The following is a 72,089-nucleotide window of genomic DNA, read 5'->3' as shown; positions in this document are numbered from 1 at the left end:
GTAGCATATTCATGCCTTTTTGTTGTAATGTAGTAAGCCTATATAGTGCAGTAACACATGCAATTCTAGCATATGGCTGTAATGAAACATATTGCAGCATTTTAGAAGTGTTTGTTTACTGTCATATTACAAACTTTATTACTGTAGTCCAAAGAAGTCTTTGTCTGTGTGTGTTTTTTCTCTTTTTTTAATGCAACACTACAGTAATCTATGCTAAACTGGTGGACACAGCAACATCTTATAGATGCAATTAGCAATGCTTCAAGTTGTTAGTGTTTTTTAGGTCATTCTACTCTGATGGAACTGGAAATATTGCTATTCTGTTGTTGTAAGACATTAACTCCTTATGTTGTATCTGCAACTCATTTTGGATGTGTACTCCGTCTGTTTCACTGAGACCTGAACAAGTGGCTTGTGAACCCTTCCCCCCCCAGATAGGCTCCTTCCTGCTAAGACCCTTTGTGCCATAGTATCACCCCCTCCCCCCATAGGTGAACCCCTCACCCCCACTGTCTCCCCCTTCCTCTCACCTAAAGGGTGTGGTCATCCCCTCTTCTATTGTATTCTACCTGACTGAAATGTATAAATGCCTACACATTCTGCTATCAGGTAGGCCTTGCTCTGAGCACCAAGCTGAGAGGGGGTCTCCACGGCGAAAATAAACTCCAGAAACCTGACTTCAACTCTCCGGTCCCTTCTTCAACTTAAGCGTGCTTACAGAGATTCTATCAACTCTGAGAGGGAACATGTGTTAAAGTTACGGCAGAATTGATTGTGGTGTGGTTGTTGTACTGCATTTTGCACCAAAAGTTAACTGACATGCAGAGGTGTGTGTCTGTAAAGCCCACTGTGTTAAGTGTTTGGGAAAAGTATCCATGGTATAGGTACAAGAACTAAAATGATTGGAAAAAAATGTAAACCAGAAAGAGGAAAAATGCCATAAAGTAAGAAACATATCAGATTCCCTTTCAAACCAGCAACTGTCTTCTTTCTTTTGATTATAACTACAGTATCTCTATAGTACTATCTGTGTTGTATATGATGTTCTTGCCCTCATAACATTTACAGTAAACATTCAGTCTGCCATGAAATGTACACTTTACAGGCTGCTGTTTTGTTGTATAAAATGTAGTGTAGGCAACTATATTTACATTCGATAAATTACATTTGGCACATTTGCACATTGCATGATTGAGTGGTCTTCATAAATGATAACTCAATAAGCTCACATAAAGCCTGATAGGAGAAATGCAATGCACATTATACAATCCTTTTCATTTTTGCCAGACAACTTAAATATGAACCTCTTTTTTCTCACCAAGTGTAATTCAAATGATATTCAGTGTGCAGGATTCATTGCGTCGGTGCCTTCTCAGCCCTGCCACCGGTCCAAATGTGGATCTGTTCTTTCTTGTGCTGTGTCTATTGTTGCAAATACAAATGAGTCCAAATGCCTCCAGCAGCTGTTTAGCATGAGGCACAAGGCCCAGTTATTGTCAAGTGAATAATCTATGCCATTTCTATACATGCATATGAAGGTGGCTTTGTTGTTCCCCAGCACTGAATGTGAATGCAGTGGGGAAATTCAATTCAATCATTTTTCCCAGGAGGGTGGTAGATATGGGTTGTGTGTGTGTGTGTGTGTGTGTGTGTGTGTGTGTGTGTGTGTGTGTGTGTGTGTGTGTGTGTGTGTGTGTGTGCGTGTGTGTGAGGGGTGGGTGGGTGGGGGGGTGACATTGGAGTGGTTGTTGGGTGGCTGGATAGAGGGGCTGGTTGAAGGGAAGAAACAGGCAGATTGGGGGGTGGGGTGGGGGTGTCTGTATGGTTGAGGGCCTCCTGTGGGGATGGGTGGCCGTGTCTAATTCGTGTCAAGAGTGGGATCATGTCCCCTCGACATGTGAAGTGTGCCCGCCTTAGCCCGCCGCCACCACTCCAGCCCCAGAGAGAGCGCGCGGAGAGCAGAGTACACACATGAATATTTATCAACGCGTGATGTTCTGGGCCAATTACCACACAGCGCGCTCCTCCTCTTCTCCCCGGTGCTTGATTGGCAACTCTGCTAATCAATTTGGGAGACATCAGCTCAGTGATTAAACTTCTGGGGTGAGGAGGCTTAGCGCCCTACCCCTACCCATGACTGTGTGTGTGTGTGTGTGTGTGTGTGTGTGTGTGTGTGTGTGTGTGTGTGTGTGTGTGTGTCTGTCTGAATTTGTAATACACATTTAACATACTTATATGTATATATTATATATATATATATATATATATATATATATATATATATATATTAGTTTCCATGCAGTGTGAAATCATTCCATGGCAGGCAGATAAACGCTGAACTCTGGACGACTGTAAGACAGGTGTTGGCATGACTTTGATGGTGATGGTTACTTATTAGTCAGATTATGGTGATATTTAATTTTGTTGCTCTCGACCAAAGCTGCGCCCTTTTATGTATTCACACAGAGCGCCTTCCCAGGCCCAAACAGCCCCCTGTCCGCGGGTCTCTGAAAGCATTAGAGGTAAATCCTGACAAATGCTACTTGTGCCCGCGGTGATAGAGAATAATGTGAGAGCGCACAGCGACGGTCTCACTCGTATTTTCATAATAGCCATACGAGGCCACTGGCGCCCGGGCATGCTGGGCCGTTGCAGGAATTCCGCCGGCTTGACAAACGATCTCTATTACGAGTTCAAACCTGCTAAAATCAAAATTAATCAATGAACAGTGGGTACAAATAGTCTGAATGCGCCTGAGGTATGTTTTTCGCGGCCTGGGCTTATTTGTTGTTACGATGAATAAAACTCTTAGGGGGGCAGGAGAGCAGAGAGAAAGCATGAAAAAAGTGATGCCTTGTTCAGTAATGAGAAGTATGAGATGCAAGGAACACATATTTTTTATACATGCAAAATCCACAGTCCTTGGGCAATGCAGAGGGATAGAGGAAGAATCATGCACTTGTAATTAGCACTTGTTACAGCTGTCACAATCAGGTCACCGTTCTGTGCTCCATGCCACGAAACAGAAAATGAATGTTGTTTGTGTATGTGTGTATGTGTGTGTGTGTGTGTGTGTGTGTGTGTGTGTGTGTGTGAGTAGGTGGGGATAAATTAAATATTTCATATGTTTGAGGAATGGGGTGTTTTCATGAAACCTTTTATGTTCCAATTAGCATCACTGGAGAGTGCTTGAGAAAACGCTTGGAAAACCTCATTAATGGATTCATTGTTACACACAAGTTAACATTTTCTTCTCCATCCACATGCAGATTTTTAATTGTGTGTGTTAATGAGCTTTCTTTTGTGCAAATGCACTCAGTGAGACAATGGTGTTTTGCTAAATAATATTTATCTCTCACGATTACCCCACTGGCTAAACTCACATTAAGTTGTTATAGGTTGCGTATAGTCTCTGTCTACTCGTATGTGCAGTTATATGCAGAGTTATTCATGAAGAAATGTAAGTGTTGTGACAGATTCTCTCATTTACAGTACTACTCTGGCCTGGATAAATGGAAGAGAGTAAGTGCACACACAATTTTGTGAAAAAGAGAGAACAAAATGCACTGAGACAGCACAGAAGGCCAAAATGGCTGCATTTACTGTAGGCATAGTAAGCATTAAAGGTTTTGTGCACATTTATCAAGCATGTTTGTGTGTTCATGCGTGTGTGTGTATTTTTGTGCGTGTATGTCGGATTGTGTGGGTGTGTGTGAGGGCATGTGAGCTTGCCTGTGTGTGTGAGCGTGTGTGAATGTTTGTTTATTTTGTGTGTGTGTGCCTGATGGTGTGTGTGTGTGTGTGTGAGTGTCTGTGTGCATGTGTGTGTGTGTGCCACCTCACTGGCATGCTCCCGAGGTGCGTGCGCTGAGCACGGCGAAGGCGCAGATGACAGTTCTGGGGTAAAGATGCATTACCGTGCTGCCCCAGGCGTAATTAGGCTCTCCATGATAAGATGCAGCCTCCATCCCTGGCTCTCCATCTCTTCTTCCCTACTTTTCTCCCCTTCCTGCCATGATCCTCCCTCTCCAGCTCTCCACCCCCCCCCCCCCCCCCCCCCCCCCCCAATACTAATCACCCCCCCAGCCAGAGATCCAGCAGGTAAACATGCCCCATTAGAGTGGATGCCTTTGCTGATTAGGCTAGCGGAAAGAAAGAAAGAGAGAGAGAGAGAGAGAGAGAGAGAGAGAGAGAAAGAAAGAGAGAGAGAGTGGATTGTGAGGAGTTGGGTTAAAGAGAGCAAATCAGGTTTGCAAATTTGTATTAGAGTCCTGGGGCAGCAATAACTTGGGCTGCCATTACATAGTCAGCACTTGGGCAAAAAAAAGAAAGTAAAAGAATAAACAGGAATGAGAGAGGAAAAAACAATAAAAGAAAGGAGAAATCGGAAATAAAGCCCTAAATTAGATTGGTCACAGAGACTTGTCTGTGTGTTTTTCCCGCTGCCTTTCCCTTTGTGCCGGCGAGGCGATGCGAGGCGTTGCTGCTCACGCGGAAAAGGTGAGCTTATACGTAAAGGTGTCAGCTCTCGCTTCCCACCGCTCGCCTCGCCTCGCCTCGCCTGCATGGAGAGTAAACACGGTTATCGCTGAGGGTGAAGACAGAGCACACGGACGGATGAGGGGTTTTTTCTCTGTCTATTTCTGTTCTCTTTCCTTTCTTTCTTCCTCTCCTCTTTTTTATTTTGGCTGAGGTGCATCTCTGGATTGGCCTGACACTCTGTGGGCTCTACTTTGTGTTCTGGATTTGGTTGACTTTAAAGCCTCCTTGATGAGTCTCTTCAAAGAGATGCCTGTGCGCTTTATCTTTTTGACAGTGCAGTTTTACATGTCTGTTTTCTTTTCTCTCTTTTCTTCTTCAGACATTTCAGACAAAGTAGATTCTTAGTTTAAAGCCAACCATACGTCTCCAAATTTCTGAAGGCTCAGTCAGATTCGTGTAATAGGGAGATATGGAAACAGTTAGAGAGAGGAGGTGGAAAGTGAGAGAGTGAAAGCGAAATAAAATGGAGATTGTAGACAATTGTCATGCCTAGCACATACTTCCAGGGGGGTACATTTTGGTTGCCTCCACTGATTTTGAGTCAGTGTCACTCCTGCTCATGTGCGTGTGTGTATGTGTGTGTATATGTGTGTGTATGTGTGTGTGTGTGTGTGTGTGTTTGTGTGTGTGTGTATACGTGTGTGTGTGTGTGTGTGTGTATGTGTGTATACGTGTGTGTGTGTGTGTGTATGTGTCACAGGATCAGACGTGGTGCTTGGTTGTGGCGGTGGAACGGCAGCCTGGGTATCAGGTGTTGGGCTCAAAGAGTGGCTCGCGCCTCGAGAGGGGCCAGATGGCGGCTAAGAGATACCTCCTGCATACACAGGCTCCACCTTTTATTTTGATTTCATTTCAAAGCCGCGCCGCTATCTCTGTGCGCAGAGCCTCTCGCAGGTGTCCTTCGCCCCATTGTGACATGCCGGCAGATTTGACCTTTCCATCTCTGTGGATCTGTTGTGAGATCTAGCCATTGGTTTCATGCGGTTTGTTTATTTATTTCTCCCTCTTGTCTTATCTGACAGGACCCCCACTGCCATCACACACACCCTGCCCCTAACCCCACCTCGTCATTGCTCATTTGTTATAGCAATTACGACACAGTAAAACAGCCTGGAAGCTTTTCCCTGATATAAAAGTAAAAGGTTGGATACATCAAAGAGAACATTTCTTCTTCTTAACTCTGACAGGTCACCCCATCAGTGGCAGGATGATTCAACTGTGAACCTGTGTCTGTTAAAATCCCAACTAATCCCAATGGGGCTCTTGCTGGTCGGGACTAACACATGTCTTTAGTTTCTGAACCAGACTTAAAAAAACACTGAACACACCAAACAACACCTTAGAGAGGGTAGGCTAGGGGGTAAGAGACAACTGCACAGGAGCAGGAAGAGATTATGCAGGTTTCCCACTGTTCAGAGGGCTCCCTGGTGGCACTCCCTGGAGGAAGGTTTGCTCCTCTGTCAGCAGGAGGCCTCCGGAGGGAGAGGCGCGCCGGGGTTTCATGCACCCAGGCGGCGTGCGGGGAGAGAGAGCGCCAAACAGAAAGGCATGATGAGGGCTTGATTAGAACATTGATTAGCTCTGGGAAACAGCTTAATCATTTTCATTCAGAGTTCAAAACGGTCTTCTCTGTATGACTTTCGTTTCTTTCGTTTCTTTCTTTTTCCCTTTTTTTTGTGCCTTCATTTCTTCCTTCCTTTGTTTCTTTTTTTCTTTTCTTTACGGCTATCTGTCTTTCCACAGAGAACTCAAATATTTTTAAAGGTTGACCTGTCAAGTCTGCATGGCAGGGTTGAAAAAAAAAAAAAAATACAAAAGTCAAGTGCTTCCAGCAATTAGTTCACAGAAAGTGAAGAGAGGAAACTGACATTCACCGCGCCAGAGCAGCGTTGCACCAAAACAAGTCCTTTTCTGTTTTTTTTTCTTTCTTTCTTTCTTTTTACCCCCTCACCTATTCTTTCGCCCACAGTGTGGCAGTGATTGTCAGGTAACATTTAGAAAGTCCTTTCAATCTATTTGCCATGCTGAGACCTCACTCACAGAGACATTTTCTCTTTCACATACCGCAGAGCAACACAATCATTTGGATTCATAATGCAGCTGGATGGCTTACCAGCACCATTTTTAAAATTAGATTTAACAGAGAGGGCGAGAGAGAGAGGGAGAGGGAGAGGGAGAGAGAGAGGGGAGAGAGAATGAAAGGGAGAGGGAGAGGGAGAGAGAGAGGGGAGAGACAGGGAGAGACTGAGGAGAAGAGAGAAAGTAAAATGTGATGGCCTAGCTTATGAATAAAATATACTTCAATGCAGGCCGTATAAACAAGTGCATGGAATAATTAGTTCAGTTTGTTTTTATTTTTGGGAACACTTAGCATGACACTTCATTCTCAAGGCTTGCGCGATATCTCCTTGAGGACTTGGACCCTTCTTCTTGTTCTGAATTCTGTCTTATCTGGGCTACTTCCTCCAAACACCCTGACAAATGAGCCTAACCACGGGGAATTAGCCCACAACACAGGCCTTTAATGAAACCAGTTTACTTAACTGGGTTTGTGAAATGGAATAAATTATGTATGTTTTCAGAGATGAGTATGATACTGAATGTTCAGATAGACTTGACGTGGAGTATGTTGATTGGTACTGAGATGCATTAGCAACATTTGCTTGTTTTTTATTTTCATTTTTATTTGAATGCTACCCTACGTTCCATAAGGGCTCAGCATAGTGGAAAGAAATAGGTCCGGTCATCCTCTATCCATGGCTTTGTACTCATAAGAGTAAGAGGAATGGTCCTCAAAAGATATTATATGGTTCTGACCTTCAAGGCCTCAGAAAACAAAGGGAGAGTCTTAAACACCTGATGTGGAAGCCTGAGGAGAGCACTGCAGGAGTGGGACGTGCTCCTGTTCTCACTGCTTCTGACCTTTGCTTGGCTCAGACACCTTAGCACTTACATGTCATGAACCATGAAGGGAAAGCGATGGCACATGTACTGTGTGCGTGTATGTGTGTGTGTGTGTGTGTGTGTGTGTGTGTGTGTGTGTTTGTATGTGTGTGTGTGTGTGTGTGTGCGGGTGTCTAAACATGTGTTTGTGTCTGTGTTTGAGTGTATCACATTTTGGGATGGGCTGTCAGGACATGGCTATCTTTCATGAACATGTTCATTTTATTGACAGTTTTTAATTTTTTTTTATGTCAGCATCAAACTCTACGCATCATGCATTTACATTTAAATTAGTCCTGGGTTTAAATGTTGTATCTATAATGACTAACACTCCACCATGTCAGTTAGATTGAAAGCTATAATAATAATCAGAGTGATGCACAGCTTTTCTGTTTAGGGGAAAATTCAACAGCGAACACATATATAATCATGATATATTTGAAAATAACACACTAGTTTCCCCTCAACTCAAGCCGGAGCAGACACTGGTGGGCTCCCTCGGCTCTATGGTAGCCGTTCCGTGCTGCATGCCACCATTCCAGGCCTTGCCAGGTCTCTCATTGGGTCATCATATAACCTGTCACCCTGTGATGGAGAGCCCGGGTCTACCCTGGCCATTCATATCCCAGACAGGCCCACGCAAAGATGACCATGTGTGGACAGGCCAGGACAGCAAGACGTACAGCAGCCTTGGGATGCCGGAGAGCAGGCGACGGTCAAATGGGTCTGGCTCCGATGCGGCCCGGATCCGACACATCCGCACCTGACCGGGGCCTGAACTGCCCCAGAGCCCTCCGCTATTTGAGAGGGAGTGTCGAGGCCTCCCTCAACACAACCCTGCGATGCAGGTTACACTGACACTGTGCTGTATTAGTGAAGCCATTCAACCCCACTGAGGCACAGAGGAGAAGGATGGATGCTGTGTTTCTTTTAGATCAGCCCAATACAATGAAGGCCACGTGCATATATACGGCATGCAAAATGAACAGGGGGCAACTGTACCCACTGCCGAAACATATTTGGAATTCTGCTCATGCAAATCTGGGACATTTGTTTTCTTCATTATGCTGCCGTTTGATGATCTCAGAAGCCCTGAGCGGCCCTGAGCCAAACGGAAGGCCCCGGAAGACCCGGCCTCCTCTTTCTCTTTCCCTCTCTGTTGTTTGCTGTTTACACTTTACCCCTGTTCCACTCAGGCACGGCAAACACAAGTGAGAGATCTTCTGATTCCATGTGTGGCAGAGTCAGCATTTGTGTGTGTGTGTGTGTGTGTGTGTGAAGGTGTGTGTGTGTGTGTGTGCGCGCACGTGTTTCCGTGTGCCGTCATTTGTGTGAGCCGCAGGGTGGAGACAGAGGGTGGGAGTGGGTGTGTGTGTGTGTGTGTGTGTGAGGGGTAACGTAGGTACTACACTTGGCGGGCGTCTCGAGATGAAGCAGTCACACAAAACAATCAGATAACAAGGCGGAAGAAAAGAACGCAGGCGTAGCTGAGCGGGGGCATGAGTGAAAGAGACAGAGATAGAGAGAGAGAGAGAGAGAGAGAGAGACAGATGCAATACCTCACAATAGACGCCTGTGTCATTAAGAGAATTCTCACACAGCCCTGACACAGGAGCAGCTTCACTCGACATGAAAGGCAGAGAAAGGGCTCGATGATAGAGAAAGGGCCAGGGTGGGAGGTGGGGGTGAGGTTTGGGAGTGGGGGGAGGGTGGAGGGTGGAGATGGAGGCGGAGGGCAGTGCCTTTTCATTTTTCTGTTCCTTCTTTTGAGCTCTGACAAGGTCTAAAAGTGGAGTGTGTGTGTGTTTGTGCGTGCGTGTGTGTGTGTGTGTGTGTGCGTGCACGGTCATCTCACTTCATCTAGGCTTCACAATGCAGGCGGCAGGGATTGTGTAGCACGTGTGAAACTATTTCATCATCACCGAATAAGCGAAACTGACAGCGCAGAGATCTACTCCACTGCATTTCTTACATACGCCGCGCTGTCTTCAAACAGTCACACAGATTAACCTCATGTGAAATTCACTGGCGTCTTCATAAGCACGTAAGGAGAGGTAAGAAATTACAGCGTAACATAGTCTTGAGGACCAATTCAAGAAAAATATATCAAGGTCAAATAAATATACAACCCCACGCCAAAATCCCTTAAACTCACACAAATGGTGTCACATGAACACCCACACACACACAGTGCAGGGCAGCCATGATTCGAAAAGATTTTGCCCAAGCTGTTTATTTTTGCTTTGTATGCCATGGCATCTATTTGCCTGCACTCTATTTGCCAGAGCTAATCCAGCATCCCCTGTGGCATCTTGCCACTAGGTGGTGCTCATATCCTACCCCCCTCTTGGCAACATGGCCTAGATGCCTCATCCACACAGACTTCTGTTAAAGAAAGACAAATAACCTCAGATTTAATTGTGGTTCCAAGACAATCTCATAAAAATAACACCAAGAGATAAAAATGAACTTGACACGGAGTACACAAGGACGTGGCGCGCCGGAGCAGAGGAGGGATGATTTTTCTAATTTTGTATGTGTGCCGAGCCTCTCCGTGGTCATACCGGCACGGTCAGAGAGTAGGGACCCGGGGAAGGGAAGGGAAGAGCAGGCTCCCATCCACCCACTCCGTGCATGCATCTGTTTATATAGCCCTTGATTAAATATTAATTTGGTCCGATTCTTTCATCGCGGCTCCCGCGCGCTGCAATCTCTCAGATTATACAGCGGCAGGCCAGCACACAGTCTGATACAGAAGTGCAAACGATGGAAGTTTTTTTTTTACTCTGTGTGGTGTATTCAAACGGCTGCGATAAACATCATAATGACCGAGAGAGAGAGAGAGGAAGAGAGGAAGAGAAGGAGAGAGGGAGGGAGAAAGAAAGGGAGCTAGAGCAAGAGGGAGCTGAAGCTGAAGTAATCAAAGAGTAAGACTCTCAGTAGTCATCCACTCAAAAAGATTATGCAGCATTTTTCATAAGTGATAAAAGGATCCCCAGAGGCACAAGGGGAGGAAACATCACTCTCTGCGGCTAACAGATACACATGTACATCCGCAGCAAAAGAGCTGCTCATCAATCATCCACTGAGGAGGCCAACCAAACACTTCATATCAGTTTCATTCCTCAGACTTTTGGGGCCGCCTTCTCATTCACAGACATGGAAGTCGAAGAGTTAACATGAACTCAAGAGCGGTGAACATGAGAGAGTGAAAAAAAAAAAAACTCTGCCTTTCTCAAAGCAACAAGCAGATATCCACCTGGAAAATTATCCTTATCAATCAAGTCGCCAGGGACCAGGGAAACGGCAGGGTATTGGTGAGGGGTTGTGGTGGGTTGTGTAGGGCGCGCAGCAACATAGCCCTGTTCCTCGCAAGGAAGCCTTTCTGTTTTTTTGAAAGCATGTAGATTTGGCGCCGGGGGTCCCACTCCAGACCCCGGCGCGCCGGCATATGATTGCCAGCAGAAAATTAATTAGCGAATGGGACAAGGTTACAGCCACGTAATGAAAGTTATTGGGCATGTCACTTCATCACAGCCTCAGACCCCTATTACTTTCAATCAGAGCAGCCGGCCGTGAAATGGAGTTTCATGTGATGCTACAAATATAACCTGCATATCGGTCCTTCCCCCGGCGAGTTCACACATGGATGAGCAGGGCACTTACTCTAATGTGCGCAAAGGGCGATAATCCAACAGGTGACATCACTGCACTGCTGGCATGGGGCTCCTGCCCGCTGTCCACTCCACTGAAGGTTTTAATCTGCTCACTCCCTCCTACTGACCACAGGTCAGCAGGGGGACGTGTTGGACTCACTTAAAATACACTATCAGTAAGCTCTGAATGCTGTGGTTAAAGCGATTATACATGGCCATTTTTTGGCGTAATGCTGATATTTTACATTTTTATACTGCACATTCCTTTGTTGCACTGTAACTGTTGCAGAGCAAGACACTCACTGTCACTATAAAACAGTGCTGTGGTTCTTTCTACTTACCTTAACCCCAAACCTAGTTTTAGCTGTTTTTAGCAAGTTTCAGTCTGTTAAATTGTGTTACTCAGTGCTCGGCTGCATTTAAATGTGCCAAACTACTTAGAGTGTAGTGATAACAAAGCAAGGGGTATTTAAAGTGTGGTTAAACAAATTTCAAACAAGTTTCTCTTCAGTGTACACAAAACTAACTTTATGTGGACAGAGATGCATTTTTTGTTGACATGTGACTTCGCACAATAATGACACTGAACATGAAATTATAAAACATGATGGCTATTGAATACTTTAGATTCTCAACTCAACTATTTAATTACCTGCATTTGTGATGAATCCAAATGAAAGGGAACAGACTGAAGGAACAAAGTTCTACCTGCACAAAGGGAAGGCCATGATATATAAAGCTGGTGCAGTCATAGCTTTGATGTTCACTCTGTACCACATGAAACACAACTATTATTTGTGTTCATCACAGAACAACTCTTTTGAAACACTAAGTGCACACAAAGACAAGTATTGCACATAGGTAAACCATATGGCGGCTTTAAAAACACAGTTCATTTGAGGTCATTTCTTTCAGATCATACTTTTATGCCATTTTGTTTTCTAGGAGCTGCTTGTTCCGCTTCCACAGCTTAAGAGCCATCCATCAAACGGGCGCTGCAGGTAGTGGCGTGGTCGCCTCGATCAATGCCCTTGACAGGTTCCGTCGGACACACTCTAGACATGTGTCCATGGCTGTGGCATCATGTGGTTGACAACCCCCCCCCTCCCCCCTCCCCGTAAAAAAAAGTAAATAGGATAAAAAACAAAAGACAGATAGAAAGAAATAAGAACATGATTCAGCCACATAGCTGCAAGGAGATACATTATTGATAGTCATTCCATAAATATGTGTGCGAGTCTGCAGAAGCCTGCATAACAGCTCTACCTTCTCATCACTTCCCTGGCTTTCCTTCTGTTTTTTTTTTCTCTCTCCCTTCTCCCTCCACGGCGAGTCGATACCGACACGTCGAGAATAGCCATTTTGTTTGGCTGTCAGAGGGTCTTGGAGCTTTGGAGGGCGTTTTGACAATGGGCAAGAGCAAAAAGCCAGTAGCTGCGCTGTTTATTGATTCCAAATGTGGGCAGAGCTTAATTGATTCACACTCTCAGATCTCTCAGATCGGCAGCCTAATCTCTGGGCCTCAAGAGCACGCTGTAGGTGGATAGGAGAAAAGAAAATGGAAAAACAAAAAGAAAAAAAAAGAAAAAACAAAGGTGCTGAGATTTCCTCACAGCCAAAAAAAGTACATTACAGCACACTGCCATGATGGGTCACCAGTTCCACATTATCTCTTAAATATGAGCCGTGCACAACAAAGCACACAGCTGAGCTATGAGCAAAGACAACAACTGCAGGTCAGGAATCACTAAAGAAAATCCACCTACAGCCTACCGTCTGTGATAATTACAAGTGAGGTTGATTGGGAGGGGGGCTGTATTTCCAAGATGTCAATGTGTCCATCAACTATCAATAAAAGCAGCATAATTTCCCTGTCATAATCAATCATTTTGACACAATAAACAGGAGCTGTTTCAAAAAACACAAGGACCTGCCATAAGGCCCCAATATGTTGATAGTAAGTCCTATTAAGTATGTATGTGTAGGTATAGACTGTAACACGGACTGTGTATGTTTATATGTTTAGAGTGTAAGTACACCTGGAATTAGTCCATTGTGTTTGACTTCAATCACTATGGTTTCATCCGGAACCTACGTAAAACCTTCCATATCATAAAACTGCAACCTGATGCGACTTTGACCACGCCCCTTTTAGCTTGAACAAAAGGAACGTCTTTTCCAGATGTTATCTCTCTTTGACCTCCTCCTCTCACCTCAGGCATCGCCTGTTACCTCTCTCTCCTTCCACCGTCAACCGGTGAAGAACAACTCTCTTTGTTCTCTCGCAACAAAGAGAACACGCTCACTTCTGTCTTACGGCTGACACACGCCTAAGATCTCTCATCAGTCAACAAACTGCTAAGTGAGACGAAGTACGTAAGTTTAGCGAAAGCAGCTAACAATAGACCTGCTAGCTAAATTGCAAAGGGAACAGCAACAGATTTGCGGAAACTGTAACGGGACGAGCGGTCAAATCCTCCGACCTAAACTGCAGTGAAACAGAGACATCACAGCAAGGACAACTTTCTCCATCTACGGACAGCATCATCTCTTCTCTGCCGTTTCAACATCGGATTCGCCAGCACGACCCTTTTCACAAAGGACTGGTAAACTTCGACTGGGCATTTACGTAGCTATCCTAGCTATTCACAACCTGGCTAAGCATAAGTGTTTCACCGGTTTTGTTTACTGAACGTAACTGTTTATATATTTTCATTGTTAGTTGGTAGTTGGCTTCGCCACACCATCTAAGGGTTATCGTTAGGATTGCTTCTCAGACACATCGGGTCTTGCATGCATCACTAACCATTTCCCTCTTCTAACATGGCATCTTAATCGCGCATGATTACATATACATTGGCCTTTACATAGCCACACACGCAAAGGGAATACTCAAACTTCGCGCTGCACATAGGCTCCACCTTTTCCATGTTCGCGTACGTGCACACACATGCACGCGGAACTGCGGTGATCAAACAAAGGAACACCCACACATTCTTTCTGGCGCGCTCCTAACAGCGCAACCCCGAGCCCACAGGCTCACACACACACACACGCCCTCTCTCTAACACATACACCTATCTTAACTGCGTCAATTACCGGCACGCGTCAATTATAGGACACTTTCAGCGTTGTCATGTTTACATTCACTCTCGTGAGTGACTATGGAAAGAAACGTAAGCTCCCACAAAAATATGGCATTTAAGCTTTACTTTTGAAAAAAATGTACTCTGTAGAACTAATTTAAACTTGTGAAATAGTGTTGTACTTTTGCGTGTACCTTATAGTGTGGAACACTTAGCGGCGCGACGAATATTTCATTTCGTCTTAAAGTTGTACTGTCAGATTTATTCTCTCCAGATGAAGTTTGACTGTGATTTTAAACTGTCATTTCAAATGCTAAAAACAGATAGCATGATGTAATGTAAGTACGGATGCTTACAGAGACCAAATCCGATTACTCTGGTCGTTTAGACCTATGTCAATATGAAAGGCACTTGTTGAGAAATTGGGCGGGAGAATAACGCGATTTGGTGAGGAAGGTCGCCTTCCGTAGTTGCGTTTACAGTTTAACTTAAACAAAGTTGAATTAGATTAAAATGTTGTATTTCCACGAACAAAAGTACATTTACAATACCATTATAATAAATGTCTTCATTTTTAATACATAACATACATAATCATGCCATGTTTGTTTTGTGCATGTTTAAGTGAATAGACTGCACCTGCAACTGACTCAGGTCAAAGAAAGCCCACAAATAACCCAAATTAAACAAAAATAACACTAGTTAGATTAACATTTGCTTGTCAAAACATATTGTGACAAAGTCATTTGTACAGAAATTAGACCGGTATATGTCAAAGGAGGAGGAAAGCATATTATTATCTCGAAAACCAACGCGGTAAGTGGAACAAAGTGGGAGTGTCCTATAATTGACGCAGGCGAAAACATACTCATGTAACGTGTCACCGTAAACATTAATAGAAATTTTTAGAAATACGTTTTCTTGCGGTGTTAAACGAGTCGTACAAGTTAAAAAGGACAAATATCTCTCTCGAAAACCGTAAGTTTGGCTAACCTTATACATAACGTTAATCTATAAATAGACTTAGCATATCGATTTTTCAACAAACTGTCCGATAACTGACGCATCTACGCTACTCCTTCAATTCATTAGTTAGATACATTTTGCTAGATTACATATTGTGTGTTATTTTCTTATCATTGTGTAAATAAATACTTCGATTGTATACGCTGGTCTATTTAATGTTACACAAGAGTGGACGTTGCCAACCTTTTCTATTCAGAATTCTAATGACCTTCAACCATACTATCAATAAGGTAACTTTGGTTGTAGTTATTAATTGAATTATTAATCAGAGTTCCAAATTGATAGTATACTATATTTTATGAGACTGATATATTTAAAGAGACTGATTTGTGGATTATCATTATTTTGACCACTGTGGAGGACACTACACTTTGTGTGGCGCCCCCCTGGGTGTTTAACTTAATTGATCTGCCTTTGTGTTGAATGGTTGATGCCTGTCCAATCGGGTGAGATTACCAACATATTTTTGCTGTTGCAAGGACAGCACCAGTGTGTCTTGGTGGCCCTCGCGAAGACGGTATCACAATTTACACACAATTGCACCCACATTCACCCGGCGCCTGCTCACAGGGTAAGGTACCTACATAGTCTGGTACTCCCATGGGAGGCTGGTACCAATTTCACCTACAAGAGTGAGAAAAATCATTTTGACTAAAAGTATTTAACTACACCCAAGCATATAATGCCATGGTAGCCTGAAATATTAACCATACCCATTTCATAAACTGCCACATAATCAGAACACTCTGAAGCTTATCATTTTAAACAGGAGAAAACAATAAAGACTGACACAGACTTAAGTGTGAGAGGAAATGTAGAACATCCAATGTAAAACATCACCCAATGATGTGAAAGTGGGGGGTGCTGTGAGAGAAGTGTGGGCCTGGTGGTCCTTTGCTGGACTGAGCCGGTATGTGGAGTGAGTCTGGGGCCATGGCATGCCCTGGCAGATCTGTCTTTCACGATTGCATTTTCTCTGCTCATCTCTTTCTCAGCATGACTTGAGATTCACTGACATTTTTCTCCTTTTTTCCCCCGTGCCTTCCCCTGATTTCGGCATCAGCTCCTTCTTCTTCTACTTCTTCTCTTCCTCTTTTCTTTCAGCCTGGCCGGGCGGGCGCTTCTCATTCTCGTTCTTCTTTTGTCTCACCCCTTTATTTTTAATTTTTTTTGAGAGTCACCCCCTTCAGTGCATCGGCGAGTCTCCCACGCTCCCCTCTCCTCTCATTAGTCCCGCAGACCCGCATCCCATGGCGCCGGTCGCTTCAGTTTCCCCCTCACCACAGCCGTTGCCCAGCTTTGAACCAGTGCTCGTGATGGGCAGAGAGTGAGAGGGAGGCTTCTGGTCGCCATGGCTGCCGGGTAAAGAGAGAGAGAGAGAGAGAGAGAGAGAGAGAGAGAGAGAGATGCAGGCAGATGGACAGATGGACAGCTGGGAGAAGAGAGGCTAGGCCTGGATGCCGTCTCCATGGCACCAAGTCTGGCTTAAAGCGAAAAAAGAGAGAGAGAGAGAGAAACCCAGAGATGAAGATGGTGCAGATCTCCCGCAAATCCTGGGCAAACAGAGAGGGCCTGATCAAATGGAAGAGGAAGAGACGGGAGAGGAGGAGGAAGAGAAGCCCGGCTCTGAAGCCAAAGTCTTTCATGAGAGGGAAGATTCCATGAGGGGTGAGGCGGCGGGGGGACACTGTCATCATCCTGTGTCTTTTAAAAAAAAAATATATATATATTTTCCTCCTTTTTTCATTGTCCGGAGACGTCGGACAGTCGGGGTCACTGATGAAATGTCTCAATGTGCCACGGGCTCAGGCGATGGAGGGGAAACTCAGTCTGGTTGCGCGGCCTTCTGGGGCCCCTCCTAATGATCTATCTGAAAAGCCCGGCGCTTTGACAAAATGAAAGAGAACACCGTCCAAAGAGACGAGGAGAGATGACAGTGTCTCCCGAACTAAAGAAGAAAAAAAAACTCAGCATATGAGCAAGCTCGGCTTACCGCATGTCAGTCCTCTAATTCGCTAAAGCACTGCCATGCATACGGAGTGACACTGATCAAAATGTTGAAATGGACAAATCATCAAGCCAGCTCTGTAACATTCATGTCTGAACAGAGCTTTATCTCTTTCAGTCAAAGGGCTTATAACTAATTTATCCCATGAAAAAAAAATGATACAGCATTGGGGAAGAGCGCGTGGCAGATAGCAGATAGCTGTACTGCGTAGAAGCATGGGAGCCCTTGTAGATTGGTGGCTTTCACCCGGCATGAAATGTTTCCTGCTCAGACACCAAACAATTCAATAAGGACACAAAATAATTGCCTCCAATGAACTTGCACACGTTGTCTGAAGAGAGAGAGAGAGAGAGAGAGAGAGTAATAGGGAGAGAGAAAAAGGGAGACTGAGAGGGGAAGACAGAGGGAGACGGAGAGAGAGAGAGAGAGCTGCCAAGCCCCATGTATGAAATCTGCACAGGTGGCCAGAAAAACTGCATGCACGGCCTTTCGGGCTTCATAGGGTGGCTGAAATTGGATGGGATCTTCTACAGTCTGAAGCGGTGGGAGGCAGGAGCAACGGAGCCAGGGACGGAGAGAGAACGCGACCAGATGGGAGCGAAATGAAAGTCGGGAGCCCTCGGTGACTCCGAGAGGAAAGGGGGACTGGAGCGGAATCAAACAGACGAAAGGGGAAAAAAAAGTTTACACTCACTGGACAAACTATTGGGAAGTATTCTTTTTTTTTTTTGCACCCTCTGCAAGAAAAGTTCCACATTAACCGTACATTGACTGTTTTAAAGTCACTTATCAGGCAAGACCGGAGGCAAATCACATCAGGAGTCTTTAGTGACAAACTATCATGGAAAGGGAGAATGGCATTGATTATATTGTCTGCCACCCCCGTCTGTGATAAATGCTTACCTTCGAGATGCCACTGCACATCTACTCTGTCTCAGCATAGGCTCGTGATCCTGTCTAATTCACAGAGAAACGAAAAAAATGAAAACAGGACAACACCTCTCTCTCCCCTCCTCCACTTTTCTCTTCTCTTGACATTCTAAGGTTCTTGCTTGCAATATACACACAACACACACACACACACACACACACACACTCATACATGCAGACACACCCACGCTCACACACATACACGAGTGTGAGAGAGAGAGAGAGGGGCTGTTCTATTTTCCTAGTGTGACAAACCAGAGGTAATACAATAACAAATGCCATGACATCAATAATGGAGGATTCCATCCCCACTTTGAGTCTGAGGGGAGCAGGATGCTGGGTTGAGTGAATGGAGGGAGCCAGTGCATATTTCAGCACCTATTACGTATTCAAATTTTATCAGTGTGCGCCGTGGCAAAGTTTCCCAAACAATTCATTAAAAGAACATTCACGGTGGCTTCCCCAGACTTCTTTGTAAAACATGATAAAGCAGGAGACTTAATTAAAAAACTCATTATGCTGTGCCTTTTTTTTAAATGGGAGAATTTTGGCAGTGCGTTCTCAAATGTAATAAAAACTGCACCGTTCCCTTGTCTTCGCAATGCTCATACACACATGCAAACACACACATAGAGATACACACACACACACATAGAAACACACACACGCAAAACTGCCATATGTACTATACTAATGTGGGCATCTAGGAGGACAGCCCTGCAGGAAGTCACGTGATTAGCAGAGGGTTGGTAGGTCACATGACAAACAGGGAATGATAAAAGTCCTAAAGCTAGGTGATTAAAAAGTGATAAAAGTTTGTCACCAGTCTAGGGATTCCCCTCTCATGCAGCTATGCAGACATACAGAGGTGGGGGTTAGGAGCGTGCTGTGTGGACACAATTTCATTCTGATTTTGTCTTTTTGATTTTTTACCAGGGTGATTGTAGGGGAAAGTGTCCCACTCTCAATGGAAGACAATGGAGTCAGATGAACAGTATTTCACCATTGCTGTGACCACCTATGAGCTGCTGTGGGTAGACAATCACTGATTAACTGACTCAACTGGAATTTTCCGTCTGCCCTCCTGTGCTACTGCACTCTGGGAGTCTGGGAGCACTCTAGCAAAGTAGGCCTATATTTGGTGGTCACTTTCTTTCTTTTGTGTCTTAGATATGTGCTGTGCTGTCATATGCAGCTGGAAAATAATGTACTTTGTCTCCCTCTGAAAAGGGACACAGGCCCTCTTGGCTAGTTGTTCCTTTTTGGGGGAAACTCTAGGGTTGGCCATACAGCATATCGATGAGTTGGAGACAACACTAAGGGTTCCTCCTGCACCTAGGAGGTGATGTAGACAGACAGTAAAGTGGGGTATTTTGTGTACCAGTTACCGCATTCACATAAGTCTATAAGATGCCATGTGGTGTAGGGGGCTCTTTTGTTTTGAAGTATCAACTACAATCACAGTGTTGTTGAATCATGTCTGTAAACCTAGGTGATTACGTTGTAGAACACAAGAAATATCAGTAAAAGCACATGCTTGAAGGGTAAATGAGGACACAACCTTTTATCATATGCAATACATTATTTAATATATGATTGCTTGGTGCAGTCCCCAAAAACCAAATGCAATATTCTCTGTGTCATCCTATGAGATAAGATACAAACGAACAACAAGATGGCTTATAAATTAAATATAATCATTTTATTATTAATTAGTAATTATTGCTGCATTGGGGGTTGTGAGGCCCCTCCGGCTAAACCAGCCGAGCAGCTTCTTCCTCCTCTCCTCCTCCAGCTGGTCTCTCTCTGCTGGGGTCAGAGCCTCAAATCTCCCAGGCTGCAGGGACTGCTGGGCATTGCTGCGCACTCGCGGCTGGTATTTGTTTGGGTCTAGTCTCGGACGAGACACAGGCCTCACTCGGTCTCCATCACCGAGCTGGTGGGATGGGCTCCTCCCGTCCCCCCCGGCCAGCTGAGGTGTCCCATTTTCAAGAGATGACTGGTTATGGTCTGTGGATAGAGATGATTCAAATTAGCAAGTGTTACAACATAAACCCGCAAGCGTCCACTAGAACTCCTTTAGGATGTTAAGCCATCTGAAAATGTTGAACTCACCACAGTCCTCTTTGCTAGCGTTAGCCGTATTAGCATAGTGGATGGGCATATCAGAATTTTGACCTCCGTCCATTCTCTCTCCAGTTCTCTCCTTCCCCTCATCCAGAGACATATCCTTCACCACAATCTCGGCACTCTGCACCTCAGGGATGGCCATCACAAGGTTCTTCAACCTTGTTTCTTCAACCTCCTTTCTCTTCCTGTCGGCCATCTCCTTCTTCTGGCGCTTGGCCTCCTCCCTCAACTTTTTCTTGCTTAGAGTCTTGCTTGCTTTCTCAATCCTCATCTTTTTTCTCGTACTCTCTGCCTCCACCTCTGACCTCAATGTCTTGCCCTCCAACTCCTCGTTGGGCATTGGTAGGCAGCAGCTAAAAAGATTACACAGCTTCATATTTCACAACTATCCTCTTTGAAATCTCAAATTAGACTGAGCAGATCTCTGGAAATCACTGAAGATTCTACTTTGCCTCAGAATGCAGGTAAACATTCCATATGAAGTTGCCATGGCTAAAATGTGTTCTTTTAAATCTGGGGCAGCAACAAAGGGTTTAAAATGTTCATTTTATACTGCCCTGCTCACTATTTTTTCCTCTTTTTTTTTTTTTTTACAATTCACTTACTATTCTAAAAACCACTGACTCTTATAAAGAAATTTACAAAAACAAGTGGCTTTAGTAGCATTAGTGCTTTGACACTGAATATTCAATTTCTTGATGTGAAAGAGAAATCTCTTATAAGAGAGAAAGCCAGTGGACCTCCAAGAAATCGTGAAAATGTGCATGCTGAGGGCATATCTTTACCTTTAAATAAATAAATTAATTAAATTGGTTGATTATTTTAGGCCACTGTTGAAATCTGATTCTTCTGTTTCACACCTCACTAACTATTTATCTGATTGTCTTTCTAGCCCCCCACGTCTCCCTCTCTATATTCCCCATTCTCTTCCTGTCCTATTAACTCCCCTACCTTTCCTTCACCAGCTGAAAAATGAATTTCTCTCTCTGTATTTCAGAGGGCTATTGAGGTGGTGTTAAGGCTAAGGAGATTTGGGGCAAAGCCTGGAGGGCAGCCAGTGGCTCAAGCGTTCACTTCCATTCCTCTGCCACTGACACACAGGCACAGGGACTGAGCGATGCATCGGTCACTGTGCTCATAGTAAACAAATCTGGGTGAGAACAGGGATGGAAAGATAAATGCGTCTAAAAGCCCAAAACAAATGAAGTCTTAAGCTATTTCATTCCTCTATCTTTCCTTCCCATACACACACACACACATACAAACACACAGGCAACCACCATCTCTTTCCTTCTCCCCTTCTGTACATTGTTACTCCTCCTGTCTTGCTCACCAGAGACCTTACTTCTCTAAATCCATCCGCAATCCCAAATAATTTGTCAGAAGGATAAAATTAGAATATAAAACTGTGAGACTGACAAACAAGATTACTTGCTGTTTGCACCTGGCGGCTGCATTGGAAACCATGGTGACAAGGGATGAATTCATCCTAATGTGTCTCAAGGCATACGAGCAGATCCTTATAATACCTCAACACACATGTGCTGGGTGTCTGCTTGCTCTCTTTACTTTGCCTCGACAAAGTGATGTTTATTATTCTTGTCGTTTCACATCGTGACAAGTTACCCATCATGAACAGTAATCATATGAGCGAACACACCCACTCACACACACCCACAATAAAACATACTTACTGACTTATGCTTCTGTGCATACACACACACACACACACACACACAGACACATGCACACACAGTATGACCTGTGGATGCAGCCTTATCCAAAGCCTTAACGGTGGGAGCCTTTGAAAGACACATTCTAAATTGCAAGTCATCTCAAAGTCAATCTGGTCGGGAGATAAATAAAAAACGGCACATCAAGCTGCTCTGAAAGCATATTACTGTTCCTCCACTCCACTGTGAGTAAACACCAGAGTCAGACGTCTGATCATATTTCTCTAGTGTAGTCACTTTGGCACAGGGGAATATCCCGGGAACAGTTCCTTTTAAATACCCCTGTCAGAGTGACAACAGACAAGCAAACAAAATTGTTTAAATGCTCCATTTACACACACACAAATACAGACACACAAGCACACACGGCCTTTCCCTCTTATTTGTGCCAAAATATTGAAGCTGTTCCCTTCAATAAACGGGAACCACATCATTATTGCATAAGTTTGCCTTGCTGAGCACAGTAAATTATGTACACCGTATTTTCCCGGGGAAGAAAACACTTTCTTGGCATTAGCATTCAGTGCAGTGGGACAAGCTAGCATCTTTCTGCCAGTCGGTGATGAGTTCAGGAAAATCATTTGCCTCCATTAAACCTGCCGGGTTGGCCTATAATAGACACACTTTAAAGGTAGGGTGGGCAATGTATTTCGGTAGAATTTTTTGTTATGTTTCTTGAAATTTTCTGTACATCCCAACAGCAATTAATAAATGACATGCTCTGACAAAAAAAGAAATCCATAATCTGCCGCAGTCACAGGGCTGTAAAAAGCCTGTCCAATTATTTCATTCGGGCCTACCTGCCTGTGCGCACTCTACCACTGCACTCATTGCACATGACTGGAGTCCTCCACAAGGCTAGGCAGACACACTGCTAAAGCTAGAGAGCAGAATGGCAGAGAAAGTGCAGCCAAAATTCCCAGTTCCAACCTATACCTACAGAACGGATAGACAAAACAAGAACAGAAAGACAGAACTACAAAAGATTATGACCAAAAATGATGTGGCCAACCTAGCTAGCTACTTATCTATTAGCCCAACACTAATGTTAGCTACGCTGTGTAAGCTAATAGACCATGTAGCTATGTTTACGCGTGCCTTGTGTGTAATATCTGTGTATGTTCCCAAGTGTTTGTATTGTAGTTCTGAGCAAGTGTCGTTTGAAGGTATTTATCTTATTTTAGTCTATATTGGCTTTAAACAGGAGGTTTTTACAAACATAGTGTTGTAAATTAGTTGTGTGTTTTTGTAGCTGTCAGAATGAGAATGAGTTCTCAGTTGGATATTATTAGCGATGACAACAATTAACTGCGCTCCTCTCTCTCCGCTGTCTCTCTAGGACTCCTCCTCCAGCAGTAGTCAGGCAGTGTGAGTTCATGGGTTTTGGAGGAGTGGCTTTGGAAGGGGCAGGGATTTTTTTGGTTATATACTTTCAGAATCTAGTGTATACTCTTGCTGGTTTCTCCAACATTGCCTACCCTACCTTTAATAAGCTCCACTGTAAACATGGCATGAATAACTTGTTTGTCATGTTGTCTACACTTGAGATGATGCCTGAGAGTTCTCTACAGAGTTGGGTTAAAGCAGAGGAGAGTGGTGCAGAATGCACGGTGCAGTTCAATGCGAGGCTGGCATAAGTGTAGCCTCTGCCACGCTACAGACTTGCCATCTGGCCAAGCTCAGGAAGTCATCAGTCATAAAGTGGCACTTTGGGCAGAGGCACTGCTTACCAGGCAAGAAGCTTAGAAGATGGATAATGGTCCATATTTTGGTTTTCTTATTCAGATTGTGGATCATCTAATGGAGAGAAAAAAAGAATGGCTTGTCAAGTTTTTTTTTTTGTACTTTGGGGATGGGGGTGGGGGGTAGTTTGTGGTGGAGGGAGGGGGGGGGGGGGGGGGGGACTTCAATGCCAGAGGCCTGCTTATGGGAGTTCAGGCAGAAGTGTGTAAAGCAGCTTGAGGTGAATACAAAACCAGCAAGAATATGAATGACAAAGTTAAAAGAAGTTGGAGGCCATAAAGATACAATGTTCTTAAAACAATCCCCTATTCTGTCATTCTCGCACTCACCTTGACTGAAGTTTGACATTGTAAAGGGTATTTCGCAATAAATGCCAGCTAGGATGATAAGAGTTATCCAGAGCTGGAGAGCAATCAGTGTGATTGTTGTCTTTCAGGGCCATTATTTCTGCTGTGTTGCAAACACTGTTTTCACAAAGACTGTTTAGTACATCTTCTTCAAAAACACTTTAGAAAGTTATGTTTCACTGATTTTCACAGTAACAAGCAGTGTTGCAAGGACACCTCACTGAAAGTTCACACAACACAGATAGAGGACCTGTTAGAGTAATATCAGCAGTCTTCCCTCGTAAAGTGTACTCTGATATGTTTACCTCAAAATGATGAATGATGGTGTGTGTGTGTGCGTGCGCGCGCGTGTGTGCGTGCGTGCGTGCGTAGGTGATCAGATCTACTTTACATAACTTGGCACCCAAACATTTTATGTGAGCACAAGAGAGAGAGTGCACCAGTTGCAGGGGTTGTTATTGTTGGCCTCTGGTGGTAGCTAGCTAGCTAGCTAATTCACAAAGGCACCTGAAAGCTATGGATAATAAGAAGCTTTTTCAAACAGAGAAAAGGGTTATGGCAATGAGGTGGAGGCGAGATTAGAGGAGGTGGAGGAAGAGTTATCTCCTGTTGCTGTCCATCTTGGCAAAAGCAAGGTAAAAGGGAATTAAATGAGGAGAACCGTGTAGACTTAATAATATCTCCCAGTTTAAAATCAATTTCAAGACAGCACTCTTCATAGGCCTATCTTATCTATATGGAAAGAATACTGTCTCAAAATTATTTGTAAATTAATGTACCATTTGTGGTAAAGGATAGGCACTCTTTTCCGTATATGCCCCTAGTTCAAAGTATTACCTCTGAACTTAATTCACTTAAACTTGAACTTAAAAGAGTAATTCAAGAATAGATGTGTTTTCCATGGATGATGCAGACAATGTCTGAATATCTTACAGCTATTCACAAAGAACATTCAGAACTTTTCTTTCAGAGGACAAACAAAACAAAAAAAAACAGCAATGAAAAACACACTTCAGAAGAGCTACCCAGCACTCCATCAGTGATAATTGCACATGTATTCCCCCTGATACAAACAGCATTCAGAGCTTCTTCACACATTTCAAGCTTGGTGCAAAATGAGGACGCGGGACAGCTGAGCAGTATAGCTAGAGGGGGAGGCAGGCAGGCAGGCAGACAGACAGGCTGGCTTTAACATGAGATGTGTCCCTGGCAGAGCATCTTCAGCTTTGCAGGGGGAGAGAGCGTGACGCCCCATGACTAAGTCACAGAGAGAAGTGGGGCCCACGAGAGGAGAGTGTGATGATGAGGTCGCAAATGACTCCCTTGCATCACCACCGTGCCGGGACACTGAGGGAGTGGCCTACGTCTTGGCTGCCTCTCCGAAGCCCTCGAACGCCTCTAGGTGGGCACGCTAGGAGGTGTTGAACTGAAGATATAACTGCCTGTTTAAGCTGTTTTTTTTTTCTTCCATCCTTCTCCAACTCAGCACTCACCTACCTGCCTGAAACGTTTCTCATAATGGACTGTCATATCAATTCAACACCCTGCTGACACAGACAGCGGCGACAAAGCAATTCTACCGAACACACGCATGCTCGCGCGCACAGACACTCACACACATTTAAACACACACAGTCACTCACTCACTCACACACACACACACACACACACACACACACACACACACACACACACACACACACACACGTAAAAGGACATTAATAAGCACAAAATGTAAAACTCTCCTGAACCTGGCATACAAACCGCACTATATATTCAGTCTTCCATCTATTATGCAGAAGTTGGAAGAAATACCACAGAATTGAAAAATGTCCAACAGCAGTCATTTCTGAATTTTGATTTATGACATCCTTGACATTGCCGACTTGTTTATTGCTCCCCTCCAAACTAGCTTCCAGCGCTGCATCCTCTTGTGTTTTTAATATCTTTTGATGGTTCGCTCAGTGGAGAGATAAGCTTCTGAAGAATTCATATTGCTCGGCCCCCCAAAAAAATCATTCCACAATATTGAAGCACTTCAAAAATAGAAACAATCCACTTTTCACCAAGAGGGAATTACCTAGCCAACCGTAATTGGCAGGAGAAAAACAAAAATAAAATCAATATTTAGATATCAAAGTTCTCAGGATTCAGAACCATCTTTTATGTAACCTTGGCACCACCATATCTCCCCCCCCCCCTCTCTCCCTCTTCCTCTTTCCTTCTCTGGCTACTATAGGCTGCTGGAGGATTTGAAAGGATGTTCTTTGTTCTGGATTCTCATAATATGCCTAATTCAATTGTTACATAAACTCTGCTCAAAGCGAGAAAGTAAACAAGCAAAACTAATGAGAGAGCGAGAGATTGTTCACAAAATCCTCATATTTTCCCATATTGTGAGTCATTTGACAAACATTTCTAATGGAGGTGCAGAGGGCCCTGGAAAAACATGGATAATCTCACAAATGAACGATGCTGAGAAATGAGTTATTATTTGTTTAAAATGTACACAATGCAATAAAGAATTATCTTCTTCATAATGCAATTCTCTGTTAACACACTCACGGAAAGGACTGGTACACTACAGTCTACTCTTAAAGTGACTGCTAGAGGTAAAACACAAACAAAAAAAACAGATGGAAAAGGTAGTGTATTTAATATTCTGTGCAGGCCCACAGAAGAGGTTTTCTATTGATTTTGCCAGAGCGTCTGTACAGTAGCAAAATCTAAAGGTTATGAGCTTTTGGGTGCGTTTTGAAATATCAAGGCTCACAACCCACAGGAGCTGCTACAATGCCACTGTACAAAAGACCTTCACTGGGCCTTTTCTCAAGACATGACTGCCATCAGAGGCTCTACTTCATAGTAAGTGAATATGTTGTACTTTGTACTTAACAGTGGTGGAAAACAACTACAGTAAGTACATTTACTCAAGTATTTTGAGGTACTTCAGTATTTCCATTTCATGCTACTTTATACTTCCTTTACACTCCACTACATGTATTTGATACCTTTAGTTACTAATTACTTTCAAGATGAATATTTTACCCAATGAATATGTAGCCTTGGCCAGCCTCTCACCAGACTACGCCACCCCTTGAGCTATAATAGAGAGCAAGGGGAACTCCGTCCCAATAATGGTACAACACAGGTTCTTTGGAAAGATATAAAAGATTAGGTTTAATTTTGTTTCCCGTTAAAACAAGGTGTCACTTTGGTTGTCAATAAATAAATACATAAATACATTAAATGGACTTCAGGGGAATGCCCCAGCCGTTGGGTAAGAATCCGGAGCCACTGACCACACAGACTAACAGGGGCCTGCCTCCAATACCACACGTGAAGGAGAGCACACACTACTAGCTCATTGGCCACACCACCGCAAGCGCACCACTTGGGCACATTAAGAAAAAGGGGTTCACACTTCACTGCATTACACTGCACATCTTATCAAAGGTGAGAAACTATCTTAGAGGAAAACCTGGCCAACCTGTAATCTAGGCTAGGGCCCCAAACGATACCCAGGCTATTGCGGCAGGGGAGATGACACAGGGGAAACAGATAACAAATTAATGAAACAAACAAAAATAAACCCTCTAACCTGTGGCTCACAATATCCTCTTAACCACATATACACACCTAGGCCCCCAGGCTAGAGGGGAAAACAGAGATGCATATATTCTAAAAGCAGCACCCGGACCTATAACTAACTGGAAGAGAACAGCAGCTAACAATGCTGTATAGCTGTGTGCTTCAATAGCTTCTATAAGACAGGAACAAACAGAGTACAAGTTTAAGTGTTTGCAAACACAGCTGGCTTACACTCGAAGCATACACTCATTCAAACAGGATTCAGATGAGCAGGTAACCTTAAACATAAACCACTAGAGGCTATTTACTGCAAGGACACAAAGCAGTGGTATGTTAGCAAGTGTGCTGTAGGCATAGACAAAACGTACCTTCGCTGTCTAAACAGCTGCACCCGAGAACGTCATGCACCTGGTATCTATACGCTGCCAGCAACCACAATAACCACCGCACTACGGTCGGACACAAACACACGCACGACACACACACACACACACACACACACGTGAAATGTCACCATCAGTTAACTGTAAAACACAACCACGTAGAACAGCGGACGGGTTGGGCAACATACCTGATACACTGACTGCTACTTAACACGTTGCGATGCATGTAAACGGGATATGGAGTGCAGTTGGTAGGGAAGACGCTCAACTCGTTCCTGTTGGCATCCGCTCTATAACACGCTACCTAACCAAAGGCAACACGTCGTTTAGTCCACTTAACACTGACGCCAAGCAAGGGAAAAGAGAGTCATTTCCAACATACCGTGTCGCTGAAGACAACGCTCCAGAACGCGGCTTCACTCCACAATCAGCAATGGACGGCTACCGGCATAAGGACCCAAGGTGTATATATCTATGCCTGTTCGCACTAAACTAATTGGAACCCAGCCCAAGACCCTACTAGTGACGTACACACAGGAGAAAGGTGACAGAGGTGAATCAAAATAAAAGTTCGCTACACCCATTGGTCCCACCGGCTACAATCCACCCCCTCCAAATGAATCGGCGACCCGACGATGACAGCTCAGGTCCTGGACTCTTCTCCTTCTGTACTTATTGGTTCGTTGTTCCTGGCACCCACTGCTCGGGGGAGGTGATGGGGATTAGAATGCTGACCTAGCTTAGATCTTACTGAGCGTCGCAAGGTGGGGGTCGTGTCTCCAGACCCAGCATCCATTTCAACAGCAGGGGGGGTGTCAGGCGGCACAGGCATCTCCAGTTCAACCGCAGAAGCGGCATCAGACGTTTCGGGCATGGCTTGGGGTTCCTCTCCACGGTACCAGACCACCACCTCCCCGGTGTCACATTCCTCTAAGGCTGGGGGTACCCTAGACAGTCCCGCTCCATGGGTTGACGTTGTTTTGTCTCCCTCTGAGGCCGGAGATACCCTGGGTAGCCCGGCTCCACTGGTTGATGCGGTATCACGATCTACTGTGGGTCGTAATCCGTCAGGGACGCCCCGCATCTCGGACCGATGTACCTGCCGGATCCGTCCATCCCCAACTGCCGGGGCCACTGTGTAAACTACACCTGCTCCTGAGGGGCCACATACTACTCGGAAGGCTGACGGATTCCAATAATCTTGAATTTTATTTCTTCCTTGGACACGGTTTCGCAAATAAACAAACTCCCCTTCTTTAAAGCCACCATCATTTACTTGGTCATTATGGTTTTGGTTACGCCTCCGAGCCAACTCTTCCGCTCGTCGTCTGACATGCTCATGAGTCACTCTGACGCTTTGTTGGTGTTTCTGGACCCACTCCTCCAGGGGCTGGTTGTTGGATGCTGTCTCTCCGGTCCCAAGCAAGAAATCAACTGGCAACCGGGGGTGATGACCAAACATCAGATAGTATGGAGTATGTCCAGTAGTCTGATGGGGTGTGGTGTTATAGGCAAAGGTAAGCTGAGGAAGATGTTGTGGCCAGCGTCGCTTCTCCTCCACAGGCAGTGTGCGCAGGAGGTCGTGCACGGTACGGTTGAACCGTTCACACTGTCCATTACCCTGTGGGTGATACGGCGTGGTTCGACTCTTCTGAATCCCATACATCTGGCACAGCTGCTGGATCAGCAGGCTCTCAAAGTTTCTGCCTTGATCGGAGTGTATACGGGCAGGGGGCCCAAACCGATGGAACCATTGCTGCACCAATGCCTGGGCCACCGTTGGTGCCCTCTGGTCCTTAGTGGTGATGGCTTGTGAGTACTTGGTGAAGATGTCCGTGAGGATGAGCACATTCTCCCTTCCATCACTGGCAGGTTCCAACACCGTAAAGTCAATGGCCAGGATCTCATTAGGTTGCGTGGCCTGCAGGGTGCCCCAGTAAGTGCGGACCTTGGGTTGTACTGCCTTGCCCAATACACATCGCTGGCACTGCTGGCGCCATCGCTCCGTGTCCTTGGTCATACTTGGCCAAAAACATCGGCTCCGTAGAAGTTGGAGTGTCCTTTCGGTGCCCTGATGCCCCTGTCCGTCATGTATACTCCGTAAGACTTCTTCTTGTAAGCACTGGGGCAGCAGCAGTTGGACAGTCTCTGGGCCTCCCCCCGGGGGGTGTGGATTACCCGGTACAACACCCCCTCCTGTTCAGTCAGGCGGTCCCACTGCCGGAGTAGCGCTCTGCTAGACCTGGACAAAAGTTCTCGTTCTCCTGCCCCTGGCTGCTGCCCCTCCTGATAGTACTTCTGTACGGGTCCGATGACAGGGTCCGATTGCTGCAGCAGGCGGAGGTCCTGAGGTGTGCGCCCTGGTAAAGCGACTACTTCCTCACACTGTCCTACTGTGAAAGGCACTTGAGCAACCTCCCCCAGGACCCCCAGCACTGGGACCTCTGTCCCAAAGGCAAACCTTTCTAAATATTGGCGGGACAGAGCATCTGCATTTTGATTACTGTTCCCTGGTCGATACTTGATGTTAAAATTAAACGATGCCAGTTGAGAGGCCCATCGCTGTTCAGTCGCGCCCAGTTTAGCAGTCTGCAGATGACTGAGGGGGTTATTATCAGTGAGAATGGTGAAGTGGTTACCAAGCAGATACTCCCGAAATTTCTCCGTCACTGCCCATTTGACTGCAAGCAATTCAAGCTTCATGGAGCTGTAGTTCTCCATATTCCTCTCTGCCGCTCTAAGACCTCTACTGGCAAACGCCACTGGCCGCACTTTGCCCTCATGGTCCTGTGCGAGAATAGCACCAAGGCCCCCATGGCTGGCATCTACCTCCAAGACGAAGGGCTTCCTAAAGTCGGCATATGCCAGCACTGGAGCCGAAATAAGTCTCTCCTTTAGGGACAGGAATGCTCGCTCACAAGCTTCGTCCCACACGGATGCCAGGGGGACTGGAAGAGTCTTCCCCTTTCTGCGAGGCCCACTGAGCTTTCCTACCAGTTGGTGTAGAGGGGCGGCAAGCGTTGAAAACCCTTTTACAAATCTACAGTAGTAGCTTGCAAACCCAAGAAAGGATCGCAGCTCTGCCAGATGCCCAGGGCGTCTCCACTCTTTAACCACCTCAATTTTGGCTGGGTCAGTTGACACCCCCTCAGTAGACACCACATGCCCCAGGTAGCTGACCTGGGGTTGGAAAAAACTACATTTTGGACAGTTTAACCTTTAGCCCCTGTTTATTCAGTCGGCCAAAGACTTCCCCCAGTCTTTCGAGATGTTGCTCAACCGTATTGGAAAAAACAATCACATCGTCTAGGTACAGTAAAACGGACTGGTATCTGCAATCCCCAAACATGCGCTCCATTAACCTGTTAATTCAGAAGGGTATTTTTGACAATTTCCGCCTATATTGCACTGTCCCATTTAAAACTTGAATATCTATGGTTCTAAACATTGCATAATAACCATTCATGGCTTAAATTAAAGAAGACACTTGGCCCATCAAATGCAATCAGTTAAAGTGTTTTATTATGTCATTTTAGTTTACATTTCAGTGCAGCAAAACCAACATTTTTGTCAGAAAAAAACCTAAAACGCCTAGTGTTTTTTTATGTTTCAGTGTAGAACTGGGTTTTGAATGTCATAGGAAACTAACATTTACATTTCCTGATGCAACAACATCTTGACAGTGTGTGTAAAAAATTTGAAGCAGATAGACAAAAGTTTACAAGTGTTACACATCAGTTTCCATATGATACCTTTAGACGTCTCCAAGTGTCTCATAACCTCTCCAACCTCACCAAATACAAAATCCAGTACCTGTCACTGTACATCAAGAATTCATACTTTTTTCTTGCCTTCTGTACTACAGCAAACCATTCTGAATTAATTTCAGTGTAATATATTGTAATTTATTGTGACAACACATATGATGGTCTATAGCCTCTCCAAAATATACCCAAAAACCTATCCAGATCCATATAAAAGTACATCATGTATGTTTTGTGGTTTTGTACTCAAAAGTACATCATGTATGTTTTGTGGTGGTGTGTGGTGGGGTGTGGAGGTGGTGTAGTGGTGTGTGGAGGTGTGTGGTGGGGTGTGGAGGTGGTGTAGGGGGTGTGGAGGTGTGTGGAGGTGTGTAGTGGTGTGTGGAGGTGGTGTAGTGGTGTGTGGAGGTGGTGTGTGGTGGTGTGTGGAGGTGGTGTAGTGGTGTGTGGAGGTGGTGTAGTGGGGTGTGGAGGTGGTGTGTGGAGGTGTGTGGAGGTGGTGTAGTGGTGTGTGGAGGTGGTGTAGTGGTGTGTGGAGGCGTGTGGAGGTGGTGTAGTGGTGTGTGGAGGTGGTGTAGTGGTGTGTGGAGGTGTGTGGAGTGGTGTAGTGGTGTGTGGAGGTGTGTAGTGGTGTGTGGAGGTGGTGTAGTGGTGTGTGGAGGTGGTGTAGTGGTGTGTGGAGGCGTGTGGAGGTGGTGTAGTGGTGTGTGGAGGCGTGTGGAGGTGTTGTAGTGGGGTGTGGAGGTGGTGTAGTGGTGTGTGGAGGTGTGTAGTGGGGTGTAGTGGTGTGTGGAGGTGTGTAGTGGTGTGTGGTGGCGTGTGGAGGTGGTGTAGTGGGGTGTGGAGGTGGTGTAGTGGTGTGTGGAGGTGTGTAGTGGTGTGTGGAGGTGGTGTAGTGGGGTGTGGAGGCGTGTGGAGGTGTTGTAGTGGGGGTGTGGAGGTGGTGTAGTGGTGTGTGGAGGCGTGTGGAGGGGTGTGGAGGTGGTGTAGTGGTGTGTGGAGGCGTGTGGAGGTGGTGTAGTGGTGTGTGGAGGTGGTGTGTGGAGGTGTGTAGTGGTGTGTGGAGGTGTGTAGTGGTGTGTGGAGGTGGTGTAGTGGTGTGTGGAGGTGGTGTAGTGGTGTGTGGAGGTGGTGTAGTGGTGTGTGGAGGTGGTGTAGTGGGGTGTGGAGGTGGTGTAGTGGGGTGTGGAGGTGGTGTAGTGGTGTGTGGAGGTGGTGTAGTGGTGTGTGGAGGTGGTGTAGTGGTGTGTGGAGGTGTGTAGTGGTGTGTGGAGGTGGTGTAGTGGGTGTGGAGGCGTGTGGAGGTGGTGTAGTGGTGTGTGGAGGTGTGTGGAGGTGGTGTAGTGGTGGTGGAGGCGTGTGGAGGTGTTGTAGTGGGGTGTGGAGGTGGTGTAGTGGTTGTGTGGAGGTGTGTAGTGGGGTGTGGAGGGGGGTGTAGTGGGGTGTGGAGGCGTGTGGAGGTGTGTGGTGGTGTGTGGAGGTGGTGTAGTGGTGTGTGGAGGTGGTGTAGTGGTGTGTGGAGGCGTGTGGAGGTGGTGTAGTGGGGTGTGGAGGTGTGTAGTGGTGTGTGGAGGTGGTGTAGTGGGGTGTGGAGGCGTGTGGAGGTGTTGTAGTGGGGTGTGGAGGTGGTGTAGTGGGGTGTGGAGGCGTGTGGAGGTGTGTGGTGGTGTGTGGTGGTGGTGTAGTGGTGTGTGGAGGTGGTGTAGTGGTGTGTGGAGGCGTGTGGAGGTGGTGTAGTGGTGTGTGGAGGTGGTGTAGTGGTGTGTGGAGGTGGTGTAGTGGTGTGTGGAGGCGTGTGGAGGTGGTGTAGTGGTGTGTGGTGGTGGTGTGTGGAGGTGGTGTAGTGTGGAGGTGGTGTAGTGTGGAGGTGGTGTAGTGGGGTGTGGTGGTGTAGTGGGGTGTGGGTGTGGAGGGATAAGATGAGATGAGTTCTGTTCTGATGAGATGAGATCTGTTCAGATGAGATCTGTTCAGATGAGATGAAATGAGTGGGGAGCGGACAGATGCATCTCCTGCAGGGACATCTCTCTGGAAAAAATAAATCAATTGGCAAATGTTACACAAACAACTCAGCAATCCAGCAAAAAAAATAAAGACATTGTAAAATAACCAAACACAATATGCAACTAAAAACAAGAAAGATGCAGACATAGAGAGTACACAACAGGAGAAATATAACATGCCATACATACCAAAATGTACGCTAATAGTATTATGCGTGTGTGAACGAATACATGCAGATACATGTATAATTTACTTCAGTAGGACACAACACAGCAAAAATAGCATGTAGCTAACGTTAGCGAACTTGCTAGCAGGCTTGCTAATATGCCAGACAAATACATAGGCAAGCCAATAATTTGGAAACGTACAAAAATGCATACCAATAGTATTAAGCGTGTGTGAAACCATACATACAGATATGTATTTACATAGTTTACATTACGAGCACACAACACAGCAAAAATAGCATGTAGCTAACGTTAGCGAACTTGCTAGCAGGCTGCTAATATGCCAGACAAATACATAGGCAAGCCAATATTGTGAGAACATACCAAAGTGCATACTAATAGTATTATGCGTGTCTGAAAACATAAATGCAGATATAGATACTTACATGTCATGTCTAGGACACAATCCAGCTGTTCCAATTGTGTCCATAGGCGAACTCCACGTCTTGTGTTGAATGCGCAAAGCCTGTGCTGGGAATGACTGCTCTGGCGCATGGAAAGCGCACCAGAGAACCTTCGGTTACGCGTGGACCAATCACATCGTAATATTATTCAAAGACAGGCAATGGGCATACCATTGTAAACATGAGAATGAGTACTATTGGATATAATAGGTGTCAATCAGTTTATAGTAACTGGATTGGAGAAACAGGCATTTTGAATGCGGTCGTCTGTTACAGGAAGTGGTTGGTTTGTGGGCACTAGACATGAAAATGAACGTAGAACAAGGAATAAAATGTACTGTGGCCAATAAAAACTACACAGTTTCGTAGAAGAGATATATGGCTTTGATTATTCAGGTATGTTTTAAAAAAATATATATTTGTCATGGCCATGAGGAGCTCGAGAAGATTGAGATCATATGATATGGGAAATGGAGGCATGTTTTGTGCTGTGATGTGAGTACATAATTAACCACAATAATATCCTCAGTTAAACTATTCAGTGTCATCATTTAGTTGTTTGGATAGATAACGATTTTTTCATGGCAGAAAACAAGACATTTTGGCAAAGATAGCATGTTTAAATGGACGATTAGTTTGAGGAGGCGTCAGGGGGTGGGGCACAGCAGGGGGCACACCACGTTTTTCTTTTGGTCGTTTTCTAATGACCTGCTGAACACAGGCATTTGATATTACGTGTGCTTCTGGCAGTATTAGTGCTTTTCAGATACAAGTCTTTTTATGGTAAAATGTTTTTTATTTTTGTGGCTACATGCACGTAATTAAGATGTTATCAGCCCGGTCGCGGCCGCGCGACCGCTAGGGGGCGTATCTGAACTAACAAGTTAAGCGCTGGAAAGTGCCTGGGGCATTACAAAGGCCAAAAGGCATTCTGTTAAACTCAAACAGGCCAAACGGTGTACAGAAAGCAGTCTTTGGTTTGTCACGCTCAACTACGGGAACCTGATTGTACCCACTTACGAGATCTAAAGTGGAGAACCACGTCGCCCCGGACAGCGCATCCAAAGACTCCTCTATACGGGGGAGGGGGTATGCGTCCCGACGGGTCTTGGCGTTCAACTGTCTATAATCGACGCAAAGGCGGAGACTCCCGTCCTTCTTGGTAACGAGGACGATAGGGGACGAGTACGGGCTGCTACTCTCCCTGATCACTTTACTATCCAGAAGCTGTTGAATATGCGCCTTCACGGTCTCGTACTGGGAAGGTGGAATTCTCCTGTAAGGCTGGCGGACAGGAACATCGTCCAACAATGGGATTTCATGGGCGATTAAGGATGTGCATCCCAAGTCTCTGTCGTTTCGGGAGAAGATACTACTGTATTGAGCGAACAGAGCCTGGGCCTGGGGAACTTGAGGCTGAGATAGCTCCGGAAAATCAGGCATAGTGAATGTGGGTGTACTGGTGCGTTCAACCACCTCTTGCGCAGAGACATAGGCCTGACAATCTTCCCATGAAGGCTCAACGGAGATGGAGGTAGTTGTTCCCCCAGCTGACGCGATCACCACCTGTACGGTGCCAATGGTGCTACGAGGGGGAAGCCACACCTCCATGGTACTGACATTGACCACAGGTGCATACAGGAGACCCTTCTTGGCTACCACGAGGGTGGGGGATACTAGCAAGCCTTCAGGCAATTGTTCGTCCTCTAAGCCCACTGGCTCAAGCAAGAACTCGGCAGATTCAAGGTGAGGACACGTCACTGGAACCATAGTAAGGGCCCCCGCTTCAAGACAGACTGAGGCTGTTCCCTGAACTTTCACTTTGAAGGGTTTAGGGGCATTAACAATGGCTTTGACTTTTTCACAATGCCGTAGCGCAGGCAGGGCCGCCGGGGCCGCCAAACTCACTGGAGGGGAGTGGAAGAGCCGGGAACCATGTTGTTCGAAAAGGACCTGGTAGCACTCCCCCAGTATATTCATCCCCAGTATACCCGGTGTTACGGCTTTACGCTCCTTAACCCGCCCATTCGGTGGATCTTTGACAACCAGGACGCCCCGTCCCGAGATACACTGTCCTAGTACTACCACCTCCAGTTCAATGTAACCAATATAAGGAATATCTAACCCATTAGCGGCCTTGAGGCCCAACCATTTACAATCTTTCTTTTGTAGGTGATGGAAATGCTCTTGAAAGAAACTCTCGGTTATAGTGGTCACCATTGACCCAGTATCAATCAGGCAGGGAACGGTCACTCCTCCCATCAACACAGGCAAAACAGGGCAAGATCTAACTAGCTTGTCTAGTGAAGGGGAGAGCCATGAGCCAGCACCATGTCCTCCCAGTGTGTGGCTCTGCACACTGGGGGTTGCTAGTTTTCCGGCTGGCTAGTGGGTTGTTCATGTCTAACTGACTGGCTAGAGGAATGGTCAGACGGAAACCGGAGAGTAGGTCTACTATTGCGAGCAGAGAAGGAGGTCTGGCAATAGCGGGCTATGTGTCCTGGTTTATCGCATATAAGACAAATGGGCTGACCATCAGGTGCCCGTTTATAACGGTCACCCCTACGAGACTGTGGAGCCTGTGATTGACTACGGGTGTGTCCTAGCTGCCTAACAAGCATGTCCAATTGGGCTTGTTGCTTAAGGACCAGGTCTTTCAACTCTGAAAATTCTGGAGATGGAGTAGCTGTAGCTGCACACTGCGATACAACCTGTGTTTCACTGCTTCGGCCAGAGACACGATGGCTATGGTCGCGATCCCTTTGCCCCTCCTCCGCCCACCGAAGGGCTTCTTTCCGTACATCTAGAAGAGACAACTCCCCACTTTCCCGCACCAGTCTCTTGAGTTCCCTGCGTAACATAGGATCACAGACATTCTCACAAAACTGGTCCCTCAATACAATATCAGGGTTACGAAGTGAATCACTCTTTGCCTGTTTTACCTTATCCATTAGTGCCATTAATGCATGAGAAAATTCAAACAAACTTTCCTGTTCCTTTTGTTTGCGATCGAAAAAGCGCTGCTGCCAGTATACATACGACTTTGGACAACCATATACCTCTTTTAAAACTTTGATAATCAAATCAGGATTTTCCCGAGTTGCTGTAGGTCGGTATTTTATCTCGTTACGGGCTTCACCCTCTAAGTGATCAAACAAAAACAAAGCTTTTTCAAAAGCTGACATGTGTCTCGACCTTATACAGCTTTGGGCTTCCTCTACCCATTCTTCAACCGACAGAGACCCTGCAGTTGCAGAGCCGGAGAACTTGGGGCACCGCCTCTCCCGAGGCAGATAAAAGGCCTGTTCTTGTCTCACCGGCTGGATGCTACTCCCACTAGCATCATTCCCAGTGCCTCTCGCCAGCCTCTCATTCTCTGCCTGGAGCTGCTCCATATGATGTCGTAGCTGTTCCAGCTCTGACGCAGCCCCCTCCGGGTCGGTCATTTCGTTGCTAGCTGCTGTTCTCTTTATACGCACGCACACTCAACCATGTACACAAAACTAGACGGGTGCTGCTTGACTTGACCAACCTAGCGACACACTGTTGTTTAACGAACCAAATCCTGCCGACTACGCCAAATGTAGCCTTGGCCAGCCTCTCACCAGACTACGCCACCCCTTGAGCTATAATAGAGAGCAAGGGGAACTCCGTCCCAATAATGGTACAACACAGGTTCTTTGGAAAGATATAAAAGATTAGGTTTAATTTTGTTTCCCGTTAAAACAAGGTGTCACTTTGGTTGTCAATAAATAAATAAATACATAAATACATTAAATGGACTTCAGGGGAATGCCCCAGCCGTTGGGTAAGAATCCGGAGCCACTGACCACACAGACTAACAGGGGCCTGCCTCCAATACCACACGTGAAGGAGAGCACACACTACTAGCTCATTGGCCACACCACCGCAAGCGCACCACTTGGGCACATTAAGAAAAAGGGGTTCACACTTCACTGCATTACACTGCACATCTTATCAAAGGTGAGAAACTATCTTAGAGGAAAACCTGGCCAACCTGTAATCTAGGCTAGGGCCCCAAACGATACCCAGGCTATTGCGGCAGGGGAGATGACACAGGGGAAACAGATAACAAATTAATGAAACAAACAAAAATAAACCCTCTAACCTGTGGCTCACAATATCCTCTTAACCACATATACACACCTAGGCCCCCAGGCTAGAGGGGAAAACAGAGATGCATATATTCTAAAAGCAGCACCCGGACCTATAACTAACTGGAAGAGAACAGCAGCTAACAATGCTGTATAGCTGTGTGCTTCAATAGCTTCTATAAGACAGGAACAAACAGAGTACAAGTTTAAGTGTTTGCAAACACAGCTGGCTTACACTCGAAGCATACACTCATTCAAACAGGATTCAGATGAGCAGGTAACCTTAAACATAAACCACTAGAGGCTATTTACTGCAAGGACACAAAGCAGTGGTATGTTAGCAAGTGTGCTGTAGGCATAGACAAAACGTACCTTCGCTGTCTAAACAGCTGCACCCGAGAACGTCATGCACCTGGTATCTATACGCTGCCAGCAACCACAATAACCACCGCACTACGGTCGGACACAAACACACGCACGACACACACACACACACACACACACGTGAAATGTCACCATCAGTTAACTGTAAAACACAACCACGTAGAACAGCGGACAAGTTGGGCAACATACCTGATACACTGACTGCTACTTAACACGTTGCGATGCATGTAAACGGGATATGGAGTGCAGTTGGTAGGGAAGACGCTCAACTCGTTCCTGTTGGCATCCGCTCTATAACACGCTACCTAACCAAAGGCAACACGTCGCTTAGTCCACTTAACACTGACGCCAAGCAAGGGAAAAGAGAGTCATTTCCAACATACCGTGTCGCTGAAGACAACGCTCCAGAACGCGGCTTCACTCCACAATCAGCAATGGACGGCTACCGGCATAAGGACCCAAGGTGTATATATCTATGCCTGTTCGCACTAAACTAATTGGAACCCAGCCCAAGACCCTACTAGTGACGTACACACAGGAGAAAGGTGACAGAGGTGAATCAAAATAAAAGTTCGCTACACCCATTGGTCCCACCGGCTACAGATAATATAAGGAGCACATGCAACACATTCTTAAAGATTAGACCAGTGGTTTCCAATCTTTTTGGCCTGACCAACTAGTGATTTTTCTCTCTACAATTTTTACAGGGTTTCATTTTAAGATATATGCAATAACCCCTAACACCCCTCCGATATATGTGGTGTCCCGGTAAAAGTAGTTCAAACTAGCTCTGCCTCCAGCAGCTACAACATGCTGCTAACACACTGACGCTTCAGTATTAATGAGGTAGTGATAGTCATAAATAATAATGTATCAGTCAGAGGGACCAAACCAGTACTTTTTCTAAAAAACTTTAACTACATTTTGCTGCTAATACTTGTGTTCTTTTACTTAGGTAGGATTTAGTACCTTAGTAGTACTTCAGTGTACTTAATATAAGTACGCTAATTAGCACTGATAATTAAATTGATATTGAGTATATTTAGTATATATACTACTCCAGAAATATACAGAAGTGTTTCATGAATTATATAATTGTGTGCTTTGAAAACAGCCAAAATTCAATTTTAGTGGATTTTCATAGACCTACAGTATACTATTCCCAAGTTCAATTGATTTTCAAAACAGCCAGAGCTCACTTTGCCGGCTACTGCACTCCATGATGCAATGCAGTGATTCCCTATTTAAAAAAAATACAAAATAAAAATGTAAAATATAAGCAACACGAAGAAACAACAGTGGTTTCTGGCAACTCCAGCTCCAGTAGCGAATATAGCTAGCATTCGCTATTTTTTAATAACTGTAAGCCACAATGCCAAGCAATAGATGTGTTTTCCAGGAGATATCACCATCTAGTTATATTTATTTAGGAAATGATCAAATATTTATTGAGTAGTCGGGCCTACATCTTGTGATTCTGTGCATGTTTCATTTTCATAAGCTAATACGCAATGTCAAACACACATATATTCTATTTTATTTTACTCAAGGGTCTTCAAGAAGATTTACAGTATCTCCACTGACTCATCATAATCTTTAATGCCCACTTCCATTACACACTTCACTTTTGCCAGGTGTCTGTTCCTGACCTGCACAATGTTCTGATCAGGCTCTCTATATGGTGTCATTAAACAGACGGGGGAAGTAAGGCTAGAATAACCACCCAGGTACCAGCCAGGTGGTTGATACAGCTTCTGCACATATTCTGAGCTCAACCTGTCGTCCTGGACAATCATGGACAGAGCCGGGCAGAACAGTGAAGATGGTCTGTCTAGTCATATATGGTCTGTAGTTACATTGAGTTGACAGGAGTCCTTGTATGTTGCTGGTGGCAATACTCCAAGCCACATGGCATAAGGCAGGAGTACCTGTCAGGTGAGTGAACCATTCTTTGATGGCCTCCAGCTCATGATCAGAGGGAATGTGCACTGCCTGTTTCTGAATGCTGAAAATTCCCTCTGCAATTTGATGGACAATTCCATGGACAGTTGTTCATGGTTCCCCTTCTGGAGCTTCAACAAGGGCGTTAACAGTTTGTCTGGAAAGCCCTCCATCTCCAAAATCATCGAACAGCAAGAGCATTGACATTCAGCTGAATGTGGGTCCAGTGTGGATAAAGGGGAAACACTATTTTAAATTAACTTTAAGATATTTTTTAAATAAGAGCAGCATATCATTTCATCCTCTGAAAGATATTTGTAAATAACAACTACATGTTTAATAAATGTGATTTAGATATTTTACTGGGGTAACATATTTCTTTCTTCTTTTCAGAAAGGAGACTTTCTGTCCATAAGCTCCTGCAAATGTTATGTTATAATTTCGAATATATTTTAAAATAGTTGTTCATATTTATTCATTTAAATTTTTACTTGGGCAATTTATCAGAAGTTTGATATGATAATTATACTAGGTCCTTATGAGTATGATAAGTCAGGGACAATGTATAGTCCGGTGGTCATTATCGCAAAAATAAATCCAGACGCGCCAAACAGGACCCTGACGCACAGCACAGGGGTCTTGTTTCGTCCGGAAGGGATTTATTTTACGATAAGGACCGCCAGACTATAAAATTATCCCGCTTAATATACGGCTACTTGCCAAAACGATAGAAGACATTCCTCCAAATTGCCTATTCTCCTCCTTCCTATTTTTACCTTCCTATCGTTTCGTGATTTCCGCTAAGAAAAAATTGTTCTTAACGCAAAAGAACTTAGATTAGAACTTAAATAATTAGTACTCAAAAATAGCACTCTTTTAGTATATTAATCATGAGTGCATGCAAGTATACTAAGTGTACTTAAATAAAAAAATGTTTACTACATTTTCTTTTTTACCTGGGGGATCTGAATACTTCCACCACTGGTGCTTAAAAACGTGGGCTTATAATAGTGGTATATGTAGCTAGAGTATGTACTTCATGTTGGACTTAGTTTCATGTTTAGGGTTATTAACATATAACAATATATACTTATGTGAAATATTCATTGTGTAATTTATTACCTACATAAATAACATTAGCTCAACAGCTAAAGCATTCCTATAATTGTCATATATCCAAGAGGCAATTATAATCATCCACTAAAAATGATTAGCACAGAGGTAATTTAGGAGATAATTCTCATTTTAAATGAGACTCTCCTGCCTGATTCTCTGAGAATGAGGGGACTGTAGAGCACCGCACAAATTGCGTTTCAGCAACCTGAATGTGTCCTTGAATGACTGTATAGTCCAAAACTCAAACAAAGACAGAGTGAAGACGGTGATAGAATCATGGTTATTTCTTTTTGTTGGATAAAGAAAGTGCTCTCAGCCAATCCAGCTACATTATGCATGACAAAAGCCTACAGCCCATAGTGAAAAGAAGTACCATCAGAGCGGTATTATTCATTTGATATTTTTTGCTCCTCTGGCTCAGTTAGAATAATGCAGTAGGTTGAACTGAAGCCCAGGCTCACTGACAGATTGGTGCTCCTTAATCTCGGAAATAAATAGGCACAACAAGTACCTCTAGAACACCCCACTGTCCCAAAAAGAGAGATGACAGGTTAACATGAGTCTCTTCATATGGACACAATGGAACCTAATGAGCAGTAGCGGATCATCACGTCTGAAACTGAGAAAGCCTAAACTGAGGAACCCTCCATTTCACTTATTCCAATTATTCATAAAACATGTCTGAATAACAATGTGCTACAAGAAATTTAACTTTATTTGTATGATACATTTAAAAACAATAGGAGTTGGTCTAAAGCACTTTACAGCTGAGGTAAGTACAGTGATATGAAATGTAAACAAGAATGAAAGGAAATAAAACAAATAAAAGGGAAAAGAAGAACAAAATTAAAAGTGATGTCAAAAAAACAATGAAGCACAATAAAAGACCAGCAAGAATTAGATGAAATTGAAAATAAATAAGTTAACCAAATACAAGCACTAATAGAGTAAAACACAATAAAAGCAGACAAACAAGTTAAAATTAGGGATAGACCTGACCAAAACCTTAAGACCTCAGACTGAACTAAAATACACTATAAAAAGAGCATGGAACCAAATTCCAGGGAATATAAGTGTGTAAAAGTTGTCTGTGACAGAGGCCTTGAAAACAGCTAGAGCAGCAGCTCAATCCTCAGCTCTCGTCCTGCTTGATTTATCAGCTGCGTTTGATACAGTCAACCACCGCATCCTTCTGTCCATACTGTCAAGTATGGGCATTTCTGGCAAGGCGCACTCCTGGTTTGAATCGTACCTCACTGGGCGCTCGTTCAATGTGTCATGGCAAGGTCAGCTGTCTGTACCTCACCGCCTTACCACAGGGGTGCCCCAAGGCTCGGTGATGGGACCACTTCTCTTTGCCACTTACACCACTTCGCTGGGCCCTATCATCCGCTCGCATGGTTTTTCCTATCATTGCTATGCCGATGATACTCAACTGTTTCTGTCTTTCCCTCCTGAGGACACCACTGTCTCGTTGCGGATCTCGGACTGTCTTGCTGATATATCCACATGGATGAAAAACCACCACCTTCAGCTGAACCTGGCCAAAACGGAACTGATGGTCTTTCCAGCCAAACAGGCCATCCACCACAACATCAGCATCAATACTGACTCCTTGTCTCTTGTTCCATCCAAAACAGCAAGAAACCTCGGGGTCATTATTGATGACCAACTGACTTTCACGGACCACATTGCCTCTGTCTCTAGGTCCTGCCGCTTTGCGCTATTCAACATCCGCAAAATCAGGCCGTACCTAACCCAGTATGCCACCCAGCTGCTGGTGCAAACCTTGGTGAATTTCCGCCTTGATTACTGCAACGCCCTCCTAACGGGCCTGCCGGCTTGCGTGGTGAAACCACTTTAAATGATCCAGAACGCGGCGGCACGTCTGGTGTTCAACCAACCGAAGAGGGCACACGTCACCCCGCTACTCATTGACCTCCACTGGCTGCCTGTAGCTGCTCGCATTAAGTTCAAGTCACTTATGCTTGCCTACAGAGTGCTTGATGGTTCTGCTCTCACCTACCTAAATGCTCTTGTAAGGGCAAATGTTACACCCAGGATGCTGCGCTCTTCTAGTGAGCGTCGTTTGGCACTGCCGTCTGTGCAAGTACGGCAGTCCAGACTATTCTCATTTGTAGTTCCACGTTGGTGGAATGAACTACCCAGCACTACCAGAGCAGGGGCGTCCCTCTCTACCTTTAAGAAGCTTTTGAAGACCCAACTCTTCAGAGAGCACTTCCCGTCCTAACTGGCACTTCGACTAGTGCGTAACTTGCAATTACAGCAGTTACATTTCTGCACTTCTTTTTTCCTTTTTATTTCATTTTGTTATATTTCTTATGTAAAGTAGTATTTATTTATTGTTACACCAGGTTCTATTGCTCGTAGCTTGACTATTCTCTCCCTTGTACGTCGCTTTGGACAAAAGCGTCTGCTAAATGACTAAATGTAAATGTAAATGTAAAAGTAAGTTTTTAGTCTATCTTTAAAAGTCTCTATGCAGGCTGCAGATCTGACATGTAATGAGAGACTATTCCATAACTTAGGACCAATAACAGTAAAACCTCAATCACCTTTAGATATAAAATCCTATACTTTATTGGGATTCAGTGTAATGTAGCGCAGCTAAAACTGGTGTGGTATCATTATCCTGATTATGGTCCTAGTTAAAGGCTTGCTGCTGCATTTTGAACAACTTGCAGTTTATGAAGTAATACCTGGCTAATGCCTTAAAATAACTCTGGGTATCATTGCCATATCAATAATAGGAAATCCCATGCTTCCTGAATATCTGTCCAAGGGGCAATGAATCCAGTGAGAACAGAAGGGGACCTGAAATCGAACCCTGGGGAACTCCACACGACAACATTCAAGAGGACACCATCAGTACTGACCACAAAGTTCCTATCAGATAAAAAAGAGGCAAACCACTGTAGTACTTCTCCCTTTACTCCAACGCAATACTCCAACCTCTAAAGCAACACTATTTGGTCCACTGTATGAAAGGCAGCAGTCGGATCTAAAAGGACTAAAATTGAACAGCCCCTTGAGTCAGCAGTGAGCAGCAGATCCTTTCAAGACTTTCAAGAGAGCAGACTTACATAGTGCTGTACATTGCACGAAACCCAGATTTGTACATATCAAAGATCCTATTCTCTGTCAGATGATCTTGTTATTGATTTAAAACAGCCTTTTTAAAGTAATTTCAATAAAAATGGAAGCTTAGAGATAGGTCTAAAATTAGAGGGAGAATCAGGATCTTGGTAAGACTTTTTATGGAAAGGCTGCACCACCGTATTTAAAAAAATGTTTGGTTAACTACCAAGACCAATGATTTACTAATTATGTTGAAGAAATTGATCTACATTTTATTTTTTAAGATTTGTTTTTGGGCTTTTTGCCTTTAATCGGATAGGACAGTGAGGGTTTGGACAGGAAATGAGATGGAGAGAAGAAGTGGGGAGTAGGATCGGGAAATGACAGCAGGTCGGATTCGAACCCGTGTCCCCGTGGGTGTTCATTTATTTTATTGACACACGATTACAATGGCAGTACACTGACTAAACTCAACAGACAGTTTAAGAATTTTCATACTGTATTGGCATGACTGTATTACAGAATTGATTGGTGTGAAGACAACACCAGGTTGGATTCCCTTGCCTGCCCACTTGCAATTAACTGTATGTTTTCATGGAAGCCAACTATTCTTAGGCTTCCTCTATGCACCCACTGGGCATGTATTTCTCTTTCCCAGTCCAGTCAGAGCAGTATCACACTCAACACAGATTTTCCCTTGGAGGCACGAAATGTATGTGCAAGCCTAGGCTACTGTGAAATGAGAGATAAACAACGACATGACATTGAAATGCTTTCTATGGTGTCCTTCTGCTAGGAGCCGCTACTGCTAATGAGGATACTAGTTTATACAATTATCATAAAAATTAGTAAATCAATATCTGTCCTTCATGTAATGAACAAGTTACGGCATTCAAGCAACTAGGCTTCTTTTTGCTAAGAACTGAACCAAGGATGGGTCAAAGTATATAGATTTCACTGCCTCGACAAGCATGGTCTAATATATCTCAATATATCACTTGTACACACTACAAATATGACTGCCAAGAGAAAATCTAAATTAATTAGCCTGCTGTTAACAATGTTAAAATGCAGTGTCACAGTGTCAAGAAGCGATGCTACAGAATTGGCCTGAGTGTGACATAGCAACAGGTTACTTTGGCTTTTTCAGATTTAAGTTTAAGTTTAAGTTTTTTTCTGCTAAATCTATAAAATCCTCTCCAATCTACTTGTCACACACATTGTAGTTTGCCTTACTGTATCTCTTGCCATGGACAAGACTAGAGGATGGACCATTATCATGGTCAAGTCATTCTGAACTATTCAGTGACTCGAGGGTTGTGCTGCCCAGTAAACAGGTGTAAGCTTGGATTAGTGTTAGTGAGCCCTGCACTAGTTCATCATTATGACCATTGGAAAGAGAAGTGGGCATGAAACCAATAAGGCAAAAAAGACATTAGCACTAGCATTAGTCACTAGGCCTCAATTAAAGCATTGAGAGGTGAGATTAACGCACCACACAGCTGTATGCACTGGCCTCTGCTACATACAGTAGGGTTACTTTGCTTGGCTGAATTGGCTGCTGTTCTTCTAGCTAATGGTGTAAACTTGAAAATATCACAATCATAACAATGTTTTTGACGCACTGACCTGCAGTAGATAGCATCAACTTGTTGCCCTTCTCAAGAAGTCTTTATCTGAAAAGGCACACTACACCTATGCAAGCCGGTACACATATGACTAAGATACCATTATCAACATAAAAAAGCTTATTAGCTGATTTCAGCATTAGCTGGTCAACTGCTCTCTCATCTACAGTACTTGGAGATCTCTTCTCTTGTTGTGTGTAAGTTATGGCATTTTGCTGGGAGAGCACTAAGGGAGCTGCCACGTGCGATCCATTTGAATCAAACCCTAGTGCTTTTGGTGCAGTTTGTTTTGGCAACAGTGAACATAGCAGTCACATTTAGGTAATGGACAGAATGCAGTTGATCCAAAAGCACTTGCAATTTCAGTTGCAGGAAGTGTACCAGGAAGTGTACTCTCTGTGTAGTCCATCCTGAATGTGAAAAGGTGTTGCAAACAGTAGGGGAGCTAGCAAAAGGGGATTCTGGACTCAGCATTGCTAGCTAGTATGATCACTTTGAAAGATGTGTTCAACAAATAGATGTGCTAACCACAGCTACTGCTGTTTGATCAACGATTTTAATCAATAATCCTTTTCTAAAACACACTCATGGCTACCTGCAGAGGGAGAAAAACATTGCACTCGGCTCTTGGGCCCTGGCCTCAACGTTCCTTAACAACCTACTCTAAGGCAGCCAGTGTACCTGGATCAGAGAAAACTCCACAAAATTACCAATGTCTTTTTTAACAATTTTGAGAATCTGCAGCTGGACAGATGTGTGTGTGTGTACAATTAAGTGGTACTTCAATAAATTATGATTTCAGTGTACATTATATACAATGATACCTAGCATTAGCATGCTTTAAGCTCCACCTTATCCAGATAGCATCCACATTCAGGTCATATGTTGGCTGAAGGTGCAAATAGGTCCACAGACAGAAGTCACATCGTTTGGAAGAGGGACATCTGTGTCTAAGTGGTATAAATTGTATCCTGGAAAAAGTTGTCAGGTTTATGGACGCATAAATATTTAAAGAACTGTAAGGTTCATGCGTGATAAATGCTGCTAAAAATATGCCATCATTTTCCCCCCACCAACTTTTATTTTAAGACTCCTAGATTCATAGATCTAAACAGGGAGAAAATCAATGGGGAAGCACATGGAGGATTACAGAGTCTCCTTGAGCATAATATCCCAAAACAGGCAGTGAATCAACAGCTGTGGCTCCATCATGGGAGTACAGTATCCTCCACAGGAATGCAAAGACTAGTGTAGGAGTATAGACGACGCCCCAGCATAATGCAAAAAAATAATTCCTTTTAAAATCCTCTTTTTTTATCTGAAACAAGCATCAAATAAACAACACACAATCCGTGAAATCTTTGCGTTATTCAAGCCGTACATTCCTGCCACCCTGGCCTTTACGTATAACATGCATTGAAAATACATGCATAAATGCATAAGCCCGACAATGTAGTGAGAGCCCAATGTGAGTGGGAAGAAACATGAAGTAAACATGAACTGCTGCTGTTCCTTTCTCAGTAATCACATTTTCTGTCTTTACAATACCAGCAATGCTGTGAGCAATAGGATATTTTTTTGTGCATTGTTTCTTCAAATGTGATTTTCTGTTCCCAAACAATTGTATCCTTCATCAGTTGCATAGACAGCCTAACAGGCCTAAGAAAAGTATTTGCATGTGATCTTCTCTCCGGGCTCACTCAGGTAACCTTCCTTTGGCCTCTTTTTTTTCCATGGAGGCATCTGTTGTGATAACATAATTAGGATTAATTTTTGCAGTGATTACACTTGAGCCTGGAAAATGCCACGCAACCACTTGACCTGCCATCTTAAGCAGTCTGTCAAAGCTCTGGATCTCTTATAGCCAGGCCTGCTCAGTAAATTAATTAATTGTGAATAATTACTCCCTCATCATTGGCCAGTTTTTTGTAACAGGATATTAAAACATCAAAACAGGGCCGCTGAGAATCCACTTCGATTTACCCTAATCTATGAAGTGAAAAATGAAAGGGGGAGGATAGCGATGCAAATCCTCCCAGTGCAAGCCTCAAAAGTTTTGTTTGAAACTAAGACAGGAACTCACAAAGGAGTACCAGCCTGTTCCGCTGTACTTACTGCCTCCTGTCCTCTCTCATTTAACAACGGAATGGTACAATGCGTCGCAGTTGTGTTGCCACGCAGCCACATAGCCCAAGACAAATAAGGGAGGTTGACATCTTAAGCAGCACACTCGACTGCACATTACACATTCACATCTGAGTCAGTGCCACTGTGACTGTATGTCACTAACCGCACAACAGCAATACAGTGTGACACACAGGTTTACATTATGCGCTGTATTTCACCTTAAGCCTCCAGGCTGGTCTTTGAACTGAAGTATGGCCTAAACTCGCTATACGGCATATTTATGCTGAGCACTTACAGTAGGAAACAGTAGGAATATGTGACTTATTTTTGTGACAAGCCCCTGTCACTTTTAATTATTTCAGAGGGCCACTTGTGCTCCCCTTGTGCTCTCTCTCTGCACTAGAAAAGAAGTGAAGAAGAAGAAGAAAAAAGAGAAATAGTAGTAGAAGAAGAAGAAGAAGAAGAAGAAGAAGAAGAAGAAGAAGAAGAAAGGGAGCAGGAGGGAGAGCCATGATAAAGTTCCCCGCTGCTCCCCGCGTCCAGCAGGAGTTTAGTCACTGGGAGCCTGTGGAGAGAAGACGCCCGCTCCCTCAGCTGCCTCTCCTGGGCCTACCCAGCCACTCCAGCCCCTTTGAAGATCGATTTTTCTGCAGCGTTGGCTCTTTCCGTCCCCCCACCTCACGGTGGCTTTGTTCACTTTGATTGCATATCTTTTGATTGGAGTGCTCGTACTAATTGCATCATTCAAATTTGTGTTTTCTTTTTTTGCCCCCCCCTCAACCACCGCCCTCCTCCTCTCGATCCCCCTTAATTTAGAACAAGCTGACAATTTACATGCCTCATTAATTAGATTTTAAAGCCTATAGGGTGAATGAGAGCGCATTGTTAACTGAAAGTGGAGAGTTTAAAATAACAATTAAAGTCATGGCATAAGTCTTCAAACCAGGGGTCAGAGGGTCTGTCATGTAATAACAATTTGAGCGTCAAAATGTACTAAAAACAAAGCTTTTAACCATGAGTCATTAGTAATTAGCCAGTATGGACTGACACTATAATGGACTGAAAAAGATTTGTGTGATATTTTCATAAAATGTCAATGCATTCCTTCTTAAGACTTGAGATGATTATAGATCATCAGTGTACCCTTTATATATATATAAGTGTCTATATCCTCTATAACCTCCTTCCATCATGTATGCAGAAAGACTGGCCATTTTGGAAGAGGGGGTTTTCTTGATGGGTGTTTTTTTTAATCATTATTCTCTCTCCTCCCCTTGGAGTGACTCAAACATCATTCTGCTCAGTGCGGCTCGGTGGGCCCCGCTAAACACTCTCTCTCGCTCTCTCGCCGCGCGTCACCGCCGCCGCTGTTGCCGCCACGTCAGAGCAATTTAACAGCTCTTTGATCCATGTCCTCAGAGTGAATGGCAACAAATTAAGCAAATTATCTGTGCCACCCACAGGCTTGGGAGAGCGCATCTGTGGGAGACGGTGGTCGGGCTTCTTCGCCGGCCAACCTTCTGGAGGAGGCTAATGCAAAAAATAAAGAATAATTAAATAAAGTGAAATAAAGACAAGAAGAAGATAACCATGCTGACCCAAATTGCAAAATAGGGGGTCTGGCTGAATGCTCGCCACTTGTTTCCAATAAGGGTCCAGGGTCACCACGGAGGCACCTTAGCTGCTTGCCCTCCAGCTGCTGCTACTGGGATTCATGTTGGTGTAAACAGCTTAAAAAAAATATATGTACTGAAAGAAATCACAGTATCACCCAGGTGTTATCTGGAAGCCGAAATCAATGGAGTGTGATGAGTAGGATCGTTCCTGTAGCCTTTGCGTGCGAGAGAACAAACAGTGTTTATATCTCCTGCCTGACTATTTTAGATGGGCTAGGCTTGTCCACTCTTGCCAGTATTGACAGACATTTTAAGGCTAAGAGGGAGAAAAAGCACTTGCAATACCTTTGAGCCTCAAATTGAGAGGAGAACACTGAACGAGCTCTGCTCACGTCTGCACCGTCCTATTCAACTTAATGGCATCTCCTGCTATGGGCAAAACTCTATTTAAATGAAGCTGAGATTTTTTTGGCCCCACTCTCCATTTCTTCATTGTGAAGCCTAAATGCAGTCCATATATGTTGGTGTCATATATTCAATTTCGAAGCTGCGGTGAAAGACCCTCACACTGAACTTTTGTGCATGGTGTGACATAATGAAGCCGGCACAAAAGCTTTCGAGAGCAGTCCTATCTAGGCGCCCTAGTCAGAATTCACTCGCCGAGCTGTCAGTCATCCGCTGGCATCTCAACCCAATGAGCCTACCTGCCCACTTGACATCCTTCTTCGCTAGAACATTCATGAGCTGTAATGGGGAGACACTGGGAGCACACTCGAGCCTCTATCCCAGTTATTATGGAGAAAGTGCTGGTGATGGTTGGGAGAAATAACGAACATCACCATGGAGTCCTCGGTTTTACCGTCCCCTGGCAAAAGTGAGACAAGGGTCTATCGTCCTTCGTGCCCTTGTCTCAGAACTCCAGCCCCCCACTTCCTTCTTCCCCGCCTTGTTGGGGACTTGGAGGCCATCTTTGCTTAATGTAATTTCACAGTTCATTAGGGCCAAGACTCACACTCCACTGCAAGGCTGAGTAATGACAGCAGCCATATTAGCCATTCCTGCGTTTGCCATGGCCAGTCTTAACGCTCCTACGACTCACTGTCCTCTTGTGCTTTCTGCTTTTCAAATGCATCTCAATTGTTGTTCCCCAAGGTTCACCACTGATTCTTTTTTCTGAGACTCTTAAACGAAAATTGTGAAAACCCATTACGGCACTCACCGCATTTGAAGAAGATACTTCTTTACCCCTTGCTGTTTTTCTCTCAAACGTCTAATGCATGCACATGTATTGTGCTCCAAGGAATTGTGCGTGCATCTGAAAAAGACTCCAGACACGTGTACTGCTGTTCGTGGAGGAGCTTGACTAACAAATTTGATATACCACAAAAATGTAGCGGTACAGGCTCATTATCATGTACTGTGCTCAGACTTGTTAATGAATACTCCTCGGCAGGTATGCACGCGTCTGTCTTAAAATAAGCATCATTAACTCAAAAAAACATAATAATGATCATTAAAAGTTCACATGATGATAATCCAACTTCACGGTTAACACCATAAACGACTCGAAATGATGAAACATCTGCGTGCTGTGTATCAGTCTCTGTATTCCCAGCATGCCTGCGGCTCAGGGTGTTTTGTGCGGTGGAGGGAGGGGGGTAGAACTTTCTCCCGGAGAAAATGTCATTTTGCCTCCCGCTGTAGCTTGATCGGAGATAATACACACCAGGTCGCGGGATCAAATGAACTAATTCAAGATACACTGAACCATTTTAGACTTTTGCATTACCCTGTGACCTCCTGGTATTTCGCTCGCGCTGGATCGCTCCGTGGTGCATGGGTGGACTCTCTGCTGATCTCCGCTGAAGCAGTTGCGTGTTTTAGGGTTTGCTATTTCGATTTATCGCTCCTCCATCTCCCGGGGGCCAGACACCCCAGATAACAGCCGACTCTGGAGCACATCTAGCCCTAATTTGGCGCTCATCCATTGGATATGCGCCAAATCCGGGCCAGATCTGTTTTCAGTGTCAACTGCTATCTGGGATTGTTCTGACTCCCCACTGCAGCCCTCAAGTCTCACTTCATATCTGCCAGTGTGTGTAAATTCAACAGCACTGTTGACGTCTCCCAGGATTTGAGGAAAATATGCCTCCATTATCCTCTCTTGTGAGTCTTGGGTGAATTACGCATGATGTGTTGCTTGCATCAGTAAAGGTGTCTTTGAAACACTCTGTTGATAAAATATCCTATTAACCTCTTTGTATTGAGAGCAGCTATTGTGATTTTGCTTGAGGAGCCCAGGGGGCAATTGCTTCATTATTGGTGTGACAATAAACTGGAGTTTGGTGGCACACTATCCATGGACACAGACTCAGATTCAGTAATTCAGTGAGCTAAGGTCTGTCAACACCTTACGTGGGAGTGCAGTTAACTCCTTTCCCTTTTAAAATACCTGAGCACATGAAAGAAGAGCTCGCTGCTGAATTAATAATGAAAGTCTGATTGATCTGTAGAGTGGTTCACATCTTTCATGTCACTAAGACAACAAAACACACCTTACAACAGAGTTGATCCCTCGATGCCTTCCCTGAAACTCCATCACACTCATGCTCTCCGCTTCAAAGGGCTGCTAAATTCTCTTGTGATTGATCGAGGAATCATATGGAGTAGCTCAACTCAAATTGTGAGTCGTGTTGCTAAAGTGCACAAATTACTTGACACAAATAGGTTTTTACCAGTGCACATCTGCCTTATAGCGACCCCATAAATTCCTGGAATTAAAAAAGTCTTATATCTGGGTCTCTGGATACCCAGGTATACTTTAGCTGGATTATATCTACACCTGGCATTTAAATGCGTGACTAGTCTGCAGTGATACAAACTCAATGGCATTTCCCCATGCACTACCACAATGTTCCTGATGACTGTTTAACATGAATATGGTAATTACTATTGTACTACTATGTGGTAGTGGTAGTTGTTCTGTATTAGAAGAAGTGTCCTTGTTAGTAGCACAGATGAAAAATCTACAACACTGACATGCAGCCTAATGCTGTCCAATCAGGATACCATGCTCAACCATGAAATCCAGTTCTCAGTTACACAGTTTGGTTAACACAGTCAAACCATATTTGACAATACAATACAGAACACAGGAGGACTTTGTGTGTGTGAGTCTGTGTTTGGGGGGGCGAGGGAGGGGGGTGTTGACAAATAGAGTCATATTTGGTTTAGTAATACAAATATGCTTAATATGCTAGCCTCCATACTTTAATTTACATGTGCAATAAGGGGAAATACGTCCTCACAGTAAGAAATTCCCACAGGCTTATTCCGAAAGTTTGTCGGGACCAAATTAATTTTTCGGGCCAGTGGCACCCTGATCATTTTACCACCTCAGCGATATTCTTTTCCATCATTGCACTCCTTCCCCATCAAATATTCCACTTGGGAGCAATGAGTTTACACTTTTACACCAATTTGTTTTTGCTTTGGGGAAAAAAATAAAAATTATGCCCCCTCCTTCCACTGTGTCATTGCATTGTGCAATGGCTTTAACTCACGCCTTTTGAATGGAGATAATTACGTGCACTTACAGAGAAGGACCACTAAATATTTATTCAGGAATGTCATCTATTTTAATGCAACCTGGGTGAGTGAACATGATTGGCTGGACATAATAGAAACAATAACCACCAGGACTTGCCAGCTGGCTCTGTTTGCATGTGTGTACATGTAATGCATAATTTCTTTTAATTATATAGGAGGAAACAAACTGGCTAAAAAAAACATGCAACACATTTATCAACAACTGGTCACATAGCATCCTCCATGTTATCTGAAGTTTGACAAAATGTTTGCATTAACTTGTTTATATCACTTCATCTGCTGCCTGTTCAGAATAAAGAGATCCTGTGGGGTAACTGTGTTTTTCATGAAAAGTACAGCATATCCCTGACCACTTAAAAAAACCGCATTTGATTTCTGACTAAATTTAGGTGTGTCTTTAGGAACAGATGGCCAACAGACATCCTGGCGGCAGTCCAGTCCTCTGCTTCAGAGCAAGATGTCTGCCATACTAAAAAACTAGTTTGTGGTATTGATGTATCAATGAGGAAATGGTGAAGGCTGTACAAAAGTATCCATGTGATGCCAAATTTTTTTAACAAGATTGTGTGCCTAGATTTATGATGTGAGAGATACACCTGCTATGTGATGCAGTGAGATGTTACGTTAAGTACACTAGCCATTTTATGTCTACTGCAATTAATAGAAAAACAAGGCCTTAAAAAAAAATACAGTACCTGTTAGCTAAGTAAGGGATAAGATTCTTAGAACACAGCTGCTCAAAAAATTGGAAAAAATAAATTTGGAAATTTTGGAAAAATAGTTCAATTATGAATTATAAGCGGTCAATTATGCATAGCAACGGTCAAATATGGAAAAATAGTTGACCACAGAACGTTGGGAAGCCCCATTCAAGTGAATGGAGCATTCTACAGCATTAATAAAGAGCCGTGTAATAAGTAAGGGATAATGTATAGAACGCCGGTCATTATCGGGAAAATAAGCCCCGACAGGGCGAACAGCACCCCGACGCGAAGCATCGGATCATTGATGTGTGTGGATTCACCAGATCATTTGATGTGTGTGGATTCACCTTTCACTAGGTTTGTGTGCATTTGGTGTAAGCAGTGCACGTTTGCTGTGACCTCCTGGAGGTAATACCCTGCTTCTTAAATACCCCTGCCTGACTGGTAAGCCTCAGTCCAGCTTCTGTGTTATGTTCATTTATCTGTTGTGTATGTGTTGTCCCTTGTCTGTCGCTACCAATTTGTGTGTTTTATGTTGTTGTAAAATAATAAAACTTATTTATTATTTATGGAAACACGTCTCCAGCTCCCTCAGTTTATGAACCTGTGTGCCCCTAGTGGGCTAGTTTGATTCCACCTAGATTCCTTAACTATTTCCCTGGGCGAAACTCCCAGGGTGGCGTAGTCGTGCATGTGCTCTGGTTAGTCCTAGCTCCACTCCCCATTTTGTCATGCCACACTAGTCAATACAGAATTAATATATTCCAAAGGACTGTGAAGAAAGTAAGAAATAGAAAAATCAGTGGATATGTCCTAAAAAAAACCCACAGCAGAGCAGCCACAGTCTGATTTCTGTGTTGTGGATGGCATCTGGAAAGGCATACTTCCACTATCTGACTTGCTGGCAAGGATTTTCGTATGTTGTTTGTTTCTGCAGGGGAGAGAAAAAAAATGAAAAATAAAAATCAGAGGACAAACATCACAAAACTCCCAGTCAGAACTTTCCCCAGGAATCCATCAGCTCCATCTTAAGCCAGCGCCAGGGAAGAGCTTTGTACATTGTCCTGATCACCAGGACACAGTGGCGTCTCGGAGTTGGGGGATTATGTATTGTAAATCACTCGCCGGCTCATGGAGAGAGAACAACCGGCAAAAAGGAAACACCAGTTCATTTACAATAAATTATTCATTCACCAGCAATCAATACAGATGAATACCCCTGTGTATGAAACATGGCAGTCCAAAGGAGAGGAACAGTGGTAGGCTAGATTGTGTAGCGTGTGGGCTTGCTCATTAATGTAATAATTGATTTTCAAGCTTTCACCTCTTAAAAATCGATACATATTCTCAGTTGGTAACAGCACATGAACATTTTCATGGAGGTGATATTAATAAAAGAATATCTTATCAGAACTAGCTTTGCGAGGTAATGAACCATTCAAATCATACTTAGGAACACCCTCCGGTTCCCTCAAACAATAGAGTTTCTGCACACATCTTCACATATCAATGCAGAGACCCCATGATGCATAGTAATGTACCTTGGTAGACACACAAAGTCTGTTTTAATTGGTCCACACAGACTAATATGATGTAGATATTGAAGGGAGAGTGACTGAGAGTTGACGTTTGAACATGGAAATGTGACATTACACTGTGAAAAAAAGGTGACATTTGAAATGAGCCTCATGCGGAATATCAAATCATTTCATTAGAGGGGCCTCAGAATAAGTACAAAGAAAGACACGTTTTAGACAGGCGATAACAGCCGAGATAGCCATGACACGCTGTCAGCGAATCATGATCCAGACGAGAGGTCCATGTTCAGCTCGGGAACCTCTTCAGCACAGCTAGAAGGGGAAGTCATTTTTGGCAGCTCCATGGAAAGAAAGAGACATCTCCCCGGTCCACTCAGAACCCACGAGTATACACCAGCTTTTAACCTGATTATTATTATTATTATTATTGCTCCAAGGGACTGGGCGTTATAAGTGCACATGCACACTGGGCCACCAACAGGCCTTCATTCACCGCAGCCATTTGAGTCAGGCTCCCTCCTGATCAATCCCCCGACTTAAAGAGAAATAGCAGAAATCTCCCGCCATCCCACTTCAGCAAAGAGGTGAACTTAAACAGCAAGCAATTATGCACAACCTGGCACATTTAACTTCAAATTGCACTTCTTGGGCGATGTGAATGACGAAGAGTGGAAGAGTGAGAGGAGGGATAGGTTGGAGAGAGGAGTGTTCTATTTCCATCAGTCAGCACTTTAGCTTGGGGTTGCCTTGCAGCTGAATCCCCATAGCACCCATATGGACTTAAAAGGGCCCATTGCCGTCAGACTGACAATTTTAGCAATGATAAGCTCTTTAGTTTTATAACTGGCAAAGATTGCTGGCACATCAGAGTGAGCGGAAATGAGGTCACCTCTGAGGCAAATCTCCCTCTCCTAAACAGGTTGATTAAGGGCTAAGAAGGGGCAGAAAAATACAGCAATCGTGTGCTCCTGGAGCTCCACTGGAAGAGCTGGCTGTTAATAACACCAAGGTCATGGATTTGATTACACGGGAGCCCACTTACTGATAAAAATGCATGCTTTACCTGTGTTGTGAGTTGCTTTGGATAAAAGCATCTGCCTAAATTAATGAATGCAAATGTGAACTCCAACCTTCATTATACACACTGCTGTTTGGACCAAAACATTTTAAACCATATTTATTTCTATTCAAACAATCTAAAATCGATACAGACATATAGTGTAGACATAATTCATGTTTTAAATGACTATCACAGCATTAAGTAGCCGACCCCTAATGTGATATCTGTATAGACTTAAAAGGCCCACCTGCCACTATCACTCCTGTGTTGCAATGGCAATTTATGTAAACTAATCCTAAATTATCATGTTTAAAAGGCCAATTCTTCTTTAGAAAACCCTTCTGCAGTTATGTCTGTGTGGCTGAAAACTGTTGTGCAGGAAGCGATAAAACTGGTATTCTTTGGGTTACTTGAATATCTGAAGTTTCAGCACTCTGGATTTGATTTGGTATCATTTTGCAATAACCATCATAAGTAAATGGTATATTGATGGAAAACTAAACTTTAATTAGTAGTAATTTTACTGATAACAAACAATAACATAATAATTTGTGATTAGTTATGCAATAATCTATGTCATTTGATCAGTTTATGTAATATAAAGTATATATTGTATCATAGCTGATAAAAGACGATACATTTCCATTACATTAGTAAACTAGTTTATTGTTGCACACATTATAATATTTGATATGCTGTATTAGTTATCTGTCAGTGATTACCACATGATTTGTAAACCTGCACCAAGGACAGCATTTTGTCTGATCATCATATTGAACATATTTATGAACAGAAAGTCAATGTTAACATGCAGCACCGCACCACAGGTAATGCTATCACTTTTAGAGCAGCTTAAGGGTACAGCTCAAACTGGTAGTAGGTAGAGCTTCTGCCTAATTTAGAGGGGAGATCAAATGGCGTGCTGATCTCCAGGTGTGTGTGTGTCTTTGTGTGTAGGCTGCACACTGGAGTGAGAGTGAGTTCATGATCTTCTTCTGAAGAACTCATGTTGAGCAAGAGTGTAAGAGTAAGAGTGATTTTAAAAGTATATTTTGTTCATGGAATGTATGTTTCCCTGTGAATGAATGCACCTTACTGTGAGGTAACTATGTATGTTTCAGGGACGTGCGGTCCTATGAGGCATCTTGAAAAGTAAAAAGAAAATTAAAATTAAAATTATGAAATAAATATTGATATTTCTCTACTAATCTGTGGAATAGGTGTAATTTCTGCATGATTCCAATAATTTCGAGCATTTTTATAATCAAAATCGCTGAATTCGCTGAATTTGCGCATGTCCTATTCAAATAGACGGGAGAAAACAAGGGACGTGCGGTCAGGTTAGGCACCATGTATTGTCTATGGGAGCTAGTGAGGCAGTGCCTCACCTAGGATTGCGCAATCGCGCCAAACTGGGTTTTGCGCATGCGTGCGCATGCGTAGAACCTTTGAGCTGAGCTCAAAACGCATTGAAAAATCATGTAGGTGAGGCACACAGTACCTCTGCCTCAATGAAGGGGGCGTGCGAGAGCGCACCTGTCGGGGTTATCCTGGGAAACGTTGCTCTTCTTCTACACTTCTACTTGACGGCGAAAATGGAAGATTTTATTGCTAAGCTGAAGCAGTTCTCAAAACTGGACTTTCAGTCCAAACGTGAAATGATTAAAAATGGGAGACCAATGCCGGAGTTAAAAGGTATGCTTCAAGCGACGGGACAGAAGATAACTCGATCGACTTCTCACATTCAAAGCCAAATTGCTTTGAACATGTTTGGAACCTCAAGAATAAATTTGGTTTTGAACTTACAGCGGCAGCTCCGTTGATTTCCCATTATTTCTCTTGGGATTGTTTTATGTCTATGTGAAGCCATTTAACATCACTCAAGTGGTTGTGATCACTTGGAACCCAAGACTGCTTTTTATTGGTGAGCTGATTTTGAGAAATTAAACTTAAATTGTAAGTAAGTTGTGTTTCCTGGTTGCAATGGTTATCCTGTTGCTACGTTAGCTAATTAGCTAGCTAAGGACACTTAATAACCTTACGAGTTAATCGGAAGAGTTCAATTTGCATGAAATGATAGCTGGTTATCTAGCTGATGTTATAGTCTCCTCGATTTAACTCTTAAAATTATAATGGGAAAAGGTAGAAACCCTCAGGGTGCTTTTGCAACTTCGTAAGAAAGAGTTCATATTCATGAGTGCATAATATGTACACGTGAGTTCATCACAAGCTAGCAGCTGCCTACTGTATGCACCTTACCTATGTGTGTGTAAAGAATGCTGATGAAAAACAACTAGTAGTCAAGGTGAAAGCTGCCAATTGAATGGTGATCTTAGATACTCTATCGTAAAGGCGCCTATTAACGCCCCAGCTATTAAAAACATTTATAGATCGAAAAATCTTGAATCAATCAATCTTACATATTTCAGTAGCGGTGGGTGTCTAGATTAGGACTGGTAACTTGTTTGGTTTTCAACTGAAACGTGTTTTCAGTTTTTTTCCGTTGTGTAGACCGACACGCAAAATTAGCTGATACAGGAGGTGGAACCCATTAACAGCCTTTCTGTATATATGTCTATGGAAAGCTCTATTACCCTCACAAATTCTCGTTGCGAAATCGAATTCGTTCAGTTCGTTCCATGAGGGTTTGTACACACAGAAATAAATCGCTGTCTAGTACACTAAATAACGCTGTACTGCAATTTTTTGCACACATACAAGTTAAATACCCCCTTTGGGTAGGAGCGTATGGTGTCTAAAATCCGTTATCCTGGTTGATATAGAAATCAATATTAAGTAACATGTACCTGCGTGAGGCTGTTAATAGGTTTCGAGCGTTAATAGGCGCCGTTACTAAATTGGGTTTATGTATTTGTAAATTTGACTCTGAAAAAGTCAGTGCCTCACCAGCCACGAACCTCACCGCACGTCACTGGTATGTTTCCCAGTGAATCAATGCACCTTACTGTGAGGTAATGTATGTTTCCCAGTGAATGAATGCACCTTACTGTGAGGTAACTATGCAGGTTGTACAGTTCAACTGGTGTATTTATTTATGTTGTATTAAAATGTATTTAGAAACAAGCCACTACTGTTGTCTATAGACATCTACTGTTATGAGTTAATTGGGGTAAATTATCTATTGAGCAAGAGTCTGTCTACTGTAATCACTTGGATACTCTGGGTAACCTACCTGCATCATTGGTTATTGGTACCACAGTATGGAGCAAAAAGTCAATATTAAGCTTTCGAACCAAATACCAACCTAATTCTTTCATTATTATTAACTCACATTATGCTAGTATTCATGCTTAGTTGACCTGTCCAAAAACTAGAGAGCATAAAAAAAGAACATTGATTATTTTATTTCCCATCTTTCTCCTATCCCACCCTGTTTATTTGTGGTGCAGTGCTGCAAGTTAAAATCGACTTAAAGGTTTATTAAAAAATGTGTTTGAACTTGATTATTTATAAGTCATTGGTGCACAAATAAACACTCGTCTATAGGTCACCTATTAAACATTGAATATAGGGAGGGGAGTGTATTCATGCTTTACAAAGCACTTACTAACCCATAAGTATTGTTAACATCAATTACAACTGTATAAGTCACTCAAATCATTTTTATATATGCTTTACAAAGCATTTATTATTTACAATTGTAAAGTTTTACAAACATCTGTTTTATCCTCACAATAACAATCTAAACAATGTTTATAGATGGCAATCATTAAAAAAAATTATTATATATCTTATCAGATATGATGCAATGTATAATTTATAAACTGTTTACCACAGCTTTCTTCAGAAACTCACCAGTCTGTTGAGTTGCAAAACATTGCCAAGAAACTGAAAATATCTTACAAAGGTGTGCGCCACACTCTTCACAGAACAGTGAAAACTGGCTTTAAGCAGACTAGAAAGATAGGCTGGAGGCCCCAGTGCTTTAAGCAGACTAGAAAGATCTGCAGTAGAACTGTTTAGGGGTGCGTTTCAAGAATAACGATGAAAGTCCTTGCTGAATGACAGTGGTACGCTGGAGTGTTAATAATACTGACCTTCTCTCAACTGGGTCTCCAAACTGTAGTAGCTGCATAGCAAACAGCCACTTCTGTCGTTCAAACCACCATAGCTCCAACAGTGTTGTTAATGACATATTGCAGCATGTATGGGGTAAAATAATGAGTTAATTTACTAGAGCAGCTGATGAAGAAGTAACTCATAATGAATGCAAGAAGAGTTTTATTTTGTGTCCCAATATTTTATTAATTGCAGCCTGTCACGGCCAATCAGCTACCTGCACACGCGTAGTGGCTCCGTGGAGAGAAAATTAGTTTCTCAAAAGTGTTGTTGTCTAACCACCGTGGTTCAACGGTTCACTCAAGACGAATGAATATTATTGTATCATAAGTCAAAATCTTAGCTGGTGGGTATTCAGGTAGGTAGGGAGAGGGTCAATCTTGTCAAACCAATGCAATTAAAACGTTGACAACAGGAACATATACCGAGGAACAACGCTTCTAATGACTGCTCATTAGTCGTCAATAGTCGTTCCCCACCCAACTTTGCGACCATGTTTGCGATTGAGCGTTCGAACTGCGCTTTCACTGAACAACGGTTGTAACGACCAAGACTGCGATGGTGGTGAGACAACAACACTTTCTACAAACGCACCCCAGGTTGATAAAATCTGAATCTTTCATTTGAGAAACAGATGCCTCACAAGTCCACAGCTGGCAGATTTATTAAATTGTACCCAGAAAAAACACCAGTCTTATCTTCAGCAGTGGAGAGGTTCTGGAATGCTGGCCTTCTGGGTAGAAAAGGGGCTAAAAGCAAGAGGATACTGAGTGGAAGATGATTAAAAAAAAACTGTTCTAGAAAGGCAAATCTAAGATGAGGATCTTAGATTAGCTAAAATGAAGAGGATCTCAGAGAAGAAACTTTGTGAGGCACAGAACAAATGAAAGGATGTTGGAAGAGTGCTCGACACCATCTCTCAAGCATGGTAGAGGAAATATGATCATCTGGAGTGCTTTGGTGCTGGTAAAGATTTTAATTTGAACGCAGTAAAAGGAATCTTTAAAAAGGAAGGCTGTGACTCTATTTTACCATAACTCTATCTCCATGCCATACCCTGTGGACAAGACTTGTCTCAGTTTCATCTTAGAACAAGACACTGACCAAAAGCATTACCTCCAAATGATGCAAGACCTATTTATGGAAGAGTTCGTCATTTTAAACTGCCATTACTTCTAACTTTGTGAATGTCTTGACTATATTTCCTACCCATTTTGTACCTTTTTTAATGGATGGATATCCTTTTCTGGCTGATTCCAAACTTTTGAACGGTTGTGTACATGGTGTCCTGATTTTCTCATCTAGTTTCTGTCATGTGCTCATCCATTTCTTTACACTCTGCAACTGGGCAATCTCTAGATTAGATATTGTATGTATATTGTGAGCCAACATGTCTGTGTAACTATTCTGAATGGCTTACAGGGGCCCTGCATGGCTGGGTTTCAGTTGATGCCACAGAGACCCATCTCATTGCCCATCACAGCTCTGTCTGATCCTCCCGGCAAACACACTGATGGGAGTGATGTCATACCTCTAAGCCTGGGCTGTGCCAGTGGCTGACAGAAGGGGTTATTTTGGCGGTAATAAGCCGGCACGCAATCTCAAGGTGACACCGGGACCAGACCGAGAGTGGCCTCCTCATCCGTCATTCAAATCGAGACTCCGAGACTACCTGCCAAGAAGGGAGACGTCGAGAAGGAGATGGACACATGCGTGGGGGCAAAAAAACGAGCGTCAGTGTCTTCTTCCACTTCCTCCGAGATCAAATCCACCAGCGATACAATGATTGGTAGGTAGAGCGCTCAGTGGAAATATCGAGTTGATTTTATCATACAGCAAATCTAATAGTCATTACGCTGTCACCGCCTCCCTACATTTTAAAATAGCTGGAAATCAGACAGTGGCGTTGTGCCAAAAAAAAAATGAGAAGGAGGAATGGAAAACAGACGGAAGGGCTGCTTAGATTTACCTCTCTGTCGCCTGGCTCACGGCTCTGCTCGTAAATCTCGCCACTGAAATATGCGGCCTGTGCCAGGTTGGCCAGGCATTGTGCGCCACGTCCCTGAGGGTTATGACTAGCCCCAGTGGGTGGCAACCACTTTCAAAAGTCCAAAGCAACTCTTTATTCTCCAACTGTGGTAGCACAATAGTGTTCTTTTGTACCCAGACCAAGGAAATATCGAAGTCCCCGCTGGAGCTTGTAGACCTGGGAAAGGGCTTGTATAGTCGGTTACTGTTACATTGCTTCCAGTGATGAATTATGTTTATTTTTAATGGACTGTTGTCTGTGTATATTCACCAGGAAGTCATAGTCATAATATTACATGCAAGGTGCACACAAGTTATTCTGTGCACAAACAAGGCTTTCCTACAGTTCAATGAATAAGTACACATTTTAACTCAATATACAAGCGTCATTACTGACCATTGTCACCCTTACCATCACCTATAAGTAAACTGAACCACAAATCTCCAAACAGAATTTTCTATGTTGTCATTTTTAATGAGTCCTTTCTCCTTTTTTGCACATACGTATACACACCTTAAAGGGAGGATGAGAGAAAGACCAAGACAGTAAGAGAGAAAATAAGATAGGGATAGTTAAAGAAAGGAGAGAGTTTGAGAGAAAATCCTCTGGTGGCAGCGAGCAGTTGGGTTGGGGTGAGGGACAGAGGCAGAACAAAGGCGTGAGCAGTGCAGGGGGAAGCCATGGGACCTCAGCGCGGCAGAGGAGTGGCTAGCTCTTCGCTTCGTTCCCCCACTTTACCCCAAGGTCTTAATTAGCTTAGGTTAATCATGCACTGCCATAATTGACTGCTGTTGTTTCTACTTTTCATCTATCATTTTAATGCCTGAAACTAACCTGCAGCGGGAGGCCTCATTTCACATAACAAAGACCATGCAGCACAATTCCCTAATTGAATTGTTCCATCTCCCTCTCTGGCTCTCTCTCCTTCCCTCCTTCCCTCCCTCTCGTTCTCTCTCACTCTCTCATCTCTTACTGTTAGACTCCACCATCTCTTGTGCCCTGAAATGTGTTTTTTTGTCTCTTTTCGTCAGTCCACTGCATACGTATTCCTCTCCAGATACTAATGGCCAGATGACAGCATATTTGACTTTGCTATCCTTCTTTGTTTACTGATTACAAAATAAGTTGAAACAGCATCACGTAACCAAAGGCTATTGTCTCTCGTTTAACAGATCCCTTGTGTCACTTCTTTTTTTGTGTTTTGAAGGAAATAATTCATGGTGTGACGAGAAACACACACAATGTATAGGAATATTTCTTTTTCCCATACACCCCTACCCTGCACACATACAGTACCCTGATTGTTTCATAAATATATTCATATCGTTTATTTATCTTTGAAATTAGAACAATTACTTGGGGGGGAAACACCCTTCCAACCTCTTTTGCCCTTTCATATATCTTCAGTTCTCTGTGGTGTATACAAGCATTCTGTGCTCCACGGCAGACTTGATCACAAGGTGCATCAGAACTAAATGAATCAGAGCTGCTAATTACATTTTGTTGTTTCACCCCATTTAATAATTTATTTATTTTAATTGAGGGAGCAATGAATCCTGACACGGTGATCGCTCCCAAGAGCCTTATGGCTTATCATACAAACTATTGTTCACAGTTAGGTCTGAAATAATGTATTGTCACGGCTACAATTAAGATACCTGGTCTAGACACCGGCATACATGATTCTGAATCACAGACATTTGTTATTTCATTCTGTCCTAAGACAGAATCTGATTAGTCTAACCAATGCATCATATTACTGTCAATCTCAGCTGAGAAGGAAATACATAGGCGAAATACCGTAGCTCCATCGACAGGTTATAAAAAAGTATTGGATCTTATGGCCTATGAAACTTTGATAGGATGTAAGTGTTACACAATCAGACTGGTTAAAAGGTATTTTGACCATACTGTTCTTTCTGTAACTTCTTGTCAAAACATGTTTTTGTCTCCTGGTAATCCACTCACTCATTTTATGTTTATATGATAAAGCTCACATTTAAAATGATATCTTGGAGTTTCTTGCTTTAATCAACACTCTGATATCACCATGGCGTAAACTATGGGTTGTCAAACCTTTTTCCATAGACAGAATGCCTTCTGATTCAAAACCATATAACACCGGAATGTGCTTTATCCACAAAGAGTGCACTATACTATGATCATTCGTATAATTTTGTCCATTCAACTATATCAATGAAAGTATGATGTGCACGAAAGGTTCCGTGAGTCAACAGGTTACAGAATACATTTTGTCCACGAAAGTAAGGGCTGCTTGAACCTAGACCAGGGACACTGGTGCCTACAAAAGTTTAAGCAGCCTTCACTTTCGTGGACATAATTCATATCACACTTCAGCAAAACCCTGATGTTTGGGAAAGTTCAAGCAGCAGTGTTCTGGAATGTTCCGACTGCAGGGTTGTATGGACCAAAACCCTTTCATGCACATTGCACTTATATACTCAGTAGTATGGCAAAATATTTAAGTGGACAAAATGAACATTTAATGGCACAGAGTGATCATAGTATAGCGCATCCTGCATGTCGTGGACAAAACGCATGATGTTGTTATGTGGTTTAGTCATAAACTACAGAACTACATTCTATCTACAGAAAAAGGGTCAGTTACGGTTAGCGTCCCATAATAAATATGCTATGGCAAATACCTTGCTGTTTCATTAGTCATGACAGTTGATGTCAAATTATTTGACAGTGTCATAAGCTGTCTTAGCATCAAGGGAATTACAGATGGTGATGTCATTACACTGTTAGTACTGACTGTATGACAGGATATGAATCGGTCACCTGTAAAGTTTATAACATGGTTATGTTAGTCTTACAATGCAGGGTTCAAGTGAAGCGTTACTGTTATAAGTTGTGTTAACACACACATTCTTGTGCTCTATTACTTAAATATAGCCATCATTCTACATGACCTCTCTGTCTCTTACACAGAAAAACACAGTACATGTGTCTTAGAACGCCATTTGATTTACGTATGTGACAATTCTTATTAATGACACTTTTAGTCTTGGAATTGATGCGATCTATCATATAGTGGAGTGGAAGGCATTGTTAAGAGGGCCCTTTTTATTGAAAAGCATGTTCTGACAGAAATAAATATCTCAGAGTGTTTTATCTAGCAGATCAAAGAAATTATGAAAAGGAGTACCCTGAATATGACAGATGCCTGAGTACCTTTCATCTGCATTTTAAATCACCGAGCTCTTTCATCTTTTCAACTCCCCTTATGCCTATAGTGGAAAGTATTCTTAGTAGACTTACAAAGATGCACGTTTGCATTACATCACTCAGCCTGCTACAGACTGTAAACTAATCATACATACTCTGAATCCACCCTCTTTTTACCCAAACTGCATCAAATGGTTCTACCACTACAAGGGTTTTGTAAAACAGTCCAATATAATCCTGTTTTCATTCGTCACAAATTCCACACACTTGCACATGTAGAGAAACAGATTTGTCTCTCTGTGTATGTGTGTGTGTGTGTGTGTATGTATGCGTGTGACAAACTTATTTTACTTGATTGATTCTCAAAATACTACTAAAATAAATGAAAACTAATATGAATTGAGCCTGTCTACTGACCTAAATAGACTATTTGCATGTTATGGGCAGCGTTCACTTGTTGCCTCAGAAGTGAGTTACTCACAGCAGACTCGCCAGGGAAGACACTTGTATTGGTGTGAAGTCACCCGGTGTGCAGATGAAGACAGTCCATCCATGAAAAGGTATTTGAAGCCCACTGTGCAAATGCAATTTGTTTATTTGTTGTTTTTGTCACATTTTAATAGCCTTGTTCAGACAATGAGTGGCTTGCTGGGGGCATTTGGTGTTTTCTGATTAAAGCATGTCCCCGGGCACGAGGCCTCGCCGCTCCGTGCGCCGCGGGCTGTCACGTGCCAGTTGAATCTCGCTCAGTTCTCGTCGCCTGACGCTCGGGCTAATTTGCGGTTCTGTTTGGCTGGACACTGCCAATGCTCTCTCTTTCTCTTTCTCTTTCTCTTTCTCTCTCTCTCTCTCTCTCTCTCTCTCTCTCTCTCTCTCTCTCTCTGTGACAGACAGCAGTGGCCTGTGCTGGAAGGCTGCAGGGAAGAGGCCTGCAATCAGGGGGCCGCTGACCGTGCCAAACCATCTGCTCGCATCTAAAGAGTCCAGAGAAAGTGAATCAGAGAGAGAGGGTGTGAGAGAGAGGGCATGAAGTTTGGAGACGAGGGCATTGATCCCCACAAATGGCACATGACACATTACTTCTGAAAAGGATATAATATAGATGCGACTAGATAGAAATTACTTTCAAGTAGTCAGGCATAACATCACTTAATGTTGAGGTAAAAGTGGCACAGCTAAGTTTGGAAATAAGATCCTCTTTGTAAAGACTACAGAGATATAGTCTAAAAAAGGTCTCTGTCACCTTCACACTGTAGGGGGTTAAACCTTTTCATCTTCCACACTCTGAATCAAAGCGCCTGCTCTTAGCATCCCACACAGCGCCGACACAAACAGGGCCGTCCTGCCTGACTGGCTGGGACGCGTGCCTCTCTCTCTGTGCGTCGGGTGAAAACAGTGGCGGTGCGCCGGTATCCACTTTCATTTCCCTAATGTTCTTCCTGCCGCTGAGGCTGACATGTGACACAGGGTATCAATTATTTTTTCCCTTTCTCTCCTGCCACTCCTGTGATTCTCTCTCTCTCTCTCTCTCTCTCTCTCTCAGCGCGCACAAATGGTGACTTTGAGATGGTTGAACACAGGGGGTTCAATGACAGCGGGGCTCGCAGACAATAACTCCTAAAACAAAGCATAGCAGTGTGCTACACGGTGGAAGGTGTGTGTGTGTGTGTGTGTGTTGGGGTGGCAGTGGGTGTTGGGAGGTGAGGCAGACAGGGGTGGCTTTGGCTGCCAAGCAACTACTACTTCTTTTTATCCTTCTTCTAATCTTTCTTCTTTTTCTTCTTCTTTGTTGTGAAATTTAATCAGCCTGTATTGTGAATGTGCGCGCTGGGTGGGATCCGCTGGGAGTTCATCCACAGGCGTGCATGGCAAATTTAGCTACTTCGTTTTTTTTGCTCACTAGTTTGTTATTAAGGGCCAATTGAATTTGCATGCATGTCGTGTCCTCTCGGACCTTTGTGAGAAATTAGTTTCGCTAGATTGAAGGGTTACATATTTAGGGTGGTTAGTGGAAACTGTGTTTGTTTTCTCCATGTGTTTAGCAACATGTTGAGTGTGAAGGCTACAACAAAGTTTAATATCATGCAGCATCCTCCTGAACTTTAAATAACACAGACACATGCAAAAAGTCAGGCTCACAATTACTGGTAAAGTGTTTGTACTGAGTTTAATAAGCAAGACTTTCCAAAGGAAATAGGGGAATTTAGGATCTGACAACACATGCATGCACCACCTCACATACACAAATGGCTGACCTGTTTTTTTTCCATTCATAATTGGCTGAGTCTGGTTGTTGTCTTTTCATTGTGCATGCTAGATATGTCTGAGCTCATTGTCTGTGTGTCCCTCAATCACAATCATTGCAAAGGTCCATCTCGTCCCTGTTATGCCAGACTCAATTAGTGAAACATCAAACTAGCAAACAGCCCACAGTGGCAGGTAAACAAAACCACAGCTAATTTTAGCAGCTGCAAACAGCGTTTGACAGCACATAATTGCACAAATCCACATATGTACATAAGATGTGACAAAAAGGGAGTGTTAGGAAAGTGAAGTGGAAAAAAATATGAGCATAAAGGTCACACAGTATCCTCCAATATGGCTCCAACATGGAGATGATTGACAAAGCCACATGATACCCATTTTGAAATCCACTTAGCATTGGCTAAGCGTGCTCTTCGAACATGCTCAGTCAAGCCTCCCAAAAGAAACAGAGAAAGAGGGAAATGTCAGATATAAGTGACTCTGTGGAAGAAAGAATGTATGTATGGCTGTTTGGAAATCCCTGATTGCATTAAAACAATGATGGCCTGAGTATAACGGAATGACTACGCTATATAAAGTGACCTTAGGTACTAGTTAATTACTTAAAAAGTACATTTATTTTTAATATTTGTAGATTTTGTTGCAAGATGAAGATGTAAGGCTATACTTAATAATACATAATACTATGTAATTATTTGACATATTCCTGATTTCTTAAGCATCCTGTAATAAGGACAGTTCATATAAAGTCTGTCCAATGAAATCTCTACACACCTGCACTCATTGTTGGCCACCTCTCTCTCACCTTCTTCCCGTCTCTGTCCGTGGAGACCTTGTGATTGACTGACTTCGGACTGACTCGCCAAAGAGGACTGGCAGTAACCTTCATCACTAGTTTCTGTGCATGCAAAGATTTCTTTGCATTATGCAGCATGATCATGCTTTTCCGTTCCCACTCTCCGCCGTCTCCACTAAATGCTTTAATTTACGGCCTTACACTCTCCCTCACCATTGCTGCCTCACACAGACGATGTGTTCGTCATGAATAAAAAGGAACACTACGAGTTAATCTAATGCCAGTCTATTCTAGTCTATTCTGGGATTATAAAACAAACAGGACTAATAATACAGCTTTTGCGTCTCATTAAAACGCCTGCAGATGTAAGGTAAGTGCTCTGCATGGGGCTTCCTCTCCGCCCCTCGGCTGGGGTGAGTCCGGAGACAGCCCGTCCCTAACCGCAGAGGGCTGGAACACTAATGAAAGCACTTCTGGGCGGCCAAGGTGTCTTAATTAAAGCAATCTCCAATGTTAATCGTCCTGATGAGAGGGTGCACAGAGCACCATGTCCTTCGTATTTATACTGAATTAACATACCCACCCACCCTCCGACACACACACACACACACACACACACACACACACACACACACAGACACACACGCAGGCATATACACACATTTTACGCACACAAACTCACTTCAGCGCACATAATTCTCAAATAAATAAATAAGTCGGCTGATTATCCCAATCAAATTGCGTTTTGCATTAGCAAAATGGTGGGAATCAAGGTTGCAATCATTACTGCTTTGCTTTGGGCCTTTTACGTCGCGTGTGTGTGTATGTGTGTGTGTGTGTGGTTGGGGGCTGGGGAGGTGGAGGGTGTAATGAGATGGGAAAGTGGTCAAGGTGAAAGACGAAGGAGCGAGATAGAATGGGATGTCGGAATGGGAGGCCGAGGAGGCTGCAGAGGGAAAGCCAAACATCAGAGCACGATTTTAGATGTTCATGTAAGTCTCGCCCGTGCTTATGCCCAGAGGTAATTATTAAAAACAGCAGATTACCAATTGTAAACAGACATAATGGTTGTAATAGGATGCTTCTCTCTGGCAGTAGCGTATAGCTTTTAGTAGCAACCTTACACCCATTGCTTAGCACCAAAGGAATTATGAGCATCGTGGTTAGAGCGTGGTGTATTGATTTCATTATGGATAAAGATCCAAATGGTGACATTTAATAAGTGTCTCTTTCGCAGAGGACTGCATATGTGGGACACTGAATTTTCCACGGTTCATTTCGCCCATGTTCCAATGCCCACGTGAACACGCAGAAAATAGATAGATACAGGCCCCACTTTTGTCTAGCGGCAAACAGAAATGCATCCCGATGCTTTAAACCTGTGTGGGTTGACACAAAGAGGTTCTTCCTTCTTCGTTTCGTTTATTTTTTTTTCTCTTTCCTACCGAGAGAGAGAGAGGAAATCAACACGCCTCAAAGAGATGCTGTTGGTATTCTGCTGGGGCGACTCATTCTCCTGCAATGTTACTATGCAATGAGAGATTACTGGAGGGACCCCAGGCCATCTTTCGTAAACTTTGCTATATAGCTATTGTAGGAGTAGATTTGTGTGTGTGTGTCTCTGCGTATGTGTGTATTATCTGTGTGTGAGTAGCCCACTGTGTGTGTGTGTGTTTGCATGTCTTTATATGAGTGTAGACAGATGACACGATTCCTCTCCTGTTCTCTGTCCTGCTGGTTCAACATGTAGCCACCCATGTCTAGCCTACTTGTTGGTCATGAACTTTCATCATGGAGGTAGTGGGGCGGGCAAACGCCAGGGCCAATAAGCCCGGAACCTAAGGGCACCAGCTGGGAATGAGGATTTTGATCTATTTTTCATGCCGTAGTTTTGACTGAAGTCAAATTGAAAGCTTCCAGCGAGGGGGCTGGAATATGGGGAAGGGCGCTATCAGTGGGAATCGGTTTTAATCCCCTTCCATTTTTTTTTGTTCCCCTGGTTTAAAACCAGATAAATCAGTGTTGCTCTATGCAATGTGAGTGCGGTGCTTGTTGGCTGAGAGTTAAACTGGTATAAATACCAAGCCTATTTTGGTGGGAAATGTGAAAAGCGCCAGAAAATCCTCATTTGGAACACAGAGCCCCATGCGCTCTCTTTCTCTCTCTCTCCACCTCAGTTTTGCCTCTCTCTTTCCCTTCATCTTTATCCCTCTCTCTGTCTCTCTCGCTCCCTCTCTGATCTCTGTGCAGGTCTGCCAGCTCACCCCCCACCC

General features: G+C 43.6%; 1 protein-coding gene and 2 long non-coding RNA genes across 5 annotated transcripts; all 3 read right to left on the bottom strand.

The window, feature by feature from the left end:
* Positions 1 to 19,899: 19,899 nt before the first annotated feature.
* On the bottom strand, positions 19,900 to 21,678 carry LOC122133140 (regulator of nonsense transcripts 3A-like). Its single transcript, XM_042708628.1, has 2 exons — positions 20,307 to 21,678; positions 19,900 to 20,201 (listed from the first exon to the last, which is right to left on the bottom strand). Exons 1-2 carry the CDS (start codon positions 20,695 to 20,697, stop codon positions 19,900 to 19,902), a joined length of 693 nt encoding a protein of 230 aa, XP_042564562.1. The 5' UTR covers positions 20,698 to 21,678.
* A 5,666-nt stretch (positions 21,679 to 27,344) lies between these two features.
* Positions 27,345 to 29,279, bottom strand: LOC116221944. 2 transcript variants are annotated; one of them, XR_004164366.2, is made up of 4 exons: positions 28,501 to 29,279; positions 28,307 to 28,422; positions 28,104 to 28,184; positions 27,345 to 27,907 (listed from the first exon to the last, which is right to left on the bottom strand). It is a non-coding gene; the product is annotated as an uncharacterized LOC116221944 (long non-coding RNA). The 2 variants fall into 2 exon arrangements; XR_004164367.2 differs by having other exon boundaries at positions 28,307 to 28,418.
* An 8,935-nt stretch (positions 29,280 to 38,214) lies between these two features.
* Positions 38,215 to 39,885, bottom strand: LOC116221943. Of its 2 annotated transcripts, none has more exons than XR_004164364.2 (4): positions 39,400 to 39,885; positions 39,206 to 39,321; positions 39,005 to 39,085; positions 38,215 to 38,808 (listed from the first exon to the last, which is right to left on the bottom strand). It is a non-coding gene; the product is annotated as an uncharacterized LOC116221943 (long non-coding RNA). The 2 variants fall into 2 exon arrangements; XR_004164365.2 differs by having other exon boundaries at positions 39,206 to 39,317.
* Positions 39,886 to 72,089: the final 32,204 nt, after the last annotated feature.

This window comes from Clupea harengus, chromosome 9 (assembly GCF_900700415.2).
Source record: "Clupea harengus chromosome 9, Ch_v2.0.2, whole genome shotgun sequence".
Lineage (NCBI taxonomy): Eukaryota > Metazoa > Chordata > Actinopteri > Clupeiformes > Clupeidae > Clupea > Clupea harengus.
Note: the sequence above shows the minus strand (reverse complement) of the source record. Positions and strands in the feature narration are given on the sequence as shown.

Excerpts from the sequence above, each read along its gene's own strand:
- LOC122133140 (XM_042708628.1), bottom strand. The coding sequence starts at position 20,697 with ATGAAGCTGTGTAATCTTTTTAGCTGCTGCCTACCAATGCCCAACGAG. Across the intron at positions 20,202-20,306 it reads CGCTAGCAAAGAGGACTGTG|ACCATAACCAGTCATCTCTT; the intron begins GTGAGTTCAACA and ends CTCTATCCACAG.